At 40.9% G+C, this 61,654-nt stretch overlaps 1 protein-coding gene and 1 long non-coding RNA gene across 3 annotated transcripts; both read left to right on the top strand.

Moving 5' to 3' along the window:
* The first annotated feature begins 5,600 nt into the window (after positions 1 to 5,600).
* On the top strand, positions 5,601 to 47,090 carry cngb1a (cyclic nucleotide gated channel subunit beta 1a). Its single transcript, XM_051944908.1, has 36 exons — positions 5,601 to 5,627; positions 10,382 to 10,431; positions 11,902 to 12,004; positions 12,170 to 12,189; positions 12,437 to 12,451; positions 12,726 to 12,831; positions 14,851 to 14,875; positions 14,956 to 15,031; positions 15,450 to 15,562; positions 15,965 to 16,016; positions 17,026 to 17,055; positions 17,360 to 17,420; positions 17,531 to 17,558; positions 21,002 to 21,087; positions 22,889 to 22,990; positions 23,589 to 23,716; positions 23,869 to 23,910; positions 29,379 to 29,589; positions 30,851 to 30,881; positions 31,739 to 31,862; positions 32,128 to 32,229; positions 32,316 to 32,464; positions 34,535 to 34,765; positions 35,999 to 36,207; positions 36,289 to 36,339; positions 36,745 to 36,831; positions 36,911 to 36,975; positions 37,859 to 37,981; positions 38,278 to 38,419; positions 38,504 to 38,663; positions 38,746 to 38,843; positions 38,937 to 39,020; positions 41,692 to 41,810; positions 42,872 to 43,018; positions 44,715 to 44,901; positions 45,367 to 47,090. Exons 1-36 carry the CDS (start codon positions 5,601 to 5,603, stop codon positions 45,583 to 45,585), a joined length of 3,603 nt encoding a protein of 1,200 aa, XP_051800868.1. The 3' UTR covers positions 45,586 to 47,090.
* On the top strand, positions 18,036 to 18,940 carry LOC127531004 (uncharacterized). Of its 2 annotated transcripts, none has more exons than XR_007937796.1 (4): positions 18,036 to 18,193; positions 18,262 to 18,329; positions 18,398 to 18,465; positions 18,670 to 18,940. It is a non-coding gene; the product is annotated as an uncharacterized LOC127531004 (long non-coding RNA). The 2 variants fall into 2 exon arrangements; XR_007937798.1 differs by lacking the exon at positions 18,398 to 18,465 and adding an exon at positions 18,534 to 18,601.
* Positions 47,091 to 61,654: the final 14,564 nt, after the last annotated feature.

Below are 61,654 nucleotides of genomic sequence, written 5' to 3' on the forward strand. Positions count from 1 at the left end.
TGACTTTCTGTTCTGATCCAAAGACCTGACTTCCTGCAGCTAATATTGATTGTTACCTTCAGTCTCAGATACACTGGGAGGTTTTACTGAGCTGATATTTATCTGTGCTGGAGATAATGAAGGAGTGGCGGCGTAGACAAACAGTTTTATGGATGTTAATGAGGTCAGGAGAAGTTTCAGCTCCACCCAGTGGTTCCCTCAGTGACAGTTTATTCATTAAATGATTCACAGAAGCTGTCCAGTTTTAATTATCAGAGCAAATAACTAACTTCTGCACGACAAAACACATTATTCTATGATAAAAACACGAAGGTAAAAGACCAAAATTCTATTTTAACAAACATAAAAACTCTAAAATCTAATTTTGTCATTTTTTTACACTTAGTTTTTTATATGAAATAAATTATAGCCTCATAAATGACAGACTACTGAAGTGTTTTTAAAGTGAACCTTGTTGTTGATGCACACAGATAGGCTCGCTGTTTCCTTTTCTTTCAGCCTTCATGCTAAGCTAAGCCAACTAGCGGCTAATATGTTGCTAATAATGCTATTAAGAAAATGATTGGTACACAGTGAGCACAGCTATGTAAGCTAATGTAATTAGCAAGATAACAGTATAGCTTGCAAGCTAGTGTCATAGCTAGAAAGGTAGAAGTGCAGCCAGTCTATGGAGAAAAGTAGCGAGCGAGTTAAACAGTTAGCAGCTACTATTTGTTGTTGTCTAGATGCTTTAAAGGTGTTTGTAAGTGGATTTTGTTGCACAGAGCCAAGCTAGCTGTTTTCACTTGTTTCCAGTCTTTATGCTAAGAATAGAATAGAATAGAATAGAATAGAATAGAACTTAATTTGTTATTGTAACAAGTACAACGAAATTGCAAAAGTCCTTCAGTCAGTTCAAGACAATGTGAGAAGTACGATAAAAGGTGTATTGAACGACATGAGGTAGTTATAATATAAGAGGTAGTGGTGTATATTGCACATTTCACACTAACAAAGGCTATTAGCCTTTGTTCAGGACCCTTACTGCTGTTGGGTAGAATCATAGACTGTATATAAAGATGGACGTAGCATCTGGCTCCAAAAATGAAGCCCACCCGGAAGTGTCAAAAACTTGCAATATCACGCCGTCCGCTCGGGTTGGCTCCAAAAAGCTTTTTCTCCATAGACCCCAATTCATTTTTGGAAAAAATAAAATTTGATAGACTGATGTTCTACAGCTCAGGATTTTTTCCCCGTTAGTTTTCATGGTCAAAATGAGAGATCAGGTGGCCGATCTTAAAATAAATCAATACTGAATTTTAAATAAATCGTTAAAGTTGGCGGAGCCAGGGGGCGTGGCTACACTTGATGGACAGTAACAGAAGCCTCTGCGGTAAAACGTGGGCGGGATAAGAGAGTCTTCAGCCAATCCTGTACCTAGTTGCTCTCCGGTCCAGTCTGTTTGATGACGCTTTTTACGTCACTGGCTCCAAAAAATCCAAAACGGCGACCAGGAAGTAGCAAAATCCGGGCTTCATTTTCTCGGCATTGAAACCAACGGGTGACGTCACGGTTAGTTTACGCCTGGGTAGAAACTGTCTCTGAACCGGTTTGTCCTTGCAGTGACTGACCTGTACCGCCTGCCTGACGGTAACAGACTAAACATGTGGTGTCCTGGGTGAGAGGGGTCCTGGGTTATTTTTCCTGCCTTTCGGAGGCAACGGGAGCGGTGCAGCTCTTCAAGTGTGAGGAGAGGGCAGTCTGTGATTTTTTGGGCCGTGTGGATGATCCTGTGCAGTGAGGCCCTCTGATCCACCGTGCAGCTGGTGTACCACACGCACAGACAGAACACCAGGATGCTCTCCATGGGGAACCTGTAGAAAGACACCAGCAGTCTCTGGGAGGTGTTGTTCTTCCTGAGCACCCTCAGGAACTGCAGTCTCTGCTGGGCCTTCTTCAGTAGCTCGGAGGTGTTCACAGTCCAGGTCAGGTCCTTCTCCAAGTGGACTCCCAGAAAGCAGAAGTCCTCTACCCTCTCCACACAGTCCCCGTTGATGATCAGAGGTGGAATGTCTGTTTTAGTCCTCCGAAACTTGATGATGGTGTTACTGGGGTGTGTAGAGGTCCAGTCCAATGTGTAGAGGGTGTAGAGCAGAGGGCTCAGCAGGCAGCCCTGGGGGGAGCGATGCTGAGGCTGATGGTCCCAGATGTGTGTTCTCCCACCCTCACCCTCTGCCTGCGGTCCGACAGGAAGCTGTAGATCCACATGCAGATGGAATGTTGAAGTCCAAGGTCTTCCAGTTTACCCACCAGTTTGTGAGGAAGGATGGTGTTGAACACGGAGCTGTAGCTCACGAAGAGCATCCTCATGTATGTCCCCTGCTGCTCCAGGTGAGAGAGTGACACGTGGAGCGCTGTAGCTACAGCATCCTACTGATTGTAGTTTTGCACTTACTGTGCAGAAGTGCAGTTTTTTCCACCAAGCTAGCTTTAAGACTATTTAATTAGCAAGGGGATTATAGTAAGATAGAAATCAGTTTATGATTAAAAGATGCCACAAGCTACAAAAGCTAAGCTAATCAGCAAGATAATACAATGGTATAGCTATCAAACTAGCTGCTTTTTTCCTTGTTTCCTGAGTTTACGTGTGGTTAAGCTAACTAATTGCCAGCAGTAGCTTCATTTTACTGCATGAACACACAATTTTTTCAGGCTAACTTCATGTTTTGAACTTTATTTTGCAGATTTATGCTGATGTATTAGCTAGTAAGCTAAGGCCTAGGCTGCTGGGGGACTTCTCTTGACGCACTGAGCCCTTCTCTATCTACCTTTACATTTAATATGTATACCGTTATTGCAGTACATTCACTCTGTTTCCCCCTGTGCTATTTCTCTGAGTGTCCCTGGTCCCAGAGCTGGATGCTTCAGATCTGTGGTTGATGTTCCACCAGCTGGTCCAGTCTCCATCATGTCCACTGTGGGATGCTGCTGCTGACCTTCCTCCAGCCCTCTGCTTCCAACTGCCTTTTTCCACCAGTCAACTCTGCATTGCCTTCACTATACTTGTTATGCTAACTTACATACTGTTTGAATTTTACTGCTAGCTATATATGGAGTATGTTTAATGTCAGAGCCGTACATCATCAGAGTAAACTATGAGTCAGTTTTCAATGTTAGCTTATACTTTGTCTGTGTCACATATCCTGTCATACATGTATCCAAATGTGTGTTGTGTTTTCCTTGCTTTCCCACCCCTCCCTCTTCTCCCATCCCTCCCCCTTGCCCTCCTCTGTCCCTCTCAACCCCCCGGCCAGCAGGCAGATGGGTCCCCCTATATAGAGCCGGGTTCTGCTCGAGGTTTCTTCCCTGTTAAAAGGGTGTTTTCCTTGCCACTGTCTCCTTTGGGCTTGCTCTGGGGGTCAGGCTTATGGGTTCTGTAAAGCGTCTTGAGACGATTTGACTGTAATTGACGCTATATAAATAAAATTGAATTGAATTGAATTAAGCTTAGCATGACTTCAGCTAGCTAAACCTTGCAGGTGCTAATAATTGATGCTAACAGTCAGAAATAGTCAAAGTGGCAGCAGCTGAAATATATGAGGTTATAGCTACAGCTAACAAGGAACGAATGCAACAATCTGTAAGTAAAAAATGCTCATAAGCAGCTAGCTACCTGGACAGCTAGCTCATTATAGATAACTGGTAGCAGCTGATTGGTCAGACTCCACTTTTGTCCAGTAGGTGGCCGTGTTGACGTGTTGGCCATCTTTGTTTACAGTTCATTCTCCTCAGCAGGCTTGTTTTATATTTTATGTGATTTATATTTTTCCTCTCTATTAAATAGTTCAATCAGCTGCTGTGCAAACCTCTAGCTTTGTCGATTTGATTTGATTGAATATAACTTGGTGTGTAATTAATTTTGTTAACTTTGTGAAATGCTGCTGTCAACAGTAATTTCCTAGTCATTAATAAGTCATAAAGTTTCTACCAACTCTGCTGTGCTTCTGTTCTGTCTGCAGGTTTCCTAATCTGATTCTAAATGGGAATGTTTGGTGGTTTATTGAGACTTTCTGACATGAATCCTGTCTTCTATCTGCTCCCTATTGCTGTAATCCAGAGGAATGTGAGCCGGAGTTCAGACTGTCCTCGCTGTAACAAAACACTGCGTTTCCACGGCAACACAATCACAGTCAGATAAGAAACGATAAACTCTGAGCTCAGTGAAAATCCAGAGGCGTGAACACAACAGTCAGGAGGACAAACGGAGGATTTCAGGAGTTTCCTTCCTGATGAACCTGGACCAGATCCATCAGCTGCAGGTCCCAGATCAGCCACCAGAGGGCAGCAGCAGCTCACCTGAACACTGAGCCCCACCAGGTGAAAAAATGACAAAATACAACTTTTGTCAAACTAAAGAACAACTGAGGTTATTTTTAAATAAATACAGAAACTATTTTAATGTCAGAAGAAGGCAAGATGAAGGATTTTAAAACCAGCCATCATTATATCTCCAGAGTTCCAGGTCCTTGAAGTCCATAGAAGTGGGTCCAGATTTATCACTTTTTAATGACTTTTTCCATCATTTCTGAGCCTCAGAACTTCATCAGTCCAGCAGATAGAACCATGACATTTAGGAGGAAAAACATCTGAGTTCTGGTAAAAACTGACACCAATTTATCACAAAAAATTACAATTATAAACAATTATAAAACAACATCAACACAACAAGACACAAAATAGCTACAAAACCTTCAGAATTTCGACATAAAGAGATAAATTACTGTAGAAAGATGCAAAACCACAACAAAGACACAAAATCGTGACAAAAACAGGCATAATTTGACAAAATCACAAAATCACCATAAAAAGATGCACAGATGAAAGACTGAATCCGTTTTTTTGTTCATTTTCTCTACAAGCAATTTTCAGCATCAGTATTGTGGGATGTATCCCAGTATCATGTCCCAAAGATTTAAAAGTTGTCCAAATGATATAAAATATCTCCCAAATGACTGAAAGATAGTCCAATGTGACAAATAAATGTCCAAATTGACTTAAAATCTGCCAAGAATGACTCAAAAAAGTGTGTAGAGGGACTCAAAAATGTTTAAAAGGAAAAAAACATTTAAAATGGCTAAAAATGTCTCTAAAATAGCCAGAATACATGAAATTGTTCGAAAACATGAAAATATGCACAAAATGACATAGAACTTGTTTAGAATTATTCAATTTTTTTTGTCTAAATTGATTGATTGTTTTTTATTTTTCTCAAACAAGCAAATGCATAAAAACAAACATATGTAATGGAATTTTTTTTCTTAAATAGCACACTATGACAAAGTGCAAGTTCGAGAAGGGGCTAAAGGAAGCAAAGCTATCAAGTTCAGCCCCCTCTTACGCCATCATATAATTTCAAGATACATAATTCATAATCCATATGATCTTAGAAGATTAAAACATTCAATTTCATAAAATAGAACGCTGATTAAAAATGGCAAAAACGATGTGAAAATAACTTGAAATTCATCTGGAATGACTTAAAAATGACTGAAATTCTTTAAAATATGTCTACTATGAAACAATGCCAACAATTATTGACCAAAATAATTAAAAAGATCCAGATGTGGAAATATATTCCCAGTCTGAAGGTAGGACTCTGATCATTAATGATTCTGAGATTTTTGTAGATTTTTTTACGAATTAAAGACAGGTTTTGAATAGTTTTGGAAAGGTTTGTGTCATTTTGATCAAGTTTTAAATAATAAAGTTTTGAAGCATTTTTGATGAATTTCATCTATTTTGTAAGATTTTCTGGTATTTTTGGACCCACCTCTATGGACTTCAAGGACCTGGAATGTTCTGAGGCTAAACGTAAGACTGGAAGCAGAAAGGAGAACGTCCCCTGGAGAAGGTTCTAGAGCAGACCTACCGACAACTGGAGAAAGTTCTAGAGTAGACCTACTGACAACTGTCCCAGTTGAGGGTAGGTCTACTCTAGAACTTTCTCCAGGGACGTTCTCCTCTGTGGACTTCAAGGACCTTGAACTCCGGAAATATTCCCAGTATGGAAGGTAGAACTCTGATCATTAAATAACTACTCAGATGGGTTCTGAGGAGGTTCTGGGAGAACTTGGCTCAGATTTGTTTGGTTTTAAGTGGACAGACTGCAGATAAAGAGGATAATATGAAGATAATTAACGTAGACTATAGAGGGAGAATGAGCAGAGAGGGAACGATGAATTTTCAGGGTGACCCATTGAACCAGAACCTGGTCTGAACTGTTCTGTGGATCTGGTTCAGGTAGCTGCAGCTCCAATCCTCTGTTTCGCTGACGCTGGAATTAACCTCGTTAGCAGCTAATCCTGGTCGGGGCATCGTTAACAGCTTTAACCTGACGCGGCCGCCACAGTATGCTCCAGACAAACACACCAGAACCAGCTTAAGACAATTAAACCCAACTATTTTCACAACAGAATCATCTCAGGGACTTTGGCTGTTGGTGTTTCATCAGAATATCTATTACTTAAAGTACAAGGTTCCTTAAAATGAAATCCGCTGGAGAAAACACCTGAATGTTCTCCTTGAGGCTTTCCTTAACATGTTCTTTCACGTTGTCTGAGACCTAAAGATCTTTAAAACCTTCAGGTTCCTCAGATTCTGTCTGAACCATAATTATGACTGAGTTTATTGAGATAAATGTAGAAAATTAAGCTGATCCAGATGTCAGGAACTAACTTCTGTTGTTATTTAGTCCCACATTAGTGATTTCTGGATCAAATTCAGTTTATACTTTATGTTTTTTCTGTGACCATAATTTTCTTTTTTACCTCCTCTTACCAGTTTGTTTTGTATTTTATTCTTTATAAACCTCTAGTACTGCATTTACCCTCTAACACTACATTTTATGTTTGTCCTTTTTTATTTAAAGTGTCTATTATCAAAGACATCTTAGTTCCAGTAATAAATGTGTGAAGAGTTTAGAAACAGATTCACGTCTGTGTTTGTCCACCTCCAGACCAGACTGAGATCTTTCTTCCAACTCGTCTAAACTGTGTTTCAGACGATGATTCTTGGGTTTATAATGAGTCAGAGACACTGATGTGTTCCTAAAAGCTCTCAGCTGCAGCTCTACGACGTCTGATGCAGTAAAACTAAAGCTGCATCCGTTTTATTCTGATCAGGACCAGGAGGTTCTCCACTGAGTGTTCTTCAGCTTCAGTTTCAAACAGCAGGGAATCGTCTGCATGAGACAGACGCCAATATGGGAGCTTTTTAAAGACCTCCATCTGTCCTGAAATAACACCTGCTGGACGTTTCTCTGCAGCAGATGGACAGAAGTGAAACTGATAATTATCTGACGGGCAGTAAGAGGATCTTTCTAAATGTGCATCTCCATCTTCTCCGCTCGTCTGGTTTTGGTTCTGTTCAGCCTGAGGACAGAGGTTTGGTTCTGCAGAGGTTCCCTCCACATTCCAGCGTCTGACGGTGTAATCTGAGGTCCGGTTCGTCCCGCTCTGCCCTTCACTGCCTCAGTAATCCTGTTAGCAGAGCTCCTCAGTAATCCTCCCAGATCCCTGCAGGGCTCCACGGCTTCTTCACCGTAGCTCTGTGGGATGCTGCTGGACCCGACTGAACACTGAGGTAGGACCAGAACCGACAACAACACAACGACGCCAACATGACACCACAATACCCAACACAAGACCACCAACACACCACGAAACCAACACAAAGACAGACACACCGCGATACACCACAACAACGATACCAACAAAAAGGACCAACAACACAAACCACCACACAACAACATCACACAACCACACAACGATACCAACACAACGATACCAAGACACCAACCGCCTACAGACTTCCAGGGAGCCAGATTCTGGTTCTGGAGTCGACTAGTTGTGTTCGTTTCATGTGTTAATGGTTAGTATGAAAGCAGGATACTAGTTGTGTTTTTAGTTAAAGTGTGGTGAGTCTAAAAAGATGCTTCATGTTCATCAGAGAGGACTTCAGGATGTTTAAAGGTCAACAGAACCAGAGACCAACGCATCACTCAGTGTGTTCAGATCTTTAAAAGTGTTTTAGACATTCTAGTGTCTGTAGGAAAAACGTGACTCAGTTGTAGGAGAACATCTGATCCTCTGAGCTGGCTCAGAACAGAATGTTTTGGACCACAACTGTTTCTGGAAACTCTCAGATCTGACAGTTTGAAGGCTTGACTTTAAAACCCTCAAACCTGAGATTTTGGAATCACGAGCTGGTGGACGACCTGGTTAAATACTGACTAACTGAACAGCTGGATGACCGATTCCCTGACCTGTTAACCGAGTAGTTCAACAACTAGTTAACTTTGGATTTCTTGACTAAATTTCCCATTAGGTGAGAAATTTTAGAAACTTGTTGACTTTTATCAGCCCAAGCTGGTAACCAGTAAGAATCGGTTTTAATTCTGATATTATATCTTATAAATCTATCAGGTTTACCTGGTTAACTGTCTGACTGGTGACTGCAGAGGATTCTGTTATTGTCTAACTTGCTAGTTAACTAATTAGCTGATTGACTAACTAGGTGGCCATTAACTACTGAATCCTTTAACTGCATCGCCTGATAAACTGCTAGTTGCTTGGCTACCGGCTAAACCAGCAGCTTCTGTCACTAACTAACCCATTAACTAAAACAAGTCACTCGTATTTATACAGAACCTTTAAAACAACACATTTCCACCCAAAGTAGATAAATGAGATCATCTTTACAGATTTAACCAACACCTGTTTACTGGACTACTGAACTGAACTACCTGGTTACCTGGCAGCTCGTTAAACTATCAGATTCTGTCACTGTGAGCTTGACTAACTGCCCACATGTTGGATTGTTAAACTGGTTACTGGATGATGGTCCAACTGGAAAACTAAACGACTAACTGGTGGACTCCACAGCTGGTTAACCCTTTAACTATTTATTCTGGTCAACCGGTTAAACTGTGAGTGGAGAAGGTGTTACTAGTTAACGGTCAAGCTGTGGTGTTCATGTGGAGGATTAGGAATCAGCGTCCGTCAGCAGTAATTGAAGCCGACGTTCAGCTAGACGTGATTTAAACAGCGATGAGGACAGCAGGTCGGTCAGCAGACCATCGGTTATTACCCGACTCTACCCGGTTAACGGGACATAAAATCACTTTTATTTACGATTTAAACCTACAAACTCCCAGGAGTTTATTTTCAACAACCAAATGTTTTCAGAAAGTAAAGTATTCAGACAAACGTGATGATGTGGTGCAGCAGTAAAAGAATCCTATGGATAACATTATATTTGGTTTTGCTAAAACTGACAAAACAAGAAACAAATTAAAACAAAATAAAACGTTTTCCTCAGAGAACCGAGTTCACACAGCTGTCACATTAATTAAAAACTTCACATTCCTGCTTCTGGTGAGAGTAAAGTCTAAACGTCCAGTTTGTGGAGATTGATGAAAACCAGCTGTTCATTAGCAGCTTATAGGAGACACAAATGTTTATGAGCTGCTGCTGTTCTGTAAATAAACAAGCATTAATATCTGCCACCTTCTGTTCTGTTTAAATCCAGTTTCATGTAGATAACATAAACTATAACGTTAAATAGTTTTATCTTTCAGGTCTTATTAGGTTTAATGTGAAAACAGAACAGAAAAATTAAAATTACTTGATCAAAGGAAAACTGAATCCAGCGTGCAACAACCAAAAACAACAACAATAATAAGAGTAATAATAATAATAAAAAGTGAGTTAAAGTTATTATTTTCTGTATATTAATTTAAACAATATGAGTGTTCATTAAACATTTGTCTGTTGTATATGTGTGTTTGTTTTTCTGTTGTTGTTTTTGTTATATGTTTGTTATTTATTTGTTCACCTCTATGTTTGGTTTGCCCTTTTTGTTGTTGTTGTGTTTTGTGTGTGTGTGGTGTGTGTGTGTGTGTGTTGTGTGTGTGTGTGTGTGTGTGTGTGTGTGTGTGTTCTTGCAGGATGTTGAGCTGGTGGTCAAGTTGTTCCTCAGCCTCCAGAACCTCCTCCCAAAAAGGTCGAAGAGCAGAAGGAAGTGAAAGCAGAGGCTCGCCCCCCAGCCCCGCCCTGTTGTAAGCCACGCCTCTAATTTATTAGGATTTTTTGGCACCAAAGTAGAAATATTTGTTAAATTCTATGGTCAAATTTTATCTTACTTTTAAAACAACATTACAAGTGACTGTTTCATATTGAAGGTGTTTCAGTTCAAAGTATTTGTTAAAAACGTGTTTCCAACAGGAGAAGAAAGTGAAGTTTCAAGACGAGTGTCAACCCGAAGGTGAGCTCAGAGAACGTCACATGGTTCCGTCCGGTTCTGTTGTTCTTTGAATAAACGCACTTCACTGTTTTACCAACAGCTCCAAAGCCGACAACCCGAACCGGAGGTCCAGGCAGCGCCGGGGAACGGGTGAGTTCCACCAACATCAATCAATCAATCAATCAATCAATCTACGTCTACATGGAACCAATCAAAACTCAGAGTCGTCTAAAATATCAACATCTGGAAACACATGTTGGGTAGTTTACAATTATTCTAGCAAAGTTCCATATCTGTTCCTAAATAATCAGGTATTCAGCTGTGAACTATATTTGGTTTAAATCATAGAAGGTCAATTTACAAACTATTTTTTCAAAAGTTATTTTTTTTATCTTCCGAAGCTAAATATTTCATTAAACAAATACTTATATTTATTGTCAGATCAGTGACAGTCTCATGATGTGCGATTAATGTACAGAAATTATGTTTTTTGAGACAATACTCTCCTCGTTCTAAATTTGTAGAACCATAAATACTGACAGTAGCTGCTAACACTGTAGCAAAATCTCACAATATGGGCTTATGTCCCTTCAATAGCCAAAAGAAAAAATAATGTGCTATCAACTACTGCAGCCAAAACAAACAATGTTATGTCTGCATATTAGCCTAAACAACTAACCTATAGCAGCTATGCCTTCTTATCAATAAAACATTAGCTGCTATATTAGGGCCAAACTATTTAAACAAATATTGTTACCTGTTAAATCTAAACAAGGATAAGCGTTTCGCTGCTATGTTATGTTTAGCCCTGGCCATTGTAATTTAGCTGCAACATTAAGCCCTGAGCATGAATAACATTAGCCTCCCACATTAGGAAACTAGCAAGACAACATTAGCTACTATGTTAGCGCAAATAAGCAACATTAGCCACTGTATTAGTATATTCTAGTTAAAACAAATATTGTTTGGCCATGTTTACCCTAAACAGGATAACATTAGCTCTTACGTTACGCTAAACAAGTATTATTAATCACTGCATTAGTCTGAAGAAGCTAGCATTAGCCACTGCATAAGCCAGAATGAGGTAACTGTTGCCCACCCACATCAGCCAAAGTAAGATTAAATTAGTCCTCTACATTAACCTAAATTAAGAAATGTTATTGGATATATTAGCTTCAACAAGATAACTTTAATAGCCACAATTAGCCTAAAGAAGATAATGTTAGCTGAAATGTTAGCCTGAGAAAGTAACTCTATTCGCTTTGTTAGTGTAAATAAAATGGTCACTACATTAGCCTTAGCAGGATCAAATTAGCCACTACACTGGCCTAAATAAGTAACATCAACATTTTAGTTATCTCACATAAGATAAAGTTAAGATAAAAAGACATTAGCCTAACAAATTATGTTAGCTGTTACATAAGCAAAAAAAGTTCAGCTTAATAGCTGCATTAGCCCTACATAGGACAACATCAGCCGCTACATTAGCCTAAATAAACGACTTTTGCCACTAAATAAGCAACATTAGCCACATTCTCAGCCTGAAAAGTAATTTGCCACAATGCTACATTACACAAATTAGCTGCTACATTATTTAGCTTGCTTCTCTACATCCCTCAGCCCGGTGCCTGGTTCTCAGGCCAGCGTCCTGACGTGGATCAGCAGTGCGTTGCCTCAACCTCCCGTCTCTCCGAAACTGAGCCGAGCTAGCTCCGCGGTCTCGGTAAGAACCAGAAATACTGACCCAAGATCAGATTCTGTAGCAGGATCCAGGAGCAGGCAGCTGAACGATGAGATGAACAACTGCTGACCCTGGATCCTACAGGTCTAAATCTTCTCAGGTGTCTCCATAACGCTCCTCTGTTTTATTCACCATGTCTGCTCACAGGAGGAAGCTGCACCTGCCAGGTAACACACCTGTACCAACCTCTACAACCACGAGATACAAACAACACTACTTTATTAGTTTGTACAGAACGACGTGTTGAATCAGCGGTTCCCAGCTGATAAACAAAAAGGATTTACTGGAATGTTGTGTTTCTGTCTCATTATTTAATGATTCAATTAATCTGAACTGTAAAAGAATAAAACTTTTAAAGATGTAAAAGCTGGGAGCTGCTGAGTGACTCTGATGCTCCTCTGTTCTCCTCGACAGTAAACCTGAAGACGAGTGAGTAAACATGGCATGTCAGATAGTGAGCTGCTTTATCAAACCCATCAGCAGGCAGGCCGCCAAATACTGAGCCATTCTCAAAGCCATTAACAGGCACCATGCCAATAGTGAGCTGCAGTGTAAACACTCCAACAGGCAACGTGCCAGATAGTGAGCTGCTTCGTAATCCCCTCCACTGTCAGGATGCCAAATACTTAGCTGCTTTATGACTTTGCAGCGCCCCCTGGTGTCTACTGATCACTGATAATCCACCACCGTGTTCCCTCCACAGGAAGGGGATGATCGCCTGGATCTCTCAGGGTTTGGAGAAAGTTGTTCCTCAGCCGGACCTGAAGGCCAAAGAGACGCCTGCAGCCGAACAGCCGGCCGAGGTACAGGTAAAGGTTTTAGAGAGAACGTTCACGTAACTGATTAATTAAACAACTTACTATTTGCTTTTACTTATGGTTCTCTGAAAGTTCTGACGTCCGACTCCATCTGTGCGCTACAAAACATGAATGTTTAGCCTAAATCTGCTGTTAAACTTAGTGACTGGATAAAATTTGAAGTGAAAAAACTTATTTACTCTTGATTCAGATATTACTCCATATGATACTACATAGAAGCAGTAATAGTACTCTATCAGGACAGCAGCACCAGTGTTTGTTGATGCACCATTCGACCCCGATAGTAGACTGTAGATTCTAAGTAAAGTTCAGGATAGAAAACTGTAGATTCTAAGTAAAGTTCATGATAGTAGACTGTAGATTCTAAGTAAAGTTCAGGATAGAAACTGTAGATTCTAAGTAAAGTTCATGATAGGAGACTGTAGATTCTTGGTAAGGTCAGTTCTGAACTTTATTAAGAATCTACAGTCTACATATCCGCACTAGTATTCCAAAGTTTGGGTTCATCCAGACAATTCAATGTTTTCCATGAAAGTTTCCACTTTTAGCCATGTGCTAACATAACTGCACAAGGGTTTTCTGATCATCAATGAGCCTTTCAACAGCATTAGCTAACACAATGTAGCATTAGAACACAGGAGTGATGGTTGCTGGAAATGTTCCTCTGTACCCCTATGGAGATATTCCATTAAAAATCAGCCATTTACAGCTACAATAGTCATTTACCACATTAACTATGTCTGCACTGGATTTATCATTTATTTCATGATATCTTCAATGAAAAAAGCTGCTTTTCTTTCAAAGATAAGGACATTTTAAGTGACTTCAAACCTTTGAACAGTAGTGTATAACATTAGCATTAACTTGCTTCCTGGGCTAACTCACATAGCCCCCAACACCTGAACTCTCGTACCTGCTAGCTGTACTCTAATTATTTTCCACATAACAGTGATTGGCAACTGCTAGCTTTCTAGCAAGGTCGCTACATTTATCTACATTGTAAGCTTTCTATCAAGCTAGCTACATTTACCCACAATGTTAACTTTCTATCAAGCTAGCTACATTTACCCACAGTGTTAACTTTCTATCAAGCTAGCTACATTTACCCACAGTGTTAACTTTCTATTCAAGCTAGCTACATTTACCCACAGTGTTAACTTTCTATCAAGCTAGCTACATTTACCCACAGTGTTAACTTTCTATCAAGCTAGCTACATTTACCCACAGTGTTAGCTTTCTATCAAGCTAGCTACATTTACCCACAGTGTTAGCTTTCTATCAAGCTAGCTACATTACCCACAGTGTTAGCTTTCTATCAAGCTAGCTACATTTACCCATATTGTTGTGCTCTTAGCTTTCTAGTTATGCATTAGCATTCACTTGCTAATTAATTTATCTTTCAAAACACAAAAGTGAACTTACTGCACAAACTTGTTAAAAAATGTGTGTGTGAGCTAGGAAGCTTAGCTTAGCATTAAGAGTGGAAACAGAGAAATGGTTGGTTTTGCTCCATGTAAAGGAAAAAAAAACTCAGCTACAAGCATCACGGGAGCTTTTTATTTAACATGCTGTAGATTTATTTGGTAAAATAAAGAAAAATCTGCAATCAACAGAATGATGTTTTATGGGGGAATCATACACAGGGACGGTTAAAAAAGTTTCTTCAAAAAGCCAAAAACCTGAAAGATAAGCCCAAACAGTCCAGAAGTAATAAATCTTTTAACATTCTGATCTGAAATACTTCACTTTTCAGAATTATTCTTGACTTTTAAGAGTTCAACAAAGCCTGAAATCTAAGGGAAGTTTGAGTTCCGTGTTTTCCACAGATCTGCAGATATTTTAATCTTTAAGCATATTTTAAAGGTTTATTGCATTTTATTTTCAACACATTAAAAGAAACACATCACTTCCTACATTTCCCACGATGCTGCAGCCCAGATGTTACTGTTATGTTCTCCTCTGCTGCCCCCTGCTGGTCATGTGACTGACCAGGTGTTTGTTTCTCCTCAGGTGTGTCAGAAAGCAGAAGCTCCAGGTGAGAACAGCTCTGAATGTTCCTGCAGACTCAGTTCAGGTTTGATCTGCTGCTCAGATCTTCTTCTTCTTCTCCTTCAGTTCCAGCTGCAGAGCCTCAGATCATCGTGGTGGAGGTGGAGTCGGACCGGGAGGACAGCAAACCTGTTCAGCCCAGGTAGGTGGCGATAAACGGCATTATTTCATATCTAAGTCCACCACAAGCAGCTCACACAGATAAAAAAAACTGTTGAAATGAATGAAAATATCAATAATCAGTCATGAAAGAAGAGAAAAAGTGCATTAATCCAGAATCTGTTGACAAGTAGTTCTTTTTTTATTTTTGAAAAAACAGAAAGTTTTTTTTAACTTATTAAACTTCTCTAAGGCACCAAGAAGTTTAATTGTTCTGTATTCTGAGCTCTTTACAACCCAACAAAATCTTTATTTTAATAACGTGAACAGCAGAAACCATTCATCTACCAGAAATCCAAGTTTGTGTGACAGAGCTCTGAAGGAGGAGGATAAACATCTGGATTTGTTGAACTCAGTAGAGTTGGTTTATTGGTTTAATCTTGTGTTTGTGACGTTCACAGTATGATGGAGTGGCTCAAACATGGAATAGAGAAGGTTGTTCCTCAGCCAGAGATCCACATTCGCTCAAAGACGGATGGAAACCAGAAAACTGAGGCTCCAGCTGCAGCTAAAGGTCCCAAACATCACTGCAGATATTTAACTTGGCTTTAAATGTTTGAAGAAGTTTTATTTTGTAAAACTGAAACCAAGATACGTTTGTTTTCTCAACTGGATTCACAATCCGGAAACCAGATTATGACATGAGGGGGTGAGAAACAGAGTGGTCTCACCCACAAAACATCCAAACTGAGTTTTATATCATTCCTGTAATATTTTCTGGTCTAGACTTCAGTGTCAGAGTGGTCTAATTCACAACCCAGTGCAGCATTACAGTGGAATGGTAGACCATTCTGGAAAACACTAAACTTTGAACCAATTTTTCTCCAGAACTACAGGAAGTGGGTCAGACCACTCTGATTCCAACCCTCCAGCTTAATGTGACTTTCTGACCTCCATCTCTTCCTTCTTCTTCCAGCTGAAGCTCCAGCAGCTCCTGCAGCCTCCAAACCAAACACAGAAGCAGAGAAGTGAGTGAACTCTTAGTGCCATCATGTTGAATATTAAAGATGCCAAACATTTGAATAAGACGGAGTTATAGCCTGCATCTGACATTCTGACGTCTTCTGCTGCTACATAGAAAATATTCAGCAGCTAAACAAAATATTAACTAACAAAAATGTTAATTTATCAGGATGTAAGAGAACTACCACATGAAGAAGGTCTAAGGACCAAAATGCTGCAGTCCTTAAATGTTTATTACTGATTAAAGTGTGCGAACATTTTCTGATCTCTTACTGATGAGATCTTCTACTACTCACCTGTTAACAACAACATGCAGGTGTGTTTGAGTCTTTTCAGTCACATTTATCAGACCATTAAATGTTTCATTTACACTGTTTGCTAAAGAGAGTGAACAAACCCAGCTAAAGTCAGGAAACTGTACAGCTAATATTGTAGAAAAGCAGCTAACTACACAGCTAAAATCATAGAATGATGCTAACTAAACAGCTAAAGTTATAGAAACACAACTAGCAACACAGCTAAAGTCAGTGAAAAGAAGTTAGCAACAGAGCTAAAATCATAGTAAAGACTCTACACAGATAAAATCATAGGAAAATAGGTAACTACACAGCTAAAGTCATAGAAAAGAAGTTAACTACACAGCTAATGTCACAGAAAGAGGCTAACTTCAAAGCTAAAGTTGTATAAAGATGCTAACTATGCAGCTAAATTCAGAGGAATATGTCAAGAGAAAGTTGAGGTGAGGCTTAGCTGAAACTAAAACCATAGTTAGTCATTTATTTTTTTGTAGTTCTCGTCTGTAAATGAAATGATCATGAAATTTAGTTTGGGTTTTTCAGTTCTACATAAATAAGTAATAAATAATCAAGTCAGCAGCATATCCACTTCATGATGTAGAAAACAAAAACAACTAAACTCATGCTAAAGGTAGCTAGCTTAGCCAATCTCATGGTTTGACTCCAGTGAATTTTATGGTATTTTGTGGAATTAAAGATGTTTTCTTGTGTCTTCCAGGTCGACCAAAGAAGCAGAGCAGCCACCCAAGTAGGTCAAATTTCCATGTGGGTTTTAGAAAGGCTGTGGAGACTTTTATCTCTGAAAGTCAAATGTTTAGCCTTGTGACCTTAATCAAGTTTCTATGATTGTAGTTCTGGATCATATCAAGCAGGGTTTTATGTCTTATATCTATTTGTTGACTTCATGCTCACTTCAAGCAGCCATTCTGACGTAGTGGAAGATGCCTCCTGCTAATATAATCATGTACGAATGTCTAAGTGTCTAAAGAGAAAGTGGTAGGTTCTACTACGATGTCCAGTTTAGTTTAACATGTTGTTGTTGTTGTGTTTAGTATGATGGGATGGATCGTCAATGGGATCGGTCGCATGTTGCCTCAACCCGTACAGAAAACGGTGAGTCACTCTTGTAGGAATTAATCCAAGTTACAAGTCCAAATGAATCTAAGTTTGGTTAGCCGAGCATCACTGAATATGTCACTGCCATCTTTGTTTACCTCATACAGGAAACAGGAAGTGATGATGTACAGACAAGTAAGTAGAATCTTTACAAATCTCACTGTAACACAACAACACCAGAATCCAACTGAGCTGTTGGTACACATCAGAAGTGAGTACATCAATGTCCACTATCAGATTAATGTCAAAGGATTCTAAATTAAACTGTTATTTTTAAACTGAACAGATTATATATGAAAAAATCAGGCCCCAAAGAAGAAACTCTCAACAACCAAAGTCAGTCCAGCTGATGATCATGGTTCTAAAATGAGCTGTTAGCAGCAGAACGTTCTCAGTTCTGGACCTATGGACTGGGTCTATCTCTGCATCATGGCTCCACGTGGAAAAGAACTGAACAGAGGAACAGAATCGTCTGACTGAGAGACTCAACAAAGATGGAAAAAGATCCAGGAAGATCAGTGAACAACTAAAAACCAGAGAAGCACAGAGTCAGCAGGAACCAGGAGGTCGAGAAGGAGTCATAGTTCCACTAATCAGGAGTTCCAGAAGGAGTCATAGTACCACTAATCAGGAGGTCTAGAAGGAGTCATAGTTCCACTAATCAGGAGTTCCAGAAGGAGTCATAGTACCACTAATCAGGAGGTCTAGAAGGAGTCATAGTTCCACTAATCAGGAGGTCTAGAAGGAGTCATAGTTCCACTAATCAGGAGGTCTAGAAGGAGTCATAGTTCCACTAATCAGGAGTTCCAGAAGGAGTCATAGTACCACTAATCAGGAGGTCTAGAAGGAGTCATAGTTCTACTAATCAGGAGGTCTAGAAGGAGTCATAGTTCCACTAATCAGGAGGTCTAGAAGGAGTCATAGTTCCACTAATCAGGAGTTCCAGAAGGAGTCATAGTACCACTAATCAGGAGGTCTAGAAGGAGTCATAGTTCCACTAATCAGGAGGTCTAGAAGGAGTCATAGTTCCACTAATCAGGAGGTCTAGAAGGAGTCATAGTTCCACTAATCAGGAGTTCCAGAAGGAGTCATAGTACCACTAATCAGGAGGTCTAGAAGGAGTCATAGTTCCACTAATCAGGAGGTCTAGAAGGAGTCATAGTTCCACTAATCAGGAGGTCTAGAAGGAGTCATAGTTCCACTAATCAGGAGTTCCAGAAGGAGTCATAGTACCACTAATCAGAAGGTCCAGAAGGAGTCATAGTTCCACTAATCAGGAGGTCTAGAAGGAGTCATAGTTCCACTAATCAGGAGGTCTAGAAGGAGTCATAGTTCCACTAATCAGAGCTCCTAAAATGACTCCATAGACAGTGAACTACTTTCTCCATCCAGCTGTAAAAACAGACATGAGCTGCTTCAGACTTGGTTCAGGGGTTCTCCATGGAAACCAGAGTTAGTGTGAAGCTCAGACAGTGTGAAGGAACCTTCAGAACATCAACCTCTATGGACGGAGGACCAGAACAAAACCTGGCTGTTGCTCAGAACTAAACTTCCAGATAAAAGTTTGCTAAAGAACATGAGAAGAAACAACACGGTCTCACGGGGATTCGTGAAACTGTCACGTCAGTTTTTGTTTCGGTTTCGTGCGCACCAACACGATGTCGTCATGTTTTTCGTGCCGCTCACCACGAGCGAAACTCGCTGTGGTAATCACATCTGAAAGTGGTTTATACCGGCGGATTCATGACGATTTAAGCTGTCCATCGGCGTTTGCCGCCGCCGCCGCGGCCGCTGCTGCAGCTGGATGTCTGGCGGCCGCAAACGCCGATGGACAGCTTAAATCGTCATGAATCCGCCGGTATAAACCACTTTCAGATGTGATTACCACAGCGGGTTTCGCTCGTGGTGAGCGGCACGAAAAACATGACGACATCGTGTTGGTGCGCACGAAACCGAAACAAAAACTGACGTGACAGTTTCACGAATCCCCGTGAGACCGGGCTGGAAGAAACCTGATGGATGTTGGAGAACATTCTTTGGTCAGATGAAGATCAATGAGTTGGGCTCAGATGGAGTCCAGATGTTTGATGAGAACCTGACCAGGACTACCACAGTGGATGGATGGTCCTGACAGTTGATAGATGACATTTTTGGATGAGGATAAACCAGAATACTGACTGACAAGGAGCTGGAAGAAGAGGAACATTCCAGCAGGAGAACATCCAAAGAACAACAAGAGCTTCTCCACTAGAACTGAGTGGAACCAGGACCTGGACAGTGAGAGTCTGACCTGAACCCAACAGAACAACATCATGCTAGAAGTTCTACGAAATACTGAAGAAATCATATTCTGGGATTGCAGTACTAAAAGGTGGACTGAGTGTGTAGAGTTCCTGCTGTGGGCCCAGAATATCTAAACTGGTAGTTTTTCAGAGCAAATACTTTCCTGCTCTACTTAGAAGTAATCTGATTACTGTGAAGTGATACAAGTAATATTAAACAGGACTGTACTCACTGCTGTTGTGTATCAGGGATGATTCCAAATAGGATTCAGAGTTTATAGATCCTGTAGAGGAGGATTTTACATTCTTTAAATCTATGTTTCCTCAGTTGAGTTTATTCAGTTTTCGGTCCTACGGTAATCTAACGTTCTGATTGGTTGGTTGGTGGGTTTAACTCGACAGGGTTTGGTGTCGGTGTGGAGGCGACTCTAACCGGGCTGCTCTTCTCCTTCTGTTTCAGGGGGGAAAGAAGGCCAGAGCCCCTTAAAATAAAAGGAGAAGGAGGCGGGAAGAGTCGCTCCACAAGCTGCTTTCACTGTTTGCACTGCCGCGATGCATTTATTTTACCTACACTTTATCCAACCGTAACGCCCTGCGAGATTCAAACCTCTTTCTGGAGACATTGATCATGTTCCACTTTTCAAACTGACCAAAAAAAACCCACAGAATTCTGTCTTTCTCTGAGACGTCTGTTCACACCAACAACATGATTGGATGAGTTTACACGTCTGCCCTGATTCTCCTAATCAGCTACGACCTGCCACTAAATCCTTAACGCGCTGCCTTGTTCAGTAAATAGTCCGCTGCAGTAAAATAAATTCAAACTGATCCCAGTCCAGCTTCAGCAGCAGCAGAAGCTCAGACAGCTTTTCCTCTTCAGTTTTTAAAGGCTTCCGCTGATGTAAAGGCAGCTAACTCAGTGCAAACAACTCACTTTTTTGTTGAATATTCATGAAAATAAAGTCTTTAATTGGAAAAAACAAGAGTTTCATTGAGTGTTTTTGTTATGAACCCACCAACCAAACATTCATTAAATGACACACAGAACACTTTAGTAGAGTTTGTTGTTTTTAACATTCAGATATCCTGCTAGTGTAAACAAAGGTAGATACAGCAGATTTTACAGTATCTCCTAACAGATTCTTTGATAAGAATACTTTTATATCCTTGTTCACATATCATCATGTTATATTTAGGGATTTAATGGCGTCCACCGCAGTAGTAAAGGTTACCACAGCATCACATAATGTTCACGTTAACACATATAACCTTATCTTCCTGCTGTGTGATGTTCAGTCAGCGTCACCCAGAAGAAGAGCGACTTGTTCCTGGAGGACGTGGAGGACGAGGAGGCCAAGAAGCAGAACAAAGAGAAGAAGGAGGTGAGGCTGAAAACACTTTTTATTATCTACAATCTAAAGTCCTGCAGCTCTGTGGAACCAGAACAACATGGAGAGAGAACTCAGAAATGTTTAAATATGAGATAAAAAAACATTTTATTGATTATTGTTCAAAATGAGTCCAAAATGATTCACAAGTTGTCCAAAACCTTTCCAAATGCCTCCAGACTGACTCATTCTGTCCACAAATATTTAACAGTTGCTTAAAATTACTCCAGATTGACCTAAAAAGACTCAAAATTTGTCCACAATAAATGAAAACTGTATAATATGTCCTCTATGTTCTAGTTTAGCCAGCTGTAAAAACAAGAACTAAGGATCAGTACTGCTAACTACTAGCTAGCTGCCTCTTTTTTTTACTGCCTTAGTTTAGCAAATTTGAAAAAATATATATACTAAGTTAGTAAAATATCTTCTGATGCAGTAAACTACTTTAGCCATGCTAGTGTAGCTTAGCTTGCTATATTTCTCTGGGAGTAGCTTCACTGTAGTCAAATTACTTGTAGTTATTAGCATGGGGATGCTAGATGCTCGTCAAGGGATCCTATGGGTTTGCCAAGGAATACTAGCGACTAACCCAGGAATGCTAGCTGATCCACTTCGGATGTTAGCCACTAGCTCAGGCGGGATTTAGCCAACAGATAAAGTAACTAAAGATGATAATGACTTGTAGCTAGCTTGTGGGTGTTAGCAACCTTGGAATAGTAAATCTTCATCTAATGTAGAGCAACTAATAGCTTAGCTTGCTACTCATTTTAACCATCATGTCCAATGCTGATGGTTAATAGTCTAGTAATGTTCATGACCAGCTAATGGATGCAGATGACTAGCCTAGGGATGCTAGCTACTTGCACAGGGATGCTACTGACAAATGTAGGGATGCTAGCGGCTGCAAGAAGTATACTAATGACTACCTTTGGCACGCTAGCTAATACTCCAGAGATGCTGTTATGAGGTCTTCTCTCTAAACTGACAACACAAAGCTATGCTAGTAATTTTCTAGATAAGAAACTCTCAACATCACGGTGGTTCTGTGGTTCTTCTGTATCAGTATCTTAAAACTGGACGTCCCATCGAAGGAAGGGTTCTGTGGTGGTTCCAGAGTAGCCCAGCTTAGCTAGACTGTATTCCCGTTATAAGGGATATACGGGAATACGGTCTAGCCCTCCTCCATTGACACATTTTGACAGGTTTTCAAGCTCCGAGCAGATCAGACCGAACCAATCAGAGCACCAGAGGCGGGAGTTAACGATGCGTCATCTTCAGGGCCGAGTTGGCGACCGCAACAGAGCGAGGTTTCTCTCGTGCGCTTTCCTCTGTTTTGCACGGGCTGAATTTGTCCTTAAAACCTCAACAAGAAGCAGCTCTTAAAGCTTTTCTTTTTAAAAAGGATGTATTTTTAATTCCGGCAGGCTGTACGATAGAATGCGTAATGCTGCCCTCCACTGTTGAAAGGGAGAGCTTAGATTTTCCTCAGGACCCCTGTACGGCGAAGGAAGCTGTTAAAACTACAAAACATCATGGCGGAAAGGCAATTGTTAGGTCGCTTAGTGATTGCGTCACACATGTGTTACGCTGATTGGCTCTCTCCAATTCAAGCTGTGATTGGTAGTCCCGCCTCTGGGCTAGATTTGGTTCAATGGAGCAGTTCCAGACTGACTTTATGTGTATTTGTAATACACAATATAAAGGCTGTCTGGTCCCCAGGCAAGTTCCAGAGCGGACACCACAACATTTCACCTGTGATTCAGAGCTGAATACAATGAGGTTTCTCTGGTTGCAGAAAGAAGATGCAGAAACACAGATGGACGAGTTGACTCCACTGATGGAAAGCATCAAGAAGGAGGCTGGACAGGCTGTTCTGGCTCACATGGAGGAACGGTGGGTTTGTTCCACATGTACTATGAGGATAAAAAACAGTTGTTCTGCCTGCACCACCTCAGAAACTCGATGCCTTTGGTATCTGCGTGGTGAAAGTGAAGCTAGCAGGACATTTGGCTGGTTTAAGTGTTGCCTCCTGAGGCCGATTTTATGATTTCTATATCTGCAAGAGTTTCTGTGATGTAAATTTCATCATCATCCCAAATCCACAAAGTCTTTACTAGTAAATTAAGAGGTTTACCTTCAGGCTCAGAGGAGGAAGTAGAACTGGAGGAAGTCTCCACTAATCTGGTTCCATTTTTAAACCATAATTTCTTCTGTGTTTACACCGATGTCTGTGTGCTTCCCAACTTTAAGACCCTAAAACTGACACTTCCTGTCCTGGTTTTAGTTTGAAAACTCCTAGATGGTGTTTTAGTCCAGACAGGCAGAAACAGTTTGTGAAAGTTATGAAATTTATGTCATGTGGACCCTCGCAAACTTGCAAACTATAGCATCGCCAAACAGCAACAGGATTGTGTCGTTTGGTGGTTTTATCTCATTACAACTGAGGTTTTAAACTTGGTGAGTTTCAGACTTCTTCCTGTTTCAGGCTTCAACAGGAGCGTCTGGAGGCGGCTCGTGTGGCCGAAGAAATGGCTAGGAAGGCTGCAGAGGAGGCGGTTCGACAGCTGGAGGTGGAACATTCGGCCAAGATTGTCATCGAAACGCTGCCAGAGTCCAACGAACAGTGAGTTCAATAAACCAACCTGCATCTGTGAACAGGAGTTCACCAGAAAAGATTTTTGCAGTACCTGGCACGAGCAGTTTTTAAGACTTTTATGAAAAGTTTATACTCTAAAATTTGACCTGAGAGCTCCACTTCCTATTTGTCATCCACAGACTCCCCAACATTCAGGAGGAGGAGAACGAAGACGATCCAGAGTAAGTCCGCACTGCTGTTAGTCACTAATGCTCCTGCAGCTTCTGGTCAGATACATCAGCAACATCAGATCCAAGCTTTTTAAGCATCTGGGTCCAGGTTGTGGTCTTACCTGACTCAAGTTACACAGAGGAGAATCTTTTCTGTAGTTTCTTGTGCTGGACAGTAGCATCCCTACATGCTGCAGCATTAATCGTTAACTTATTAGTGTGGTGGTGCAACCCGGTCTCACGGGGATTCGTGAAACTGTCACGTAAGTTTTAGTTTCGGTTTCGTGCGCACCAACACGATTTCGTCATGTTTTTCGTGCCGCTCACCACGAAATGTTTTTCGCTGTGGTAATCACATCTGAAAGTGGTTTATACCGGCGGATTCATGACGATCCAAGCTTTCCATCGGCGTATACTGCTTGTGTGATCGTGTTTGCGGCCGCCGGCCGCCGGACATTCTTGAAATTCCTATGCAAATTGGTAAGTGTACCACCGGCTTATGGTTAGGTTATGGTTATGGTTATGGTTAGGGTTATGTTTAGGAACGATGTCATGCAAAATATAGCGTTGGATTCGCCACGGTTTTACATTAAAAATATAATATACACATTCTTTTGAAATACGTTCTGAGTGGCACGAAAAGTCCGCCATTTAAAATACATTGGTGCGCATTTCGTGGTGAGCGGCACGAAAAACATGACGAAATCGTGTTGGTGCACACGAAACCGAAACTAAAACTTACGTGACAGTTTCACGAATCCTCGTGAGATCGGGCTGGGTGGTGATGGCGCTGTTTTCTGAATCAAACAGCTGTTCAGTAGGTTTTATTGATCCAGCGGAGCAGCAGGTCGCGTCCAAGCAAGCTACATTTTCATTAACATTTCTGAACTACAGATTAGTACCGCTAACTACTAGCGAGCTGCCTGTTTTTTTACTACCTCAGGGTTAACAAATGAAGAGAATTAAACTAGTTATGTTGGTAAATTATCCTCTGATGTAGTAAACTGCTTTAGCCATGCTGGTGTAGTTTAGCTTGCTATATTTCTCTAGGAGTAGCTTCACTGTAGTCAATATACTTCTAGTTATTAGCATGGGGATGCTAGATGCTAGTCAAGGGATGCTATGGGTTTGTTAAGGAATACTAGTGACTAGCCCAGGGATGCTAGTGACTAGTCTTTGAATGCTAGCTGCCACACTTGGGATGTTAGCCACTAGCTCAGGTGGGATTTAGCCTCCAGATATAGTGACTAAAGATGTTAATGACTTGTAGCTAGCTTGTGGGTGTTAGCAACCTTGGAATAGCGAATCCTCATCTAATGTAGAGCAACTAATAGCTTAGCTTGCTTTTCATTTTAACCATCATGTCTAATGCTGCTGATTAATAACCTAGGAATGTTACTGACCAGCTAAGGGATACAAGTGGCTAGCCTAGGGATGCTAGCTACTTGCACAGAGATGCTACTGACAAACTTACAAATGCTAGTGGTGACTATAGGTATACTAGTGACTAGCCTATGGATGCTAGCTGTTACTGCAGAGACGCTGTTAGGAAGTCTTCTCAGAACATAAAGCCTCCAAGTGTTTAATCTTTGCTAAACTCAATGATTTTCCACAACAACACCCAACCTCTGACTGTACTTTATTATCAACTTTCTGAGCAGCTTCTGCTGGCAAACTTATGGTTGGTGTCCACAGGAGCCATTATTTCTGTACTTCTAATCCATTGTCCGAGCGACATTTTCTAGTAGCACCTCCCTAAGAGATGCTGAGTCATGTTAGTATAAAGTTTGGGTTGAGGCAACTTTCTGCAATCATAGGCATCCAACACAACTTAGCACATCTGAAAACCCCATGAAAACTTTTAATTTGACTGTTATTATTCTTTATTTGAGATACTGAAAGTCTACAAATAAGTTTTCATGTTGGTTCAGAAGCAGACCGCCCACAAGCATTCGTCCAATCAGAAGCAGTCCTCACATCCAAAATCTCCCCTGTGGACACAAACCATCACAGCTCTGGACCATCTTTAGCTGCTATCTGCTTGGTTTTGAACACCGCCGCCTTCAGCAGCTCATTTCTGTCTGAATCCAGGAGAACCGTCTGACAGAGAATCTCCATCTCATTTGCTGTTCAGGTTACAAAACCTGCAGGAGGACATCGAAGAAACTCCTGAGGAAAATACAGTAACAGAAGAAAATAAGAAAAGCACTGTTGAGGAGGAGAAAATACCCGATCAGTAAGTTCAGCCCTGATTAGAAGGAGGCTTGAACCTGCAGATAGATGGAGAGACGCTGCCCTATAATCTGATTTCATCTAAGAGTTGGTTCATCTGATCTACTGAGCTTAAAACCTAATGGGGCCTTTTAAAGTGAGCTAAAGTCCTGCCTTCATACCGACCATCTTCATCCCTGATCTTAAAAACCATCCCACAGAGTTTAGTAGTTCTTGGTTCAGTAACGCCTGTAGTTAAGGCAGGTGATAGAAGGCCGACCAATCAGGGAAGGACATGCAGTGATAATGAAGACCCCAAGTGAACATGGCATCCAAAAATCTCAGTTTCTTTCAGTTCTGACTTCAACGCAAACTTAATGTCCATCGTCCAAACATGTGGAAGGTAGAAACCAGCAGGTGAGGGGCTTAGAAGCAGACTGGTCTAACCCAGAAAAAAACTGAACTTTTATATAATTCCTGTAATATGTTCTGGTCTAGATTTTAGTGTCAGAGTGGTTCAACCCTCAACCCAGATACAGCGTTACAGTGGAATGTTAGACCATTCTGGAAAACACTCAACTTTGAACCTATATTTCTCTAAAACTACAGGAAGTGGGTCAGACCACTCTGCTTCCAACCCTCCAGAATTTTTTTAATAAACTAGTATTTCTGTGGCTGTAACCTCGGTGACCTCTGCTAAAGAGACAGAAAGACTTCCTCTAGATCTGGTAACTCTGCTGCCCCCTCACAGGCAGTGAAAACAGACTGAGCCTGAAGGTAAACTTCTTAATTTACCACTAAATCCGTTCCAGCCTTCCTATTTGCTTTAAAGCTCTTTGTCGGGACAGAAGTAATGAGATGAAGGATTTAACTAATGCTTCTGGCAGTCTTTTCTCTGTGGCGGTGTATCAGGACCGTCCAGCTGACCCGAGGTCAGGTCCAGAGGGAGGATTCATTTAATCTTGTTTAGAGTCAAAATTAGCCAGGAATCCTTCAGCGTTAAGGTAAACCTTTTAAATGCTCAGATATTGGCTCAACATGGAGTCTGACCGACAGACAACAACACAGTGAAGACATCTCCATCGTTATACATCGTCTGGACGCCTCTGAGCTGTAAATGGTGAAGAGTTCATGGGGATAATTTGGCCTGTTGCTGGTAGAAAACAATGAAAGAAACTTCTCTCCGATGGCAAGCGTAGCAGAAACTTCTTTCATTGTATTTTTTGTAAAAGCTGAAACACATTTTGTTGTTTCCAGCTGATGATCTAAGACAGATCCAGATGTTCTAGTGGTCTGGTTGCTGTACCCGTTACAGACTGCTGACAGATTCTAGAACAATCAGCTGGTTCCTGATATCACCAAAGACCTGAGGAACCCCCATTAGTCTCAGCAGTCATCAGAGGACCAGACGTGGTTCTCAGGCAGGTCTAGTCTTCAGGATCTAAACCACGTTCTGTTGTCCATGTTTCTTGGCAGAGCTTCTTTAGCCTACAGTTGGCTTGAATGTTGGTGGGACTTTGCTTCTAAATAGTTCTTTAGGCCAAAACAGATGATTGTCTGCTTCATTCTCTGCTGACTTCAGCCTCTCTGGTGACTAAACTTGACTTTATTCTGCTTGTTTTCTCCTGTGAATCAGAACTGATCTCAAAAGGTAGGTTGGTGTTTTTACTGACAGAATGTTGAACTTTTAGGTTTAGTTAATCCTGTTTGAACCAACAAGCTACTAAACTTCCTTTCCATGGTTACTTTAATCTGGTTCAAGAGACACTCTCTGACTTTCCTAATTTTCCAAACCACTGCTTTAAGCTCCACCATATAAATCTGTTTACTGGGTATCATATGAAATCAAAAAACTTCATAAACTGTTATATTTCCAGCCATGCTAATGTTGGGCCTCTATGAACGTCACTGTTTGGGTTGAGTTTTTTGTTGTTTTGCTCCACAGTGAAAATATCTCAACAAATGTACACTGAAATGTGCTGAGGACCACAAGAAAACCAAACCCACTCACTGTTATTATAGCTTGATTTATCATCTGAGCCCAGTAACTGTTCAGATTTTTCATTTTTCCTTGAAACTGGTGTCCAGATGATGTTTAGATCTGAAGACTTCAATGCGTTGTTAATTAGAATCTATCTTGAGCCAAAATATGATCATTTGGGCTAAACAGGTTAATTTAAAACTTTCATCTACCAAGTTATTTTTTGTTGACTTTGTTGGCATTTGCACTTTTCACTTTACCCGACACTGATTCTGAAACTTCGTGAACTACACCCAAGATGGATGGAGTGAGTCGTCTTGTTACCCACTGATACAGATTTCACTGACCGGTCCACACATTAGTCAGTGCTAGCTTCTTTAGCTACACTATGCAAGTATCAAGTATTGAGTAGAAACTTTCCAACATACTGCTGACAGTATTCAGGTTAGGGACATAACTCCAGGAAACGGAACAACAGAGGTTTGCTAAGCTAATGAGCTTATTTGGTGAATTTGACATTGTTGATGGTGATGTTAATGACGAGATGAAGCTATTGGACGAGAACATCAGGAGGGAAGATGTCCTCTACAAGTTCAACCAATCACTGTCCAGCCTTGCTCAGCATTTTTTTCAGTGCTACTAAGAAGTAGCAACGCTAAAGTTGGTACGTTTTTGTGAAGGAGGTTCTACAGGAGTGATGCAGGTCGCCCTACAGCAGTCCACATGTTCCTGTTATTTAAAAAAACCTGTGAAGTAACAAATTAAAAAACATTCATTCTAAAACCAGTCATTTTCCTGAACTTTGTATTTTCCATCTGCAGGAACCGTCCAGTAGAAGCTCTTTCTTGTCGGTTCTCTTCCTAAACAGTCATGAAAACCTGCTGTGGTTTCAATACTAAACTCAGACACAACAAACATCTTTTTCAGTGACGATCTTCTCCTCTAACATCACCGTTAAACAACAGAAGTTCATCACACAGTCTACCGTAACTAATCTGTACTGTTGTGTTTCTTATGTACAGTCAGATTCTACTATTTGTCATCGTCTGAGTGAACTCTGACTTAAGTTTGCAGTCAATCAGTTGGGTTCTTCTTGTTTGACTTCCAACAGTAGAAGGACATTTAGTATTTCTTGAGAACATTTTTTTCTTTTAGATAGGGAGTAAGTTTAATCTAGTGTCTAGCGCTGGTCAGTGGTGTTGATTCAGTTGTTGCCTCTTGTTGTGGATGATCATCAAGCCAGACAAGGATCCAGTCATGTGGTTTATCTTCTGCCTTTCTTCACCAGATGCCTGCTAGACGTTTGTCCGGCTGAAGCTGAGGAACAGGAGGAGGAACTGAGCAAACCTCCGTCTCCGCCTGCTGAGGACGTCACTCCTTCTTCCACTGATGTTGAACCAGCATCAGAAAGACGAGACCTGGACAGTCCAACCTCCCAACCCATCACCCAACAACCAGAGGCACAACCTGCAGAAGCTCCGCCCACCACCACAGAACAGGTATGAAACACTAAACACATGTTCTGGTTTTATTCTGATTCAGGCTGAACTCTAATAGATAAAGTGAAAATCATTAATTATCTGGTAAAACCTCTGAAGGACTGTAAAGTATTAAACACTCTGACCGCCGTTATTTGAAGAATCTTGACTCGATGGAACAGAAACCTCACACGTTTGATGATGTAACTTCACAGCAAGACACAACTGTAAATGTTCACAATAATGTAGATTAAGCCTAGCCTAGCCGCGCTAGACAACCCACGGCAACGAATTTAATTCTCTGCCAGGGTGGGTCTAGTTACCCTCCATAAGGCTCGGGGCTGGATTCTCCTAAAACTGGCCGGACCAATCACCATGAAGTGTAGAGTCAGAAGGCGGGCGTAACTAAGTGACGACAGAGGCGTGACGATTCTGACAGAAACAACCAGTGCACAATAAACAGTTATCTTTGGACTCAGCTTTGGCTACAGCCCTTAAAGATTTGAAGCTAAAATTCAACTTGAAAGATAAACAAAGGACGGCACTGAAGTGTTTCATTGAGAAGAAAGACGTATTTGGACTTATGCTGACGGGATATGGCAAATCCTTAATATACCAGTTGGCTCCGCGGCTCCGCTGGTTGGGAAGCTAACGGGACTTAGCCACAATCCGCCAGTGCTCTAGGAACTCCGTCAGCCTATTCGTTGCGTTGATTGGTTGTATACCTACCCAATTGCTGCAGAGGGATTTGATAGACAACCTTTTAGCCCGCCTCCCTCCCTGTCGAGCTTCCCTAGACCCTTGTGCCTTCAGAAACATGGGTGTAGCGTGGCTAGGCTAGATTAAGCCATGAGTTTAAACCAAGCTTAACCTTTACATTGTTCTTCATTTATGGTCCTTTTCCAGAGGAGACTGTTAAGATACGATGCATCTCAGGTTGGTAGATCGGTCAGTAGGTGGTGTCTGGATAGAAGATGACAGGAACCTTCATTCATTGGAAACCAGTCCTGTAGAGACCTTGGACCAACATGGCGACTCTCTCACAAACTTCCTCTTTAATTATGAAAGCATTTTTCCTAAAGTTTTGCCAGACGTCGAACCTCCACTCAACGCTTTCGATTTAGCGATCACCTCCACTTTGTTCAAACAAGGAGCCGGAAATGTAACGCTCAGAGAGCACTGATGGTGTTTGACTTGGACAATGGATGGAAAGTGTCAAAGTGATGAATCTCGTGGACATGAACTGTAATTTTTTGATCTTCATTGTTGTGTTTCTTCTCAGAGTTCTGCAGCAGAAGAAGCAGGAAGTGGAGGTGAGACAACAAAAATCTTAGTTTCTGACTCGTTTTGTCTCTACTTATGTTTTAAAGCGTGTGTGTCCTCTACTGGTCTCAGTCTAATCAAAGTAGGATCTTGGAAAGTTCTCATCTCGTCGTGATGTTTCTCCGTCCAGTTCCCGACGTTTGTTCTCTGATAAAGAGCTTTCTGCTTCGGTTTCCTCTCGCTGCTGAGTGTCTGGAGAGCTTCAGGAAGCTGGTCCATGACGCTAGCCTCAGTCCCTCCCGGCTGTCCGTCAATCCGCCGCCCCAACTCGCCCAGCTGACCCAGGACCTGCAGCAGCTTCCCAAACAGGCCCAGCAGTGCTGCATGAGCGTCTACAGCCACCTCCGAGGCCTTAGCTCCAACTCCATGCAGCCTTAAGCCCCACCCCTTCCTGTAGACCTCTAGAGAACCTCATAGACGCCTCATGGTGTGTAGACGGAAACCTTTAAATTTCCAGAACAACCTTAAGGTTCCCCTGACGTTCTCCTCCACATCCTCCCATAAAGCTCTGCAGCTCTGCTACACCAGCTACATGCTAACAGGTGATCACAGGTGGATGTTTGTGCTGATTCAGGCTTCACTTTGCTTCACTGTCGGCAGAACTGAAGGAACATTTGAGCCTCATGACTCACTCCAGTTCTCTCATGTTTACTGTGTATCATTCAGGTCTATGTTTGTCCCAAAAACACTCAAGTTTCACACATTTGTCGCTCATAAGCTGCTAATAATTCAGATTTTCCTGGACTTTACTGTGGACAAATGAGACATAAACGTCATACAGACCGTTGAGTTGTTTGTCGTGTTGTTTGTGTTTCGTGTCCGACAGTTTTTCTGGTCTGGTCCTCAGAAACTCACAGGAAAGATTCAGCTCTGAAGGTGAAAGATGCTGGAAAAGGAAAAGGTCTGAGCATCCCCCAGATCATCACGACTCCAGAACCAGAAGGTCCAACTCTGACGATTCCTGAGATCAGGTAAGAGGCAGCAGCAGCCTGAGGGGAGGTGTGTAGATTATTATGTATGGAATTAGATATTTATAGGAGCTGGAACAGAGTTTTAACCAGAAGTCAAGTTAAACATCTAGTCCAGGTTTAGAGACTAAATGTGGTTTAGATGTAGAATTTGTCTCCTGTGATTTGGATGAAGAAAAACATGTCTTATGTCTTCACATGTCTTCATGTCTTCATATGTCTTCACATGTCTTCATGTCTTCGTATGTCCATGTCTTCCTGTCTGCAGTCCTGGAGGTGATCTGTCTGCAGATGAGGATGATGAAGAGCTGCTGAAGGTTGGTCTGAAGACTTGGACCAGTCAAGGAGACCTTCTTACTGCAGACGATGAGTGAGTCAAACCAAACCCTTAACCGCTCTGAGTTTAGCTCCGCCTCCGTCCGTCCTCCATGTTGACCGTCCTGCTGTGTCCTGTAGGGGGCGTCCTCTATCGGCGGCCAGCGTGGGCAGCGTGGTGATCCAGGACCGCCTCAACGATCTGGTGAAGCTGTTTAAAGGTCGGACGGAGCGTCAGAAGGACCGGCTGGTCGACCCAGACGAGTCGGAGGAGGAGAGTCCGTCCGCCTGTACGTAGAAGTACTACAACACGGATTGTAAATACTCCGAATGGAATATTTATGAGGAAAAAAAGTCTGAAGAAAAGGTAGAATTACAACATCTAGAACCTGCATTTGAGAATTAGTTTTAGAAAATTGAAAAGATCTTATAAAGGCTGATGAAGATCCTTAATCATGAGAGCTGGAACACTTGAAGACACGAAACAGGAAGTTACCCGAGAACCATCAGGATTTATAGAGGAGTAAAGTACCAAAACACAGCATCAGAATACTCCATTACAAGTAAAAATACTGCCTTCAAAACTTTACTCAGGTAAAAGTGGAGATGTGTCATCGAAGCACTGAAGCATGAAACGTGAAGCTGGGGAAGCAAGTCTCTGAGACCAGGACCATCAGCACTGGCTCCTCCCAAGGCTGTGTTCTTTCCCCACTGCTGTTCTCCCTGTACACCAACAGCTGCACCTCCAGGCACCAGCCCGTCAAACTCCTGAAGTTTGCAGATGACACCACCCTCATCAGACTCATCTCTGATGGGGATGAGTCTGCTTACAGACTGGAGGTAGACAACCTGGTGACCTGGTGCAGCAGGAACAACCTGGAGCTCAACGCCCAGAAGACAGTGGAGATGGTGGTGGACTTCAGGAGGAACACAGCCCCCCCTGCTCCCATCAAGCTCTCAGACTCCACAGTGCTCACCGTGGAGTCTTTCCGCTTTTTGGGATCCATCATCTCCCAGGACCTGAAGTGGGAGCTGAACATCACCTCCAGAACCAAGAAGGCACAGCAGAGGATGTACTTCCTGAGGCACCTGAAGAAGTTCAACCTGCCAAAGAATATGATGGACTTCTACACGGCCATCATAGAGTCCATCCTCTCCTCCTCCATCACCGTCTGGTACCCTGCAGCCACCGCTCAGGACAAGAGCAGGCTGCAGCGCATCATCCGCTCTGCTGAGAAGGTGATCAGATGTAACCTGCCATCCCTCCAGGATCTGCACACCTCTAGGACTTTAAGGCGTGCAACCAAGATCCTGGCCGACCCCTCTCACCCTGGACACAAACTTTTTGAACCCCTCCCCTCAGGCTGCGGTCCATCAGGACTAAAACCTCTCACCACAAGAACAGCTTCTTCCTCTCTGCTGCATCGCTGATAAACACTGCCCGTGACCCACCCCTACCCCCACACTCTACCTGACACCAACTCCCACTGTAAACCTGCTGCAAATCAGCTCTGTTGACTACATTAATTACTGCTGTGTAGTAACTGTGTATACCTTGTATATTGTCTATTTTATCTTATATTTCTTACACTTCTTTGCTTACTATTTTATCTGTACTTGCACCAAGAGCACCAGAGAAAATTCCTTGTAAGTGTAAAAACCTACTTGGCAATAAAACAAATTCTGATTCTGATTCTGATGATCGTTTATGACTTTATTAGACTCCCAACTCCTCATCTGATCTGAGATATTTAATATTTAGTGTCTTCTGGTACAAGAATGAAACCGTTTTCTGATAAAATAACTTCAGAGTCATGATGTCCTGTGGATCAGAAACAATCGTTCATGTTTTAACAAAGCAGTCAGAACCTAAACCCAGTCCTTTATTTTAATCTGCTGCCACAAAGGTTTCTAGGTTTCAATAATATGCTTCATATGTACAGAAAGATCAACAAAAATGTATTAATAACAGAAATTCAGCATACCTTTAGTGAATGATGTTGTACTAGAAAACACACTTCATGTCCCAATAAATACACATTTTGAGGTAATTCATGAGTTCTGGCTGGACGTCATTAACAACCACAGGAGTCTTTGTCCTGGTGCCCCTTTACTGTTGTACATCCACCACTGATGATTGGTTTGACTGAGCTGAGGAAGGGGATAACCATAGCAACAGAAACGTCACACGTCATAAGTACAGCGTTTGTGTTGTTCCTGTTGCTGCCAGCAGGGGGGGGGGGACAGACACTCCTCTGCTGGTTTAACCTCACATTTTATGGTATTATTGAATGTTCTGATCAGACATCGAAGTAAAACCATGAAATAACGTTTAAATAACATTTCTGCTTTACCTGCAGCACCGTCCAAAGCTCCGCCTCCCCCTCCTCCCCCACCTCCCCCAGGTGAGGAGAAGAAGGACGAGGCGCCACCCGCAGAGAAAGAAGAAGAAGAAGAAGAGCCGGTGTTCCAGTTTGAGCTCCTCGGACATCCGGTGAAGTTCTACGCTCCGTCCAACCTGCCCCCGCTGCCCGGCTGGATCCGGTCCATCCTGGAGTACCGCTTCCCCTCCAGCATCGACCCGTTCACTGGTGAGCAGAACCACAGCGAGGAGAACGTTAGACCAGGAACCAAACAGACAAACAGACAAAGAAAAAGACAAACTACTCCAAACAAAACAAAATAAAGACAGAATATGTGATAAAAAAAGTTACAAAGTGACAAAAAAATGGACAAAAAACAGACAAAATTTTACAAATATGAGACACAAAAAGACAAAAGAACAATCTGGTATTTTACTTTCTGATCCAAACAACTTGTCATGGTCTAGAAATGATTTTAAATTTATAGTTTTACTAATTTACAATCAGCAGTTAATGTCTTCTCTGTAGTTTTTACACTTTGAGGACCGGATTGGACCCTCTGGAGGACCACTTTTGGCCCACGGGCCTCATGTTGGACCCTCTGGAGGACCACTTTTGGACCACGGGCCTCATGTTGGACCCCCCTGGTCTAAACCCTGCTCTAGACTTTTTTACTCTGCTTTTGTTTGGTGCTGTGCGTTATTCGTTCTTTTCTGTAGCATTTTTGTCATTTTACGTTTTTTTTGTGTCACTAGCGTGTTTATCTATTTTGTGGTCGTTTTATTTATCGATCTTGTCATTTTTTTTGTCTCATTTTCTGTAAGTTTTTTGTCAAATTTTTGTTTAGTTTTGTGTCGTTTGTCTAATTTTTTGTCACTTTGTGTCATTTTGTACTTTGCAATAAGACTAATATATTTTGTCTTGTTTTTGTTGTTTTTTTGTGCGTTTGTCTGACTTTTGTCATTTTGTTTTGTGCTTCATTCGTTCTTTTCTGAAGAGTTTTTGTCATTTTGCGTCTGTCTTTGTCTCACTTGTGTTGTTTGTCCATTTTTTGATCGTTTTGTTTCTGGTTTTTGTCATTTTTTGGTCTCATTTCTGGCACTTTGTAAGTTTTTTTGTCTGATTTTTTCTCCCCTTTTTTTAGTTCAGTGCCATTTGTCTCTTTTTTGTCCTTTTGTGTCCCGTTTTTGTAATATTTTGTCTTGTTTTTGTTGTTTTTTTGTCGTTTTGATCATACAGTAAACTCCTCTATGCTGGACTTCATTAATGGCCACAGGAGTCTTTGTCTTTGGGAGTAAATCTGATGATGTTTCTTCTTTTCTAACAGTTTCTGCTGATAAATTCTCTTCTTTAAAGGACAATCTTCTTCTCAAACCAGGTTCTGAGGTTTCCCATGATTTCTCCAGCAGGTGGCGCTGCAGTCAGACCGTCTTAAACCTGTCCTTTAATGTCTTCCCACAGACCTGATCTACGTTCTGTGGCTGTTCTTGGTGGTGGCTGCCTGGAACTGGAACGTGTGGCTGATCCCGGTGCGCTGGGCGTTCCCCTACCAAACACCTGAGAACATCCACCTGTGGCTGCTGATCGACTACAGCTGCGACCTGATCTACATCCTGGACATCCTGGTGTTCCAGCCCCGCCTGCAGTTTGTCCGTGGAGGAGACATCGTGGTCGGTAGAGCATAAAAACACCACAAAAACGTCTGTAAACGTCGTGTTTAATCTGCTCTGATGGAAGCTTCTGTTTTACAGTGTGATAAAAAAGACATGAGAGAGAATTATATGAGCACCGAGAGGTTCAAGGTGAGAAAAACACAGCAAAGACACATTTTATTAAAGTTTAGAGCTCATTAATCATTTATATTAAAGTATTTATTAACAGTTCTGAAGCTGTAATGATTGACCACAGATAATAATGTTAAATAAATGATAATAGTAAAGATTTACTGCACATTAACACCCAACAAACACACTTTTATCTGTCATTAACCACTGCTAGAAAACATTTATTAAATGTTTTTTTCAGTGTAGTTCTCATCATCATTTCTCTAAACTCTCTGCAGCTCCACATCTGGATCTTCAGCTCCTCCAGATGTTTGTTTTTCTGTTATAATCTAACGACTCGTTTTGTTTCCACCGAGGAGGAAACGTTCTCCAGACGTTCTGCTTTGGTTTTCCGCTGATGGAGTCTTTCTGTTTTCTCCACAGATGGACGTCATCAGCCTGTTTCCCATGGAGATCTTCTACTATTTCACCGGAGTGAATTCTCTGCTCAGGTTTCCTCGTCTGCTGAAGGTCTGAACGTTTCCTCATCCTCCACTTCCTGCTGCAGATTTTCAGAGTAAAAGAGCTGACTGTGAATTTTCTCTCTCAGTACTCAGCTTTCTTTGAGTTCAACGACAGGATGGAGGCTGTGATGAAGAAGGCCTACATCTACAGGTGAGGAACACCAAACACACCGACAGGTGGCGCTGTTTCAGGTCTGGGTGGGGAAATTATTCTGAAATTTATATTAATGTCTCATAAAATATCCAAAACCATCAGTGAACTCAAGATTTACTTTATTTGTTCCTATAAAGGAATCAGTTCTTTATTTGACAACAAATAAGATGAGATGAGATAAAATAAGATAAGATAAGATAAGATGAGATAAAATAAGATTAGATTAGATGAGATAAAAAATGAGATGACATAAGTTGAGAAGAGATAAGATTAGATGGGATGAGATCAAATAAGATAAGATATGATGAGATAAGATAAGATAGCAAAGAGAAGCGATAAGAATATATAAAATATGATAAGATGAGATGAAATGAGATATGATAAGGTAAAGAAATAAAAGATGAGATGAGATAAAGTAAGATGAGATTAGATAAGATAAAATGAGATGAGATAAAAGAATAAGATGTGAAATAAGATGAGAAGAGAAGATATGATAACAGATGATAAGATGAGATAAGATCACATGAGGTAAAGTAAGATAAGATGAGATTAGATAAAAGATGATATGAAATAAGATGAGACAAATTGAGGTAATATAAGATAAGATGAGATAAAATAAGATGAGATGCAATGAAATAAGAAAGAGAAGAGAAGATATAATAAGATAAGACAAAATATGATGAGATAAGACAAAATAAGCCTCTATTAATTTCACTATGGGAAAATTTGCAAACCATACAGACAATAAAATAAAACTACAACAGCATTAAAATAGGTGAGGCTACAGAATTGAACCCTGAGGAACTCCGTCTGTTTTTATTATTTAGTAAAGTGTCATTACATGTTTACCTCATGTTGGTGTTGTCGTTGTTGTCATCAGGGTGATCCGAACCTCCACCTACCTGCTGTATTCTCTTCACATCAACGCCTGCTTGTTCTACTGGGGCTCTGACTACGAAGGACTCGGATCCACTAAGTGGGTCTACAACGGAAAAGGATTCGCGTAAGAACCAGAAACTCTCCGTGGATGTTTTAATGAAAGTTCAGGATGTTTCTGTAGACTTAGAAGCTGTCGTTTGTTGAATCGTGGAAGCCCCAAACAAAGAAGGTTCATCAAACATTTCTGATAAATTATGAATAAAAACTTCAACTGTAGAGACTTTTGATGATCTACCCGTGTTCTGGTACCAGAACACGGGTAGATCATCAAAGTCTATACAGGCAGAGCAGCTAGGTTTTCTGAAGATAAACCAGTTCTGTGTGGTTTCCTGAAGATAAACCGTTTTTCTGGTACCACAGCTACATCCGCTGCTACTACTTTGCCGTGAAGACGTTGATCACCATCGGAGGTCTTCCAGATCCCACCACCGTCTTTGAGATCTGCTTCCAGCTCATCAACTACTTTGTTGGCGTATTTGCGTTCTCCATCATGATTGGTCAGGTGGGTTCTTGGCAGAACTCCTTCAGGAAGTCCAGATGTGGATCTTTCGACTGACCCAGCTCCGTCTGGTTTCTGGTGTTTCAGATGAGGGACGTGGTCGGTGCAGCGACGGCCGGAGAGAACTACTACCGGGCCTGCATGGACTCTACTGTCAAGTACATGAACTCCTACCACATCCCCAAAGAGGTCCAGAACCGCATCAAGACCTGGTACGACTACACCTGGAAGAGCCAAGGCATGCTGGGTAAGGACAGATGAAAGGTCTCTGAGACGTCCTGGTCCCTGAACACCTCGTGGTGCCTTCACTGACTCTTAGCTCTCTGCAGATGAACGGGAGCTCCTTATACAGCTTCCTGCTAAGATGAGATTGGACATCGCTGTGGACGTCAACTACGCCATCGTCAGTAAAGTCGCCTTGTTCCAGGTAGAAATACTCGAATACTCTGAGTACTCGGATACTTTCTGCTCTGCTGATGAGTAAATAAAGCTGATAGTAACTAGATGAATATGTGTTCAGGGCTGCGACCGACAGATGGTGTTTGACATGCTGACCAGGCTTAAGTCTGTCGTCTACCTGCCCGGAGACTTCGTCTGTAAGAAGGTAAGAAACACCTGAACAGGTAGAAAACACCTGAACTAGTAGAAAACACCTGAACAGGTGAGGAACACCTGAAGAGGAGCTGAACCTGAGCTGACAGAGTGTTTAAACAAGTCCAGGTCTTATTAAACGTTTTAATAAAATGTCCTGCAGCTAAATAGCCAATCAGGTTATGGTTGCTAGGGGAAAATTACTGATAATTGGCCTATCGGCGTCGCCAAGTTTAACGCCGATGGGGCGCTGGAAATGTCACCCCAACTGCTACGTAAAAAGCGTGAACGTTTATGATCGCTAGAGCTACTTGAGGAGCCAGCGATAGTTTTTTCCGTAGTGCGACTCCCAGACTCTGTCCTACATCAGGAGGAAAAGAGGAGGGAGAGACAAACACATGCACACAGAAAATAGACACACAGGAGCAGACACACACAGGAACAGACACACACAGGAACAGACACACACAGGAGCAGACACACACAGGAGCAGACACACACAGGAGCAGACACACACAGGAACAGACACACACAGGAACAGACACACACAGGAACAGACACACACAGGAACAGACACACACAGGAGCAGACACACACAGGAGCAGACACACACAGGAGCAGACACACACAGGAGCAGACACACACAGGAACAGACACACACAGGAACAGACACACACAGGAACAGACACACACAGGAGCAGACACACACAGGAGCAGACACACACAGGAGCAGACACACACAGGAACAGACACACACAGGAACAGACACACACAGGAGCAGACACACACAGGAACAGACACACACAGGAACAGACACACACAGGAGCAGACACACACAGGAGCAGACACACACAGGAGCAGACACACACAGGAGCAGACACACACAGGAGCAGACACACACAGGAACAGACACACACAGGAGCAGACACACACAGGAACAGACACACACAGGAACAGACACACACAGGAGCAGACACACACAGGAACAGACACACACAGGAGCAGACACACACAGGAACAGACACACACAGGAGCAGACACACACAGGAGCAGACACACACAGGAGCAGACACACACAGGAGCAGACACACACAGGAACAGACACACACAGGAGCAGACACACACAGGAACAGACACACACAGGAGCAGACACACACAGGAGCAGACACACACAGGAACAGACACACACAGGAGCAGACACACACAGGAGCAGACACACACAGGAGCAGACACACACAGGAACAGACACACACAGGAGCAGACACACACAGGAACAGACACACACAGGAGCAGACACACACAGGAACAGACACACACAGGAGCAGACACACACAGGAACAGACACACACAGGAGCAGACACACACAGGAACAGACACACACAGGAGCAGACACACACAGGAGCAGACACACACAGGAGCAGACACACACAGGAGCAGACACACACAGGAACAGACACACACAGGAACAGACACACACAGGAGCAGACACACACAGGAACAGACACACACAGGAGCAGACACAGAGTGTCTTTTAAGTTTATCTTACATTCAATGGGCAGTATGTAATAATAATATAGTTGTTGGTTGGTTGGTTCTCAGTTCTTTGTATGTTACATTTTTATAGGAAATGTTCTCTTTCATTCTCTCTTCAAAAATAACTCAACCCACATTGATAGCATAATGTCTAATATGTCTGTAAATTGTTACTTCTTCTGTGAAACTGGAATCTGAAATTAAATTATTATTGTGGACCTGTAGTCATTTTCCGACTGTTCATTTGAATGCTTATGCTAGATTAGGCAGGGAAATCTGTTGGCACACCAGCCCCACCAAGATTGTTTTTCACCAGCCGCCACTGGTCAACACAACCAACAAACATCACAGGACAGGAAAATCTGTCAACAGCTCAGTAAGGAAATGTGAGAATAAATAAAATAAACCCGAAGTAGAACAAGAATTCAGCTCCTTAGACTCTGAGACCAACAAAACTGAATGTTGTTTGGGACTGAATGGATGAATAGACAAACATGAACTGTAACAACTAAAATGTTTCTTTCATTTCTACTTATCTGCATTTTTCATCTGTCTGCTACATTCACAGATTACTGCAAACTCAAAGTGACATTAGAGCGATTAGTTTCAACATTTGAAGACTTCCTATAAACTCAAGCACGTTCAATGTCTCCTAAAGTGGTCTATTATGGGATGGCTACACCGTTAGCCGGTACCAGGACTGTCATAGCTAACGTATGGTGTGTCCCCCTGAGCTCATTTGCATAAAACAGTTTCATTATGCTAATGCTAATGCAGAGCAGGGAGTGGAGGTCTGACACATCACGAAACTTTGGTTAAACGTCTAAACCAGCCATTGTTGAACTAAAACCAGGACTGCTTTTGTAATAAAAGAGAAAGTTTGCGACTGAGCCACCATGTCTGTGCAACATTTCTGTGCTGAGTTTTTCCTAAAAAGCAAACTTTAGGCTCATTACCGCCACCTACTGGGCTGGAGTGTTCATGAGTGTTACCGATGTACCAAAAATTAGAGAACGGACGAAGGTGCGATGAAATGCGTTATTTTAAATGCATTATTATTTCTGTAATTTAATTAATCAAAATGAATGTGTTAAAGTCCCAGCCCTAGTGTTTATGTTTACATGTTTGTGTTTACATGTGTTTGTGTCCAGGGGGAGATCGGCAGGGAGATGTACATCATCAAACAGGGGGAGGTCCAGGTGGTCGGAGGTCCAGACCTGCAGACGGTGTTCGTCACCATCAGAGCCGGATCTGTGTTTGGAGAGATCAGGTGAGTCATCCTGTCAGCCAATCAGAGAACTGGAAGACAGGTGAGAGGTCACATGATTCATGGCGAAACACTGAAAAAACAGGATGTTAGTGATCAACAGTTAATCTCTGCTAATATTTAAATGATTAACGATGAAAGCACGGCAGATTTAATGTCAGGATCACATCAGGATGCTTGATCTGCACCACAGCGCCACCTACTGGGGATAACAGGTAGTTTGTAGAAGCAAGGACCACAGTTATAGACAAAATGGACGACAATAATAGTGTGAAAACTGGAAGCAAATCAAATAACATTAAAACAACTCAAATATGTAGAAATGAATATATGGGAACGGGTTAGTTTTTGTGACTGTTATTTGTTCTGTTGACAGTTGGATGGTTACTGACCCAGTGAATATGGGATATATAGGTTGGATATTTACTGTATTATTGTTAGAAATGTGATTAAAACTGAATTCTACAAAAAACAGGCAAAAAAAACATTTAAACAGCTTTGATGTCTTCAGTCAGATGGCAAAATGATCAATAATTTACCAATGAAGAGTTGTGTTTCATGTCTGTTTGAGATCTAGTGAATATAAAGTCCAGATTTACCTGATAATGACCCAATTAATACTGTAATGAGACAAACTACTCATCTTACAACTCAGACAGGAATAAGTAGAGTTCAGGAGCACACTTTTCAGACTCTTGTTTGTCTCCACAGCGCCCTCTACCAACCTGGATGACCGTTAAAGTTCATGTCTTATAGTTTTAAAAGTTGGTTCCACTCAAAATACGACTTTCTGCCCAACTCCCCATACTTTAAAAGGTTTGCTGTACTTAAAGTTTGATTTTTTTGTCCAAGTCTTAAAGGTTTATTCCATCTAAATTGTACCTTCTGACTGCCTTATGGGTTAAAGATGGGTTTATAGATTAATTCCAGTCAAATCCTTGAAGGGTCCTTGGACCGTACTGGGACTGATCTGAGAACAGTAAAAGGATCTCTTTAGTTTGCTGTTTTGTTTGTGATAACTGAAGATAAACTCTAACGGCTCTCTCTGCTCTCTGATTGGTCAGTCTGCTGGCGGGCGGTGGAGGAAATCGACGTACCGCCAATGTGAAGGCACACGGATTCGCCAACCTGTTTATCCTGGACAAGAAAGACCTGGCAGAGATCCTGGTCCACTACCCCGAGTCCCAGAAACTCCTCCGCAAGAAGGCCAAGTAAGATCCTGGTCCGAGCTGGATCCAGGTCTGTTAGAGTCCAGTTTATCTCCTCCTGGTCCAGACTGACAGACCTTGCCTTTAAACACAACCATCCGTCTTTAGTAAGATGTAGAACTCATCAGTACCACGAGATCTTCTAATGAGGTCTCAGTCCAACACTAACGGAGACTCAGAGGTTTCTACTTTCCATCTGAACCCTCCGACCCGGTATTCAGGCACCGACTACTGACTGTAGGTCGTAGAGTAGATGAACTCTGAACCCTCCTTCATGTCGTTTGAAAGTTTCAACGTTTTGAAGCTCAGAAACATCTCCACGTTATGAGCTGTCATTTACTCAAAGCAGCCCTTAATTCTGCAGAACTTCAAGCCTCGATACAGTTTAAAAAGTCAGTTTTTCCACCTTACAGTTGCCATGAAAGGAGAAAACAGCTGTAGAGACCAAAACCAGCCGCAAACCAAGTCAACACCAAATGTGAAACTGGACCTTAACCAAGACCAGTCCCAGAACTAAAGCAAGTCTAAAAACTGAACAAAACCAAGAACAAAGTAAGTCCCAGACAAACACCAAAACAAAGTTCAACATTAAGTCTAAAATAGGTCTAAAACCTGTAATTACACTTCAAGCACTGACGTCATTGATTATACAGAACATTCGGCCTTAATATGAAAATTTTTCAGTATCTCGTCTTTCTTTTTTATCCCAGTTTATGTGATTCTTGTGCTTCTTTCTACCTCATCTGTATCTAACTGGTGAGGATCAATAAAGTTTGATCTTATCTTAATATTCTTTAACTGGCAGAGATCTATAAACATTCACCCACCAAGTCTAATGAACAAACAAATTAACTGCAGAGACCAAAACTGTTCTCTTCATCAGGCTGTGAACACATTTATTTCTGCTCTAAAGTCAGACATTTTAATATGGAGTTCTGTGGGGACCGACGTGGTTTTGGAGCCTTCGGTGGTCATTGGAGGAACTGCAGGACGTGTTTCCACCAGTAGTTCAGTTCATCGGTAAAAGATAAGGTTAATTTTTATTAAAACAAAGACTTTTTATAATCGAAGCAAGTCGAGGTTAAAAATCAACACGTTCTAACGACAAACAGGTTGAAAGTTGGTGTCCTTAAAGAAATATTCTGGATGCTGCTGTCCACAGATAAAAACACGTGCATGAATATATCAAACTGATGAATTTAAGGGAACCTTCCGGACCAGCCGATGGATTTATTTAGTCCTTCAAAACAAAATATCAACATTGAGAGCTTAAAGAGGATGATGGGAGGTGGAGTCATGATGGACCTCCTCCGGCCTCTCATGCTAATATTAGTGGTCAGACGTCATGGAGGTTCCGTCTCTCCGTCGCCTTCCTGTCTCATCATCTTCTGTCCTGACCAGGATTAAACTCGTCACTAATCAGCTCAGGCCAACGCTCTACTTTCTGTTTAAGAACCGGGTCAGATCAGAGCCGTGATCCTCCTCACCTGACCAGCTCAGTTGTCTAAACATGTTCAGAACATGTTCAGACCATGGTGCTGCAGCAGACCGGCCAGAAGGGCCAGAGGTGCTGGAGCTGCTGGAGCTGCTGGAGCTGCTGGAGGTGGGACCTCCACAGTTTGAAATGTAGCGTCTTGAAAACCTGGTTCATACTCAATCGTATCTGTTTCCTCCTTGAACTGTCTCTGTGTCTCTGCAGGACGATGCTGACGAAGGACAAGAAGCCGGATGAGAAGGAGGGTAAAGAGGCCATGGAGGTCATCCCTGCCCGACCCGACACCCCCAAACTGTTCAAGGCGGCGCTGAAGGTGACGGAGCAGGCCGGCATCGAGGGAACCTTCTCCAAGCTGAAGAAAGTCTACAAGTCAACCGACAGCCCAACAGAGGTACCAGAGATACCGCCAGCAGCCTGGTGGGGCAGTAGTGAGCTGAGAAACTGCAGACCAAGGGGGACGTAATGACAGAAAAAAATACAAGAAATGTGTCATCATTGTCTCTCTTTGTTCTCATTTTTTGTTTCTCCGTCTTGGTCTCTTCCCTTTACCTCCATCTTTATTTCTTGCCTTTCTGTCCTCCATCTTTGTTTCACTCCTTTCTGTCCTCCATGCTTGTCTCTGCCCCTTCCTGTCCTCCATCTTTGTCTCCATCCCTTCCTGTCCTCCATCTTTGTCTCCATCCCTTCCTGTCCTCCATCTTTGTCTCCATCCCTTCCTGTCCTCCATCTTTGTCTCCATCCCTTCCTGTCCTCCATCTTTGTCTCCATCCCTTCCTGTCCTCCATCTTTGTCTCCATCCCTTCCTGTCCTCCATCTTTGTCTCCATCCCTTCCTGTCCTCCATCTTGTCCCCTCAGGCGTCCCCCTCCATGGCTCCGGTCCCGCCTCCGTCTCCGATGCACCGGCGCTCTCCGGTCCCTCTGAGTCCGGCGCCGGCCGACGGAGACGACACGGTGGCAGAGACGGCCGACAGCTCCGTGGTCATCAGGATGACGCCGCGACAGGAAGGGGAGGAGCTTCTGACCGTGGAGGTGGCGGAGGAGGCGGAGAAGAAGGAGGAGAAGAAGGAGGAGTGACCCGATGAGACGCCGTCCTCCACCCGCCTCGTCTTCTCCTGACTCCCAGCATGCCTTTCACCACCGCCAACGAGAGGACGAGGTTCAGCTGGAGGACCTGATGCTTCTTCTGTGGTGGATTCCATCAGTTTGGTCCTCCTTCATCTTCTTCTTCTCTCCTTAAGAATTAAAGTTACAGAAGGAAGGAAGGAAATGAGGAAAGCAAGGAAAAGAAAGAGGAAAGAAGGAAAGAAATGAGGAAAGAAGAGAAGGAAAGAAGGAAATAAGAAAAGAAAGAAAGGAAGTGAGGGATGGAGGAAGGAAGGAATTAAGGAAGGAAGGAACGGAGGAAGTAAAGAAGGATGGAAAGAAGGAAGTGAAGAAGTAAGGAAGGAAAGAAGGAAGAAAGGAAGTGAGGAAGAAAGGAAGTGAGTAAGGAAGGAAGTGAGGAAGAAGGGAAGTGAGGAAAGAAGGAAGGAAGGAAGGAAGGAAGGAAGGCAGGAAGTGAGGAGGGAAGGAAGTAAGGAAGAAAGGAAGTGAGGAAGGAAGGAAGGAAGTGAGGAAAGAAGGAAGGAAGGAAGGAAGGAAGGAAGGAAGTGAGGAAAGAAGGAAGGAAGGAAGGAAGTGAATAAGGAAGGAAGGAAGAGAAGAAGGAACAGAGGAAGTACGGAAGGATGGAAAGAAGGAAGAAGGAAGGAAGGAAAGAAGGAGAGAACAGAGGAATTGAGGAAGGAAGGAAGGAAGAAAGGAAGGAAATGAAGAAGGAAGTGAGGAAGGAAGGAAGAAAGGATTTCCTGACTGAGTTGTGTTGAAAAAAAAAGACTTGTGTTCCGGGTGCAGTACCGTCTTTGGCCACACTCACTGACTGACATGTAGCAGCCATTGCAGCCAAGAGGGGCGCTGTTTTACTGAGGAGGAGGTCTGGTTTCTCCTCAGTTTCCCTGAGTTCTTAGCTTCTGTCCTTCAGCTTCGGTGCTTCATCAGCCTCTAGAACCTCAGAGATGATTACCAGTAGAGCTGCTGTTCTGCAGATGTTCTCCACTTCCTGTTCCTGCTGAGAGCGGATTCATCCCTCAGACTGACCTCCAGTGGTTTTATTCTGTCAGAAGCTTCAAGGTTTAAGGGTCGGTTTGTTGTTTTTGACTCCTGAAGGTAAAATCAAAGGAAATTATTTCACAGATTGTCAGTAAGTAACATTAAAAAACAGATGGAATCATCCCAGTGTTTATATTAGAATCTATTTTTCTTTTGAAGTTTTCTAACGTTCCCGTTGAGCTGAGACCAGAGGAGCTGATTGGTCGTCAGGATTCAAACCTCTGCAGAGTTTGTCTAAATCACAGGAAGTTCAGAGGAAGTTTTACAGGAAGCTATGGAGCTGCAGAGGAAACAGAAAAGTAGAAAAGGAGGAAACAGGAAGCTGGGTCTGCTGCTGATTAGAGACAGTAGAAGAAGTTTTTAGAGCTGCTGAGGTTCCACTGAGTTTCTCCTGATGAACCAGTTTGTAAATAAAGTTATTTATAACCGAACCGTGAGTCTGTTTGATATGAAACATTCTACAGATTTATACAAGTTTGTTGTTACAGCGCCACCTAGTGAACAGGAAGATGTCTGCAAAGGTTTAATCCAGGAAAAATATTTCTTCCTGTCCAACTACTTGTAGTTTTAATTATTTTTTTCACCCAAATAGGACTTTTTAACCAACAAGTTGTGGTTTTAAAGGTGTGTTCCATCTAATAGTTTACTATGTAATGTACAAATTATAGTTTTAAGGAGTTTTTCTACCCAAACAGAACTTTCAAAGCTTTTTTTCCAATCAAAACATATTTTGAAACTCAGAAGTTCCATCATTGAAAGGTTTATTCCACACAAAACTCTGCTTAGTTTGTAGTAAACAAGCCGTTTCCATGGTATCTGGACAAAAAAAGACTGAATGAAAAACCCAAATGTCAGTTTTTTACCAAACAAGTTGAAGGTTTAAAGGTTTATTTCACAATAAATACCATTTTCATACTAAATACTTAGAGTCTTAAAGGTTTATTCCATCCAAAATACTTGTTTCTGTCTAAGTACTTCAAGTTTTGAAGTTTTTTTCCCCAAATAGGCCTAAAGGTTTATTCCAACTAAAATGCTACTATCTAATGTACAATTTAAGGTTTTAAAGAGTTTTTCTACCCAAAAAGAACTTTCAAAGTTTTCTTCTCAAACCAAAACATATTTTCTAACTCACGGGTTATAGATTTAAAGGTTTATTCCTTCTGTTTGTCCAAGTACTTGCAGTTTTAAGATATTCATTCACTCCAAATACTTATTTTCTAACAAACAATTTATAGTTCTGAGGATTTTTTCTTTCTAACTAAAGTTCTGTTTGTTGAGGTTTATTCCAGAGCTGCATTTTGTCCAGCAGCCAGCAGGGGGCGACTCCTCTGGTCGGATAAAACTGATAAAATAATGAAACTTCTCGTTTGATTCATTTCCTTAATGAACATTTTCCTGATGCATTTATGGTCTCAGTGTTTAGTTTAAAGTCTCTTTTAACACATCGGGGCATTTATTTAGTAAATTATGGTTCATTTAGAGGAAGATAAATGATTAATTAGAGGACGTTTATTCATTTATGTTTATTTTTCTGTCTCTGCAGCGAGATGAGAAAAAAAATGTAAAAATTTTCATGTAGAAAACGAACATTTTAAACTTTTTATGATCAGATTAACGTTTGATCTAATTTTTGCTTCAGATTTTTATTCTTGGAAATCATTAAACAACAAATAAATTAATAATACTAACATGTTGCAGTTCTGATCTGGACCAGGAGGAGGCGCTGATGTCACTCACTGTTGTGTTATTGTGTGTTTTTGTAGTGATGTTGCCTTCAGGGTCCACTCGGAACTCTCAGCTCCTTTTCCTCTGAAGCATTTCTGCTGAACTTTTGTTGCTTTTAGGCAGAAATCACAGTTTGAGTTGATTTTTTTATTAATATTGGACTCTGAAAAGTAAAACTGGATTTTTGTGGCTCAAAAATTCACCTAAAACTCATTAACTAAAATCTTGTTTTTTTTACTGACATTCAGATGAAGCTACGCATCTCAGATGTTTGTCGTTTGTCAGATTTGATGTTTGCTCAAAATAGATCCAAAATGAGCCAAAGCACAGCTGCAGGCGGAGGGATACGTTGCTGCACGACAACAAATAGTTCCAGTCAACAACCTGCATCATGTTTGTGGCGTTCAGGGACTCTGGTGGTTCTGGATTTTTTTTCTAGCACAGTTTAAAACTAATACTGTCACATAGTTAATTAATTGACAAATATTGTAAAAATTGACACAATCCAGTTATATTTTTTGTCTTTATGGAAGAGTTTTGTTCACTCAGAAGCTTTTAAGAAAATAATTTCCCCAACAACAACATTTAGAAACAACAAAATCAACTAAACGTGAAGAAAACAAATCAAGCTGTTAAATCAGTTTCATTGAATTTAGCTTCAAATCAATTAAAGTTTGAATTTAAATTTTAAAAAATATTACGTTGGTGCAACTTTATTTTGTCAACCATTAAAATTTTTAAAGGTTTTTCTGAATTAAATGTTTTATTTCGCAGCTAATAAAGAGGTGACAATAATTCAGTTATTTCAGTAATCAATAATATCTTCATTTATTGCTAAATTATGTTTACTTTTATTAAACTGAATCTGCAAAGTTATCAAACAAAGAGGATTATAAAGAGGCAGAAAAATAAAAACTAAAACAAGTCAGTACTTTTGTACAGTAGTCGAATAAATGTATTCATTCATTTAATTCAGATTTGCTTTTAAACATTTAGAAGCAGCCGAACCAAAGAAATGAAATAATAAAATAAAATAAACTCCACTAGAGTCTCATAGTAGATACTTCTGGGTGAATGAAGTGAACATTTAGTGATTTTATTTCTTTAGTTCCGCCCTCCGCTATAAAACAGCTGCTTCCTTCTGCTCATGCGCACACAGTCCTCACATGTCCGACGGTCCATGAACGCAGCTCCGTCAGTCAGTTTTACCGCGGAGACACGTTAACGGCTCCCGGTCCCACCGAGCCGCTGCTGGAGCTCCGTTTACCGGAACACCGAGTACCCGAGCAGCCGGAGAGTCTGTCCAGACCGGAGCCAGAAGCGGAACCAGAACCGGAACCGGAGGAACTGGAGGAGTCGCTGCGGGACCTGGAGGTGAGGAACTCGGCTTCAAACTTTCCCTCCGTCCGGTTGCCTGGCGGCCGTCACCGCCTCTGTGAGGACCGGCGGAGGATCCTCACAGAGGCGGTAAACCGGAGCCTCTGTCCGGTGACCGGAGCCTCTCTGCGGCTTCCAGCAGCTTCCATCCGGACAAAAGACTCACCTGTCCACGTGCTGGTCTCCATGGAGACGGTGACGGAGGTCAGCTGTCAATAGAAAGAGATGAAACAAACAGACTGATGGAGGAGGAAAAATAGGAATAAAAACAAGAATAAAACCTGAAATAAGACGGAATAAAATAAAAAAATCAGAATAAATCAGGTTAAATGTGTGTTTCCAGGTTAATTATCAGCTGATTTTCTTTAAAATGTTTTGATGAAAACAAACTAAAACCTACAGAAAACCAGTTTCTGAGCTCAGAGTCACAATTTAATCTGAAAAATTAAAATAAAGATTAAAAGCAGTTGATCAGAGTGAAACGGACGGTTTCTGATCAGTTTAATCTGAAAATCTGAAATAAAACTAAAAACTGTTCCAGGTTCAGTCTGACCAGCAGAACTAATCCTCAACAGTTAAATTTATTAATTTTTTATTTTATTTATTTATTTTTCATTCATTAAAAACAATACAACACAGTATATGTTAAATGAATGAAAAGGAGCAGAGAGAGGCTATGGCTTATAATTTCTGCCCCTTATCAATAATAATTTTAACACATTTCAGTACTGTTTGGCTGTCACACAGCCCTTTTTTGGGCTATAAATTAATTATACATTATCAGTAAAATGAATCGAACTGTAGAAATGAATGGTTTTAATCAGAACGTACAGATGAATTGGAAACACTGCTGCAGAAACTAAACCAGTAAATATTCTACTTTGAGCAAAGTCTCACATTTTTGACCTTTGAATCCATTAAAAACTTTGTGTTTTTGCTTGAAACTGAGAATAATTGTTGAGTTATGCTGAAGCCAGTCAGACCGTTCTACAGACTCTCACTTCTAATCAGCTGATCTCCTGTGATGGTTTTTAGATCTCTAATGATTCATTCTGTAAATTGTCAGAAAACATTTCAGTTCTAACTTCAGGATTCTGATGCTGTCATGTTTAGTTTTGTCTCGTCAGACTCATCTGATGTAGTTCTGGTTAAAGGATTCTGGACTTACTGCAGAATGACATGAGGGGTTAGAGTCAGAGTGGTCTGACCCACAACCCAAATACAGCGTTACAGAAGGACGTTAGAACGTTCTGGAAAACACTAAACTTTGAACCTATTTTTATCCAGAACAACAGAAAGTGGGTCAGACCACTCTGCTTCCAACCCTTACTGTCCAAGATGCTTTAAAAATGATCCAGAATTACAGAAAATATGCCAGAAATGATCTAAAACAATGAAAATTAGTTCAGAATGACGTGAAAATGATCTAAAATGACTGGAAATGATCCGACATCAGTCAGAATTTCTCTCAAATGATAAAAATGATCCAGAATGACACTAAATTTATCCAAGATGCTTTAAAATCATCCAAAATAACTCAAAAATGGTCTAAAATGACTTGAAAATGATCCAAAACTGCAGAAAATGTGTCCAGAATTCCAGTGTTTAACCATTCTGCTTCCTAACCCATCAGATAGTTGTAAACCTTCAGATAGTTTTCTTCTGGTTTCCTTCTGGTCCTGTTTTAGTTCTGATCTGTTGTTTCGTCTCGTTCTCATGCTCAGACTCTCTGGTTGATCTGATGATTTATTAGTTCTTGTTCTGCTGACCAGAACTTCAAACTAACGATAGTTTTTCATATTTCTGAGACTCTGGAGCCTCCAACAGTCAGCAGCAGTAAAACCTTCAGTGTTCTGTCTACAGGTTAGCTTGTTCTAGTCGGTGGTTTGTATGTGCAGGTCTAGTAGATGATAATGACGGTAGCAGTAAACTCTTTATCTATAGCAATACGAAGATTACGTAACAGAACTTTGATGGCTTCACTTTCTTGGTCCAGATCAGAGACTCTGAACCTGTTGGTCCTCCATGTTCCTCTGGTTTCATTCCTTTATTTAACATGTACAGATGAAGTGTTTTATGAGTGTTTTTATTGTTAAATTTAAACTAATGGGCTAAAGTAGGGACACATAGTTTGAACGTTTCTGTAACTGATAGTCGGCCATGTTGTCAACAACAACTAAACAATAACAATATTTTTCTGAAAGCTAATATTGTTATTTCTAACTATGGACACGTAATATTTGTTACCGAAGTGGATCAGTTTCATTAGCGGCTTAGCTGTGGGTGACTTTGGCCTTTTATAAATATCTGAGCTCTGGTTGGACCTCATTAACCTCCTCATTAGTCGTTGTCATGGTGCCCATTGCTGCTAAACTCTTCCAGGTCCTGGTGATTTTGGGAGCTCTGGAAGTTCGGCTGCTTTCTACTGAAGCTCCTACAATTTAAAGGTGGAACATTTCAGGTCATGAACCTCCTCATTAGTCTTTGTCATTGTCCCCGTTGCTGCTAAACTCCCACAATGCTCTCTGCTTTAACTGTAGTCTGAGTGACGCCTCCTCTGGATTAAACAGGAAGAGGCTCCACCTGCTGGAACAACCAGGAACTACAGCTGATCTGCATTTACTGACATCATGAACTTCTTATTTTTTTGTTAATACATTTTGGTTAATTAAATTACGACAACTGAAAATGAAGCTATACATCATGATAATTTCTTTGCTGTATGGTTCAGGTCCTCTACATCTCTGACAGATCTGAGGTCACTAAGCGATATTAGCTGGTTTTGACCTATGCGGGATAGTTAGCTTCGTTGTATGACTTCATCTGTGTAGTTAGCATCTTTCTTTGACTGTAGTTGTGTTGTTAACATCTTTCTATAACTTAAGCTGGATATTTAGCTTCTTTCTATGACCTATGCGGAATAGTTGGCTTATTTTTATGACATCAGCTGTGTAGTTAGCTTCTTTCTATGGCTTTAGCTGTGTATTGAGTTTCTTCTTTTGACATCAGCGGTGTAGTTAGCTTCTGCCAATAACCAGTTTAGTATGAAACCCAGCTGTTCCGTACGTGTTGTGTTTTTAGCGTTAAAGCGGGTAAACATGTTCCAGTAGATGCTAATGTTCTGTGATGAACCTGTAAATGTGCAGAGCTCTGTAACGGCTCCAGCTCAGACTGTGGAACTGGGAACAGGCTGCTGTTGTTGGTGGAAAGTTGTAATAAAAGCTGCAGCTGGTGAACATGTGATGCAGTGATTTAGAGCTGCTGGACGTCCTGCTGCAGTCTGCTGGGTGTGTCTGACCACCGCTCGGCTCTATAAATACTCCCTTCTTTGTCGTGGAGGCCGAGGCTGCAGCCACATCACTGAGGAAGTCCTCGTCATGCTGCAGCGACGTGGAAGAAACAAACCCTTAACCCTTCAGCAGCCACTGTCCTCCTCTGCAGCTCAGAAATCATCCCTGTGGAGCCGCTTTCTGCTTTAATCCCTCATTTATATTTGATCTTTTCTGTTAGGAACAATAAGCTTGTTTTAATGTAAGAGCAGGAGAAACAGCAAGTCTTGAGGAGAGCAGCAAATGATTATTTTCTGTATTAAACCATCAGCTGTTTGGTCTGTGAAAAGGTGGAAAATGTTGATCAGAGTTTCCTGAAATGTCTTGCTGATCTTCAGTTTACTGTCACAGAGGAAAGAAACCAGAAAATATTCACACTGAAGGAGCTGAAATAACATAATTTAGGTTGATTTTGTTTAAAAAAAAAAAAACTCTGCTTCTTTCTACGCATTAGCTGCCTAGTTGGTGGTTTTTCTATGACTTTAGATGTACAGTTAGCTTCTTTATGTTACCTTAACTGTGTTGTTAGCATGTTTCTATAACTTTAGCTACGTATTTAGCTTGTTTTTATGACTTTTGCGGAGTTGTTAGCTTCATTGTATGACTGTAGTTGTGTAGTTAGCTTCCTACTATGACATTAGCTGTGTAGTTAGCTTCTTTCCATAACTTTAGCTGAGAGGTTAGCTTCGTTCTATGACTTTAGCTGTGTTGTTAGCTTATTTTTTATGACATTGGCTGTGTAGTTAGCATCTTTCTATAACTTTAGCTGGGTATTAAGCTTTTGTCATGACTCGTGGAGTAGTTAGCTTCGTTGTATGACTTTAGTTGTGTAGTTGGCTTCTTTCTATAACTTTTGCTGTGTAGTTAGCGTCTGCCTTTAACCAGTTTTGTATAAAACTCAGACGTTCCATTTGTTTAATTGTTCAAAAATGCTGAAATAATATGGAAGTGTTTTCACAAAAAGAGTCAGAAAAATTACTTCTGTTTTTAAAATGCTTTAAGGACGAGTTCTTGAGATTTCTACGATAAATAAAATGTGAACATGTAAACTTAAGTGCTGCGGCTGTTTATGTAAAGGAACGACTCTTAGAGAAGGATTTAATGTGTTACTGAGCGTTAGAAACCAGCAGCTACAGTCCAGCTAGTGCTTACAGACGTAGCTGCTGTTAGCTTCAGACTTTAACCCTGTAAACAAACAGCTACAAAGCTCAGTTTAACGGAGTACCAGCGAACGCCTCATTTGCAGCTGATAATCAGAGTTTTTAATTCAATTCATCCATCCTCTATACACCGCTTTATCCTCACTAGGGTCATGGGGGGTGCTGGAGTCTATCCCAGCTGACTCTGGTGAAGGCAGGGGACACCCTGGACAGGTCACCAGTCTGTCACAGGGCTACATATACAGACACACAATCACACTCACATTCACACCTACGGACAATTTAGAGTAACCAATTAACCTCAGCATGTTTTTGGACTGTGGGAGGAAGCCGGAGTACCCGGAGAAAACCCACGCATGCACAGGGAGAACATGCAAACTCCATGCAGAAAGATCCCAGGCCCACCCCGGGATTCGAACCAGGGATCTTCTTGCTGCAAGGTGAAAGTGCTAACCACTACGCCGCTGAGCAGCCCTAATTCAATTCAATTTACTTCAATTCAATTTTATTAGTATCGCGCCAATTACAGTAAAAATGTCTCCAGACGCTTTCCAGAACCCAGATGAACCCCAGAGCAGAAATAAGGAGACCGAGGCAAGAAAACACCTTTAACAGGAAGAACCCTGAAACAGAACCTGGATCTATATGTGGAGAACATCTGCTGCTGGAAGGAGGTAGAGAGGAAGAGAAGGTAGAGGAGGACAAGGAACATAGAACACACATTTGATCCATGTATGATCAGACAGATGATTCATACAAAGTATAAGCTAACATGTAAACTGATCCATAGTTTCCTGTTCTGGTGTACAGCTCTGGCATTAAATCTACTACATATATAGCTGGTAGTAAAATTCTAACAGTATGTAGAAGAACAGATAAAGTATAGTGAGGATGATGCAGAGCAGACTGGTGGAAATGAGCAGCTGGAAGCAGAGGACTGGAGGAAGGTCAGCAGCAGCATCCCACAGTGGACATGATGGAGACTGGACCAGCTGGTGGAACATCAACCACAGATCTGAAGCATCCAGCTCTGGGACCAGGGACACTCAGAGAAATAGCACAGGGGGAAACAGAGTTAGTGTAATGCAATAACGGCTCATAGCTGTGGTTTTTCTCTTGTATTCATTTTTAACAGATTTTTAAACATTTAGAATATTTTTTCAACAATTCTGCTCAAGTTTATGCCATTTTAGACATTTTTTTAAAGTATTTTTTGTACTTTTTTGTCCATTCTTTGTCATTTTGGACACATTTTGAAGCATTTAGAACTTTTTGAAAACAACTGTGGACAGATTTATTCTGTTTTTGAGTATAGTGAATTTGTGTAATTTCAGAGAGTTTTTCAGTCTTTTTTTGGCCATTTTACACTGATTTTGGACGGGTTTATGAGTCATTTTGAGTGTGAATACTTTCAGCTGTAGAACATGCTCCTCTGTGCTGAATGGATCTCCAACCACTAGATCCTCTGTTCTGTTTCTGCTGCAGTGATTTATTCGTCCAGTAGCTTTGGTTTTCCTCTCATGGTCACTTTGTGTCATTTAGGATCAATTTTACGACATTTTTTTTAAACAAAATTTCTGTCATTTCATTCCATTTCTGAGACCACGTTGATGCGTTTAATGTCATTTTAGATGATCTTTTCACTCGCTTTCATTAAATCGATTGCTTTTTGAATCATTTTTTCAATCATGTTGGACAAATTTTGTGTCATCTTCTGCAGACTTTTTCTCTCCGTTTTGCTTTTTGACTCTTTTTTTTCATCAGTTTTCAGGTGACTTTGGTCATTTTTTTCCAGTTTTTTTTTACACATTTTGGGGTAACATTTTGGACACGTTTTTGCAACTTCTGACAACTTTAAAGTGATTTTTAGACTTGTTTTGTTTCACAGCTGACTGGAAAGGTTTTGATGGTGTTGGGCAGAATTTGAATCATTTTGGATGATTTCTGAGGAATATTCCACAAGTTTAGGTGAAGAACGTTGACATGTTTGGTGCAGTTTGTTAGTTAAATGTTTCACCGTGCTGAATGGATCGTTCATTAACGAGCAGTGACTTTGGGACAGTTTTGTCTCTTTGTGGTTGTTTTTTGTCTCGTTTATGCTGTTTTCTGTGACGTTTCTGGTCTTTGTGGGACAGTTTTGTCTTATTTTTGTCATTTTGTGTCTCGTTTTTCCGGACGTTTCCTCTCTGCTCTGCGTTGTTTGTAACTGTGTTTTATACGATTAGAAGCTGATTTTAATCAAACGTCTGAACTTTAAGTTAAATTTTTCTGATAGAATGGCGTCTCTCTCATGATACATTCATGAACCGTAGGAAAAATGAACTTTTGAATCATCTTTCTGTTTTTACAGTTTCTGTCTGATAAATAGGAACATTTTAGAGTTTTGTTTTTTAAACACGACAAACCTTTGAAAGCTGCTGGAGGTTTCTGGGTTCAGAGGAGTAAACGGAGTGAAGCTGATGAGGAGGAAACGCTGCAGCACGAGGTTCAGACTAATGGGAGGAAATCAGATTTTGTCTGGAGGAGCTGAAAGAAAGCAGAGTTTACCCAAAGAAAAGCAGCAGATCTGATTTATTAAAACAGTAAAAGGTTTAAAATAAAACACATGATTCAAACAGATGTTTTACTTTGAAAGGAGCTCAAACGTTTCCTGGTTCTGAACAGATCTGAGGTCAGATTTTTAACATTTCAGACCAGAAGAGTGAAGTAGTTTGGATAAACTGCTACTTTAACTCTTTATTTTTCTCATTTCAGACGTTTAAATGGTTCAACTCTGGTCTGATGTTCTTTAGTTTTTGATTTTAATCTAATTTCTGCGTCTGTTTGTTACATGAAAACAATAATAATATTAATACAATCACTGATGGAAAACATGACTGATTCTGCCGTGGGAAAAGTTAAATAATTCTTTTGTTTTAAATTAAATTTCCTGAAGTTTCTGGTCGTTCTGTCCTCAGACGCCGTTTCTGTTTGTTGTTCAGTTTGTGGCGGTTAAACGAGTATTTCCTGGTTTCTGATCAGAATTTTACCTTATTTTCTATTTTATTCATCATAAATTCCCTGAATGATCCAGAAAATAATCAACTTTTTAACTATTAGTGAAATTAATTGTGAATTAACAGACATGAAGAGACGTTTCCAGATGTTCCCTAAACGCCTCACAGTCTTCAGTAGATTTGGTTCCAAAGTTCCTGAAACGTCTCAAAAAGGACTAAAAACTAAACGTGAAGCAGAAAAACATTCGTCCCCGTTTAACAAAACTGATCCTAAATAGTTTAGATTTTGTGCTCACTGAACAAAATGTTTACTAGAATTACCCAAATTATCCTAAAACAACAAAAATACTTTAAAATTTTCAAAATATTGCAGAAAATGACTGTATATGGGTCCAGAATTAATCAGAATTAGTGAAAATGATGAACATTCGGCTGCAGTGAAAGGACTTGAACAGATGTTTCCTGAACGCCTCACATGAAAAAAATTAAAAAATAGGATATAAAAAGTCAAAATTGCATTAAAAACATAAAAATAAAGGTAAACATGTTATGAAAGCTGTCAAAATTATGAGAAAACAGTTTTTAAAAAATGTACATTTTAAGAAAAAAGTAAATTTGAATGAGGAAGTCGCCTGTTTTTATGTCTATCTGCATAAAAAAATCATATTTTTATAAATTAATCCTATAAATTGAAGGATCAAACTACCAACTATGAGAAGATGTTTAAAAGAACAGTTGGAGCTTTATTCAGTAGAACTTTCTGGAGCCTGACTTTAGATGTTCGTCTAAACTGCTGCTGTCTGTCGTCACTTTAAAGCTTTCTTTTCTCGTGTTCCGGCTGCTTTAAGTCTTTAAACCTGCTTCTAAGTTGGGTTTAAATGAGCCTTTTCTTTTCTTGTGGTGATTTTAGAGTTTAAATCTTCAGTAGGAACCAAAGAGCTGCAGACAGGAGGGAGGAGTTTTACCAGCGCACACACTGACTGCTGTGTGTTGTGTTTAGAGTCGGCTGGGAAAAACCTGCGTTCGGGAGGTTTGTTACTGAATGAATTAGCCCAGCTGTGGATTTAACTTTTCCTTTCCTCTCAAACTGAAGCAAACGTGAGAAGAATAAACTCAGAATCTCTGGAGAAAATGTTGTATGTTTGGTTTCACAGAAAAGTGAGAAAGTGTCGCGTTTTCTCCTGGTCTGACTCCAGATGTTTTTAATTTAACATCTGGATCTGAGGCAGACGTTCACAGAGAAGCTGAGAAAATAAAATTTGCTGTTAGAAGCTCATAAATGAGGACTTCCCTGACCGCTTTTACGTAAAAACACAATAAATAATTGGGATATTTAGTAATTAATTCAAATTCTGGTTCTCACAGAGATTGTGTGTGTGTGTGTGTGTGTGTGTGTGTGTGTGTGTGTGTGTGTGTGTGTGTGTGTGTGTGTGTGTGTTACGTAACCGTGTGATTGCATCCAGACACTGCAGGTCGTCTGTTCGTCCAGCAGGTGGCGCTGTGTGACTGTAGAACCACGTCTCCCATGATGCCGCGGGGCGTCTCCTCTGGTAATTCCTGCTCAGTGAAGCTAAAAAAAAACCACAACCAGCTGCTTCCACTGTTTAAGGTGTAAAAACTAAAATAAAATATTCAGAAATATGTGAACATTTAACAGATTAATGAATCAGTTTAGGTGTTTTTTTCGTGTACTTACTGATAATAGAGGGATGGAAAAAATAATAGGAACACCTTATATATCATCATTATGTAACACATGAATCTGTTTGAATTTAAACTATTAATTTTCCTCCAAAAATACAAAACTATAGTTTAATAAAAGCTGATTTTATTGTGACAAACTGAAATGGGAACAAAGGTTTTCATAATAAAGTGTAAAACTGTCGAATTAAATGTGATTAAAATACATAAAAACACGGATTATTGTTATATAAGTTCCGATGAAAGAAGCAGATAGTTGCGTCTGTTTGAAACGAAGGTCAACATGGTGAATGTTTCCTTATTGTGAAAGAGATGAGAGCAGATAAAGCTTTATAGATCCATAAATTCCTCTGCAGATGTCAGAAAATAAATCACAGCAACAAAAGCATAAAAAGATACTAAAGAAATAAAGTAAAACTGCAGACAGCGGCGAAACAGTCACTAAACACACAACTGAGGAAGTTTTGTCATCAGTGATGATGGTGGTTGTTCAGTGTTTGTGCAGCTTTGACTTTTCTGTCAAAGAAGGAAGCTAACTACACAGCTGAGGTCATACAAGAAACACATTTAAAGTCGTCATAAAAAGAAGCAGAATACTTTAAGTCCTGGAAAGAAGCTAACTGCTCAGCTAAAGTCATAGAAAGAAGCTAACTGCTCAGCTAAAGTCATAGATAGAAGCTAATAACACAGCCAAATCCATCAAAAGAAGCTAACTACATTGCTAAAGTGATAGAAAGAACCTTAATATTCAGCTGAAGTTACTGAAAGAAACCTAATATCCAGCTGTGAGTCAAAGCAAAAAGCGAACTCTGTAGCTAAAATCATAGAAGCTAACTACTCAGTTACATTCACAGAAAGAAACTTATGGACGCTACAAAAGTTATAAAAAAGGAAGTTAATTAAAGAGTTAAAGTCATAGAAAGATGCTAACTACACAGCTAAAGTCATAAATGAATTCTGCAGCTGAAACACACCACCATCAGGATGCTACATTATCATACAGGAAGAACTTCTGCAGTAAACAGAAACATGCATCAGTTTAAATATTGATGCATTTTAACGTCGTTGACTTTATGCCGACTGACAGCAGCAGCTCTGCTAACATTCTTTAAAGATTGTTCTGCAAACAACGACGGTGAAGTTAATGCACGCTGCATGAAGAGGATGAGCTGATAATCCTGAGCAGCTTCACTCTCAGCACATTAGAGCTGCTTTTAGTTTCATTTACAGACAAATGTGCCCATTAGACGTGTATTTTTAGATGCTGATGCACTCAGGCTAACAGTGTGCTAAGCTAGGCTAGCTGGGTCTGGAGGGTTTTCCAGTATTTGTGTTGAGTCGGCGTCTTCCAGTCAGACAGCTGATGTCATGTTTCTCTGCTCGGCTGTAATTTAGTCTGAATTAGCTCACAGGGTGTGTTCGGTTTCTGAACCAAACCCAAACACACCCTCCACCTCCACAAGACGACAAACCAGTCAGAACACAACCAGTCAGAAGACAACCAGTCAGAAGACAAGACGACAAACCAGTCAGAACAAAACCAGAGAGTGCCAGTTTTTGTCATACTGTTGAAATCCTTCCAAACTCTGAACTGAAGCTGATAAATGATGTTTTTATGAAACGGTGAATCTGAATCCTGCAGAGAAAAGACAGATGGAACTAAAAGCTGCTTAATAGAGAAACTCTTTTAATCTGATTTATTGCAGCAGCTCTGAGCCTCTTATGGTCAGTGACACACCTGAGGTACCTGCAGCACCAACACACCTGCACAGGTAACACAAAGTTCACAACTGGGTCAAAACCTGAATCTGACTGAACTTTGGCTTATCACGTAGAAAAAAAAACTATATACAAAAAATAACTATTTTATATTTTGTATAAACAGCTTTTAAATGAGTAACTATAAAATGGGCCAATTCTACAGCTGAAGTTATTTAAAAAAGAAAAAGAAGCTAACTGCTCAGCTTAAGTTATACAGGGAAGCTAAATATTCAGCTAAAGGCATAAAAAGATGACTGTTTAGCTAAAATCATAGAAAGAAGCTAACTACTCAGCTACATTCACGGAAAGGAACTTAACTACACCACAGAAGTGACAAAAAGAAGCTAACTGCACAGCTAAAAAACAAGTTACTACATATTTAAAGTTATAGGAATAAGTTATCTGTAGGAAGTGAGCTAACTACTCAGCTACGTTCATGTAAAGAAACTTAACTATGCAACAAAAGTGACACAAAGAAGGTAATTACACAGCTAAAGTCATGAATGGAAGCGTACTATTTAGCTCAAATCCTAGAAAGAAGCTAACAACACAACTAAAGTCATAAAAAAAAGTTACTACATATCTGAAGTTTTTGAAACAAGCTATGTGTAGGAAGGAGGCTAAACTTAACTATGCTACACAAATCATAGAAAGAAGCTAACAGCACAGCTAAAATCATAAAAAAGAAGCTAACTACGTAGCTAAAGTTACAGAACAAAGATAACTACTTAACTATTGGACATGAAAAGAAGCTAACTGCACAGCTAAAGCTATAGAAAGAAGCTAACTACACTGCTAGTCACTGACAACAGCTAACAGTGTGTTTCTTGTCCGTGTAAAGCAGAAGGGAGAACCAGGGATGTACAACCTGAAATTTTAAATATATAAATGTATATATTTATATATTAATATATAAATGTATTTTATCTACATGCTTGAATGTTGT

This window comes from Acanthochromis polyacanthus, chromosome 2 (assembly GCF_021347895.1).
Source record: "Acanthochromis polyacanthus isolate Apoly-LR-REF ecotype Palm Island chromosome 2, KAUST_Apoly_ChrSc, whole genome shotgun sequence".
Taxonomy (NCBI): domain Eukaryota; kingdom Metazoa; phylum Chordata; class Actinopteri; family Pomacentridae; genus Acanthochromis; species Acanthochromis polyacanthus.

Bases quoted from the DNA above. Each gene is read 5' to 3' on its own strand.
- cngb1a (XM_051944908.1), top strand. From the start codon at position 5,601: ATGTGGAAATATATTCCCAGTCTGAAG. The intron at 32,230-32,315 runs GTGAGTCAAACC...TGTGTCCTGTAG, and splicing joins CTTCTTACTGCAGACGATGA to GGGGCGTCCTCTATCGGCGG. The intron at 41,811-42,871 runs GTGAGTCATCCT...CTGATTGGTCAG, and splicing joins TCTGTGTTTGGAGAGATCAG to TCTGCTGGCGGGCGGTGGAG.